The sequence below is a fragment of the Aotus nancymaae genome, unplaced genomic scaffold (assembly GCF_030222135.1).
Source record: "Aotus nancymaae isolate 86718 unplaced genomic scaffold, 86718_ANA_hifiasm-v0.15.2.pri h1tg000033l, whole genome shotgun sequence".
NCBI lineage: Eukaryota > Metazoa > Chordata > Mammalia > Primates > Aotidae > Aotus > Aotus nancymaae.
Genome location: NW_026988447.1, coordinates 9,541,665 through 9,613,753, shown reverse-complemented (window position 1 = coordinate 9,613,753; position 72,089 = coordinate 9,541,665).

Sequence of the window (72,089 nt, the reverse complement as noted above, 5' to 3'; positions counted from 1 at the left end):
CCATGCTTGAACAAAGTAATCATGCATTTAAATTCCTACACCTGTAAATAATTTCCGACTTAAGAGTAAATTTAGTGAGGATGCTAGGCAATATATGCTATGTACTAAAATATGCTTTTTTCTTCTACTCTTTTTGATTATCAGGAAGGTCTCTGTTACAAAAGGTTAACAAGAGAAAAGCATAAAAATTTAAAAGTTTTACATAATACAAGGGCCTTCATAAAACAATAAAGGCCCAAAGAAATGGTTAAACCTGCGTGTTTTTATACGAGGTTTGTTGAAGAGTGGAAAGTCCTGGAAAAATATGGTAGGACAAACAGGGCATGAGCTAACCGTAAAACACTGGGGGAGACTTAGCAAGTCTTGCTCATTTGGACTTGGATCTCTCTTGGCATTTTTCCATCTTTAGAGACTGGATGCTCCTTTCTTCCACATATAGGGAGGGAATCTCTTACATGAGGGTTCCATGACCCACATGAGGGGAGAAGGGAGAAAGAAGGAAAATCAAAGGCTCCTTTCTACATCTGCCTTTTGTTTCTCAAATTCCTTCAGCTTAAAATCTTTAATATGCCAACGTGCCACATTTTGGAATAACATATCCTGAACCTCATCACACAATTGCCACTGGAAAAGATCTAAGATGACTTCATGTTTCAAAATCTAAAATTTCACAAGAATTTATAACAAAGGAGTGACAATAGACACAACAAAAAGCAGATTAACAACCTGATTAACAATCAGAAGTATATTATACAGGCTGGGTACAGTGGCTCACACCTGTAATCCCAGCACTTTGAGAGGCTGAAGCAGAAGGATGGTTTGAAGTCAGGAGTTCAAGATCAGCCCCAGCAACATAGGGAAACCCTTTCTCTAAAATAATTAAAAAAATAAAAAATTAGCAAGCCATGGTGACACATACCTACTTGGGAAGCTGAGGCAGGAGAATTCCTTGAACCTAAGAGTTCAAATCTGTGGTGAGCTATGATTGCACCATTGCACTCCAACCTATGTGACAGAATTAAGCCTTCTCTCAAAAAGAAAAGTATGAAACTTATACAATGATATATCTAAAATTATTAGTCTAAGAAAGGAAAGATTTATAGATGAAACAATAAAACAAAATGTAAGAAAAGACAACTTAGAATAAAATTTCTTAAACTAAAAATTATTTTCTCCCAATATGTAAGATGCCTTTTTAGTTTGTTGTTATTTTACCTTATTTACTTTGCTGTTAATTTGATGTAGTCTCACTTGCTTATTTTTGCTTTTGTTGCCTGATTTTTTTGGTAAAATATACAAAAATATCATTGCCATGGCCAATGATATTTAAGAATATTTTCCCCCACGTTTTCTTCTCGTTTTATGATTTCAGGACTTACATCCAGATCTTTAATCCACTTAGTTGATCTTGTGATGTAGGATAAAGGTCCAATTTCATTCTTTGTCTGTGGAGATCCAGTCCTCTCGATATCATTTATTAAAGAGATTATCTTTCTCCATTGTATCTTCTTTGTATCCTTGTTGAAAACTAGCTGCCCATATACGCTTGAGTTTATTTCCGGTATCTCTATTCTGTCTCATTGCTCTATGTAACTGTTTTTATGCCAACATTATGACATTTTGATTACTATAGTTTTGTAATAAAATCTGAGATCAGGAAGTGTAATGCCTCCAACTGTGTTTTTCTTTTTCAAGATTTCTTTGGCTATTCAGAGTCATTTGTGGTTCTATATGAATTTTAGAATTGCTTTCCTTATTCTGTGAAAAAAATACCAATAGTTTAATATCCAAAAATATATAAGAAACTCACACAATTGAAGAGCCAAAGGGAAATAAATAGAAAAAGAAAAATATCACCTGAAAAAAATGAGCAAAGGACTTGAATAGACACCTCTCCAAAGAAGACATAAAAATGGCTAACAGATAGATAAAATGTGCTCAATATCAATAATCATCAGGAAAATGTAAATCAAAACTACTGTGAGATATAACCTCAAACCTGTTAGGGCAGCCATCATCAAAAAGCCAAGAGATAACAAATTTTGGCGAGGGTATGAAGAATAAGGAAACTTATACACTGTTAGTGGGAATGTAACTTAGTACAGCCATTAGGAAAAACAGGGTAAATGTCTGCCCAAAAATAAAACTTGGAGCTTCCATATAACCCAGCAATCTCTTTCTTGGTATATACCCCAAAAAATAGAAAATCAGCAGCAGAGTAGATATGTCTGTACTCTGGCATTCATTGCAGCATTATTCACAATAACCAAGATGTGGAATCTAAATGACTGTCAAGGGATGAATGGATGAATTATATATATATATATAATTTTGTATTAGAAAAGGAGATCCTTCCTTTTGTGAAAAGAAGGATATACCATGCCAATGGTTTGAATGACCTCCTCCAAAACTCATGTTGAAATGTAATTGTTGTTGTAACGGTATTGAGACATAGAGCCTTTATTAATTGATGAGGTCATGAGGATTCCACTCTCAAGAACAAATTAATGCTGTTATGATAACTGGTTTAGTTACTACAAGAGTCATTTTTCACAAAAAGAATGACTTTGGTCCAATTTTCTCTCTCTGTCTTGTGTGCTGACTTGTTCTTCTGCCATAGGATAACACAGCATAGAGGTCCCCACCAGAAGATGGCACCATGCTCTTGGAATTCCCAGCCTCCAAAACAATGAGGTAAATAAATGTGTATTCTTTATAAATTACCCAGTCTGTAGTATTCTGTTATAGCAGCAGAAAACAGACTGAGGCAAACATGAAAGACATTATGCTAATTGATATAAGCCAGATACATAAAGAAAATGCTGCATATTCTCACTTACATGTGGAATCTTTAAAAAATGAACATACAGAAACAGAGTAGAATGGTGGTTACCAGGAGTGGGGAGGGTGGTAATGAGATGTCCAAAGAATACAAAGTTGCAGTTATGTACGATGGATAAATCTAAAATCTAATTGCATAGCATGAGTACTATGGTTAACGATGTTCTTTTGCATACTGAAAATTTGCTGAGATTAGATTTTTGGTGCTTTTAACACACACACACACACAGACACACACACACAAAGGTAACTGTGAGGTGAGCGATATGTCAATTCGCCTGACTGCAGTAACTCTTTTACTATTTATATGTATATCGAAACATGTTGTATGCCATACATACATATATATAATAAAAATAACATAAAACAGAATTTAAAAAATCATATTTGAAATACAAATGTATTTAAAATAAAAATGAATAAATGTATAACAGCAGATGATCTCACAGCCCATTGCCAGAAAATATAGAATTAGTAAATTTCAAGGAGAATTGAGTAAATTACCCAGAAGGTATTACATGAGATAAACAGGTAGATATGTGAAAGTGAAATTTGGAAGCAGAACAAATAGGAGCGCTATGGAATAAGAAATTTATAATAATCATGCCAGTTAGAATGGTGATCATTAAAAAACCAGGAGACAACAGGTGCTGGAGAGGATGTGAAGAAATAGGAACATTTTACACTGTTGGTGGGAGTGTAAATTAGTTCAACCATTGTGGATAACAGTGTGGCAATTCCTCAAGGATCTAGGAATAGAAATACTATTTGACCCAGAAATCTTATTACTGGGTATATACCCAAAGGACTATAAAACATTCTACTATAAAGACACATGCACACATATGTTTATTGTGGCACTGCTTAAAACAGCAAAGACTTGGAACAAACCCAAATGCCCATCAATGTTAGAATAGATAAAGAAAATGTGCCCCATATACACTATGGAATACTATGCAGCCATAAAAAAGGATGAGTTCATGTCCTTTGCAGGGACATGGATGAAGCTGGAAACCATCATGCTCAGCAAACTGACACAAGAAGAGAAAACCAAACACCACGTTTTCACTCATAAGTAGGTTTTGAACAATGAGAACACATGGACACAGGAAGAGGAGCATCACACATCGGGGCCTGTTGGGGGGTGTGGGGCTAGGGGAGGGATAGCAGGGGATGGAGGGATTGGGGCGGGATAACATTAGGAGAAATACCTGATATAGGTGATGTCAGGGGGATGAATGCAGCAAAGCAACATGGCACATGTACACATTTGTAACAAACCTACACGATCTGCACGTGTACCCCAGAACTTAAAGTATTATTAAAAAAAGAAATTTATAATAATTTGACCTTATATAACTGTTGGGTAAGTTAGATACATAGAGTCAGATGAGCAAAGGATAGTCGTTAAGAAGGAAGAACAAAGGTGAGCTGGTGAAAAAGTGTATGAGTCTGGTAGTGGCCCGATATTGCCATTTGTTAATAGATTACGTAGTTGATAAGAACAGCTGAACACAAATCAGGAAAAAGTAATGACAAATGGTTCTCACGGAGATAATCTGGAACCCAGAAGGAAAAACTGGAATTCAAGATGAAAAGCTATAACCCATGAAAGCAAACAGAAATTCACATTTTTTTCTGACTGCGTTTGATGTTGATAATACAGGTAACATGAATAAGAAATCATTGCCTTTCACAATTTGCTTAGCCCCGTTGACAGAGGAGATCTGGGAAAGGCTACAAAACAGAGCCTGAGTGCTGTATCACATCAAGGTGAAGCAAGCAAACTGATCACCAATATGGAGTTGACCCAGTAGTGCCTACGACTAGACACTAACCTGCTGCTTTACTTCTGCCTTCTAAATTTCCTGATTTTTTTTCTTGCAGCCAAAAGTAATATGAAACCATAGAGAGAAGTGAATTTTGGGAAAGGTAGTTTCAGCTTAGCTATTTTGACAAAGTACAAACCCACCGTAGCTCTCTTCTTTACAAGTTAACACGTATACACCACTCTTTAGGCCACATTTAATTTGCAAATCCATAGGTATGCCTCCATCTATATAATAATTTCTCCTGTAATTGAAAACAGCTCTTACCCTAATATAGGACAAAGTCTTATATGTCACTTTATTTATCTTTGAGTGATGATAGTCATTCCCCTCCCAGCTGAGGTTCAATTTTTCTTTGATATCTTTTAAGGTAACCCTAATTAAATCATATATGTGTGTTGACCCATATAAATACAATTAACACATACACAAATATGTTATTTTATATTTATATATATAACATACATATATAACAGGACATACATATACAAATATGTATTTTATATTTTACATATATACATATATATTAAAATATACTCCTTTCAAAGAAGAACCTCATAACAAATGCAGTTTTTATTTCTGCTACTAAATACATGATAGTAGCAGATATTTGTAAATGTTCCCCTTTTTAATGATTCCTTATTCCTTTTGTCCTCAGCAAGCACCTCAAGCTGGTTATGGTTTCTTCCCTGGGGGTAACCCAGTGACCCAAAACTTCATTCATGAAATGTCAAAGTTATTAACCAGCTTGCTTGTACTGGGTTGCTGTAGTTTATTATCAATTTTTATCAGAGAACTATGAAGGTATTAAAAGGTATCCAGGACATTTTCTGACTTCCAAACCCATTTCCATACTCAAGCATGTTAGCAACATAACTTTTTTTTGATAGTGAGGATCAGTCACCCCAGCCAGTATATTAAAGCCTTTTTTTTCTGATGTCCATTGGTCAGATTGCAGATTCATTACCTTGCTGTCTCTTCTGGTGAAAAATATTTCTGTTTTGGAAACTAAGACTTCAAATTCAGCAAAGCACAAATGCACAAAAATGGGAGCAAACATACAAGAAGAGTCAGTCGTTTTCTACCACTTGATTCTGAGACGCATTTATGCTGGCTATAGGAGAAACAGCACTTTTATTCATCACTGATTTAAATTATAAAACACATCCAGACAAATATAATCTTGACCCTGCAAGGTGTTGCCAATAAGTTGGTGAATCTTCAAATTTAATATTCCAAAGGCTATCTCACTGTTCTAATTGTTCAGGCGCTTCAGACTAATGGAGAACATGGTAAAAGCTTTGAATTATAAAATGAGTTCATTGGTCAGAGGCAATGCTGTTTACAACACTAAGACTATGAGTATGTCATTTACAGAATGACAAGTCCGTCAATCTTGGCAGAAACATTGAGAGCAGAAAAGACAAATTTATGTCCAGAACAACTGATATCCAAAGGATGCTCCTTCCATGACGAATGTGGTGCAAGGTACCCAATGTGCCGCAAAGTGATGGGATGGTTGTCCTAGAGAATGGTGTCATGAAGGCTAGTGATGATCACTCCTATTAAATATATTTATTAATATATATGTCAAGAAGTAGTTTTTATAGTCAGAGTTGCCTTGGTGGGTGTAAATCCACTAGATTAGGAGACCTCGCCCCAAAGTCTGAGAGTATAAGGATATTTGTTTCCCTTGTGAATGCTCACCAAGGAGCAACCACTAGAGGAGAACCTTAATAATCACGTGGATAGGATGATCATTCTGCAGTATCAAAGAGTCCCTTTCTCAGTCACCCATGTCCTAACCAATGGGCTCATAAACAAAGTGGTAATGGATTTCAGTGATGGGACTATTCTGATATGAGGAGATAAAGATAGCATTTCATCTCAATAATATTCTTTCCCCAAATCCATAACCCCAGTATTAAGAGAAAACAACAAAATTTAAATTCATGGAGCATGAAAATATGTAAAAAATATCTACTAATGTACTTTTGATATGTATAAAATATGCATACAAATAACAAAATTTAGGATACTTTTTGCCTATGGAGAGAATGGGAGCGAATCATGTCTCTTGAATGTACTATAATATGAAGAAAACAATAATACATTAAGATTTTTAAGGGCAGATTTTTAAAGTTCTTTTTTTATTACTTTAAATATTTGGAGTTTTCAAAAAATAAAAAGTCAGTAAAATTTCAATAAAATATAAAAGGACAAATCCAAGAAGAAATCTGAACCCGTTTTGTCATTCATTAGAAAATATTTAGTAATTTTGCTTGCTTTTAGTATTATTTAAACTTACATACTGAACTTGGTATTAAGAAGAGAATTAAGAGTTTCTTTTTTTTTGCCTAAGAAACAAAATATTTGTCATTAAAGACCTATTAAAATTTGGGTTTTATCTGATTTTAACCATTATCCTATAAATGAAAAACTAGTTATCATTCTGATCCAAGGACATGATTCGTTCCTTACTTTTTTTTAAGTTTTATTTTGTTTTTGACACAGAATAATTGTAAATATTTATGGGATACAGTGCAATGCCTCATTTTAAATGGATGTTGTGATGCTCTATGTAGCACCAATATATGCTAAGCCTGGCATGGTGGCTCATGCCTGTAATCCCAGCATTCAGGGAGGCAGAGGCAGGTAGATGGGTTGAGCCCAGGAGTTTGAGACCAGCCTGGGCAACATGGTGAACCATATCTATATGTGTGTGTGTATTAATTCCAGAAAGTGAATTAAGAATATGAGAAAGGGTTTCTTGAACCTATGATAACAGTAATGAGGTTGTTCTTTAAGAACTGTGACAGATATGATATAGACACATGATACTGATTATTATATGTGGAAATACTCTCAGAGTGTTTATTTCTTTTTAAATTTAATTAAACTATGCTTTCTTCATGGTAATTCTATGTAATTGACTATACATACACTTGAAAATGATGCACTGTGTTTGCTGGCACCAACAGAAATTTATCAAAGGGTGAAGACTTTTGAAAGGCCATGCTTAAATGCCCTAGGTTTATTTCTGAATCTCAGTAATGATGTTTGCTCCTTAAGTAAGCGTAACACATTGCTGACTCTTGCACAAAGCACAGATGGTCAGTGCATAACAGGCACATTAAAAAATACTTGTTTTCTTAATTTCCTATGCTTTCTCACTCTTGATGCATTTGTCTTATTTTTCTGCCAGTGATATTATCTAATATTTTCTTTAATTAACTCAATTTCATAACACCTTCCCCAAGTTACTCAGGTCATATATTTCAATCATATCTTCAGAATTACTAAACTAGTTTTATTCAATTCAACTCACCATTTATAGTAATTATAAGAAGACATTTTAGTAATAGCTGTGGTTATAAAAAATAAAACATGTATTTTTGTGCTCAAGAAATTTATGACTCATTGGGAGAGAATTGTATAACTGTGAAAAACTATTTTTTTAATCATATAACATTTTGTTAAGGGTATAGAAAATAAATATCCAATCATTTATACTTCCCACCAATTTTATGATCTTTTATAATCTTAACGTTCTTCTAAAGACCACATTTTTCCACCATATGACAACAATGAGAAATCGACCAGATGGACAGGAAATGACAAGTACGTTTTTCAAATATATTCCTGATGGAGATAGGCAGGAAAATATGAAGATGCAGTAAAGTTTTTAGGACTTCATAAGTCCATGGCAAACCAGGACAACCTATGTTAGCTAAAGAACAAGTTGTTGCACCTTGCTTCCTCTATTACTAAGTCACTAAGTGGAATAGCATTTGGTAGACCTCTTTGTATTTTGAAGACAATATATACCATGCTAGGAAAACGTTTCCAATCCATCATCAGGGAATTTGAAAGGTTGTCAATTTCAGGTAATAAATGGTGTGACTGGTTAATCAGAGGTTAAAAAAGAGCATAATAAAAAGATCCGAGATAAGAAATTCCATAAAAAAAAAAAACATTAGAATGAACCTACAGAAGTAGCATTAATTGTAAAAATTTATGTGTCTGACATTAATCCCACCAAAGAGCATCCAAAACATGAGAGGCCCAACACCAGGTAGATGGGATGACATCCTCTGGTTATCAGTGAGTCTCTCTCCTCAACAATCTTATTACATACACAGGAGAAAGATTCATAAATGGAATGACCAAGGTGGCAGAGATTGATGTCACACATGGGGTAAACAACACAGTAGAGTAGGTATAGGTACTGCTGAATGCCTCACATGGTAGGAGCAGAGACTTACACTTAGCCCCTAGTATGACAGAAATCTCTCAGGTCAGCCACTTAGTTGCAAGTTAATTATACTGAGACTTTCTGTTTCTGTGCATTGTTGCTTTCATCAGATTTGGATGGTAATAATAACATATCTCATATTGTTGTCATAAAAATTAAATAAATTAGCAATTGAAAACTACTTAGAACAGTGCCTGGCACAGAATAAGCACTTTGTAAGTTATTAACAATTAAAGAGGGGATGGAGATAAAATTTTAAAAGATTAGGCAAAGATGGCTTCAGATATGAGGCAAAATTGCTACATTCCCCCCAAAAAATGTACAGTCTATTTGAGATGATGCAAAGGGCACAGAAAAAGTTGATTAGTGACTGCTTTGTGTAGGTTCGAATTCCAGGTCTATCACTTACTGTTTGGTCTTTGCCTAGAGACTTCTCTAAACATCATCATCCTCTCTGTAAAGTGGGGCAATGGCTCCCTTGCATTTTTGTTATAAGAATTAAGAGATTACTTATATAATCACCTACTATAGATGTAACTATTAAGCATTTTATTAATGACAATTATCAGTATTTTTTCCAATTGTTTAAAATGGGACATGTATACTTGAAATATCAGGAGAACTAGCTAGTATGTGAGACATTATATAGTATGAATAAGAAATAAAGTTTTCATAGCCATATATAGTTTTCTTATTTCTACCAGCTTCGACTCCCAAACTTTTACTATCTGCATGCCATAAGAACTAATTTTCTTTTGCCTCTGCTTACATAATGAACGTCAGATAATACTGTTACATATGAGACCCCAGATCACCCAATATGATGAACAACTGTCCACTGAGAATACTAATAGGATACCTTAAGTGAACAAAATGAAGATGATGATGAAAACAAAATCTGAGCAGTATTAACTAACCACAATCAAAGCAAGGACTTTAAAAACAGATTTTATTACCACTATAAGTGAATAGATGATAGATGTTAAAGAGAGAAATAAGTGAATAGATGATAGATGTTAAAGAGAGAAAGAAACAGATAGAAAATAGATAGGTAGATAGATAATTGATAGACAGATGATAGATAGATAGATGGTAGACAGATAGATGATAGATAGATGATAGATAGACAGATAGGTAGATGATAGATAGATAGAGAGATAGAGAGACAGGTAGCTACCACATTCCTCTCTTCTGAAGCTGTGTGTAAAGTAGAGAAAGGAAAGAAACAATAAATATAGAATCTTATGAATCTCAGTCCTAATGGTCCATTCCCTCTGTAATAACCTACCCTGGGCTAGCATAACTGACCCCATTTTAGCTGAAAACTCCAAACTGGCTTCCCCCTCCACAGCCCCTCTGAGTGCATAACTGGGTCACGCTACACTTAGAAGCATTGAAGCTACTGTTCTTAACACTTGTAACCATTGTACCACATCCTGCTTGACATACCACCCCCCTGCTATCGTTAGGAAAAAGTTTCCCTTTGGTCATTGTGTAGAAGGAGCCTAATAACCCCCCTTCTTGGTAATTGTATAGAAACCACCTGTGCCCACAGCCCCTTCTTCTAACCTGCTTTTCTGCTTCTGTAAAATTCCACTTCAGTTAGGTACTCCCCTGTCCCACCTAAATCAAGGTATAAAAGATAATCCGGCCCCTTCATCGGGGCCAAGAGAATTTTGAGCATTAGCCATGTCTCGGTCACCGGCTAATTAATAAAGGACTCTTAATTTGGAACTCAGAACGTGGTGTGTTCCTTCTAACTCGCTGGGTTACAACATCTCAAGTTACTAGAAAGGGAGGAACACACTTCTGACATTTTCCTTAGGCTACTGATGAGTATTCTGCATCCATCTTCCTCCTTTGGAAGAGCAGGTGAGTCACCTGAATATCTCCTAAAGAGCCTCTAGCTTTGCTCAACAATATTCCCCAAAACTATTGACTTATTCTTTTCTTATGTAGCATTGCTTCAAATATTCCATTAAATTTCCCTCCAAAATAAGATACCCCTTTTGTCTCAGAAGTATAAGGCAATGTATTATTTTATTGTAAAAAAAATATTTTATGCTGAATATATATATGTATGTGTGTGTATGTATATATATATATATATATATATATACATACACACACATATATATGGTCAAAGTAGATATCTCTGCATCTAAGAAATTGGTTAATAATGAGGTTGAAATATGTATAACTAAAAAGAAAATCTTACAAAGCATTTTTCTCAGTATTTTTGATACTTAAAAGTACTGTTGGACTATATGCCTTCCATTTTCAACCTTCTTGCTGGTATAAATGTTATTTTCTACCATGGAGGCAGCTTCATGTTCAGTGCTCCCCAGACACATGAGCAGCGACTCTACATATGCATTACAATATGTTAAAAATAAAGGTTGAAATATTTCACACAATAAACTTAAGTTAATGAGATTTTGTCAGTAAATGCATTTGGTAAAGAGAATTAGAAGATTCACTCAAGTACAAAAAATTTACTTCAGAATCAATCTTGCTACTTAGTTGACCTTTGGGTAAAAGAAAACCCCTTTGGCAATCCTATTTTGGAGAGTAAAATGTTCTTAACTACATGCATAGTCATTCTTCAGAGAACAACGTTAACAATGTTAAGTGCATTATTCAACTCCTCCCTCCATCATATCAATCTGTTATTATGTAGAGAAGGAGAAAGAATGCATAATAGATGAGGTTTATTATTTTATGGCACCTGTCAACCTGACAGGGATTTTAAAAAATCGTCTGAGTAAAGTTTGGTTTTGTAGAAATGATATTTTCCGCTGAAAAAATCAGCACTTCTTAGTAAATTGAGAGAAGATACAGATTGCAAAGAATACAATTAAGGCATCTAATCATGTCTGAAGGAAAACAGAAGCGCCAAGCCTAGTCACCTTTTTATGCTGGGATACTGAGGATATTATTCTATCATTTGCTTTAAATATTAGATAACCTGGCTCATGTGACATTATGTGATATTACAAATCAAATGTAGGATGAAAACAAATTCCAGATGCCAAAAGATATTTCTTTTAATCCTCCTGCATTCCTTATACAACTTATCTAAAAGATTTTCTTTTCATATTAGTCAGAAAAAAAATAAGAGAAAAATAAGAGAAAATGGTTGATTTACTAACATGCTTAGTTCCTTCTGCTGTCTCAGATGGGGTTGTAATAATTCATCTTCCCCAGTTGGAAAGGAGAAGATAGCCTTCTCTTTCATTTTCCCAAATTTGCATTCAGCTTTCCATTCAGTTTAGATCTAAGGACATCAAAGGACATTCCTTACTAAACCTCCACCAATATCAGAGCTTCTACCTTTGTGCACTAAATAAGCCTATGCTTGAAAGGAGAGTATGACACAATTAAATACATTAACAAAAGAATATGCAGACACAGTGTTAACTTTCCCTCTTTCTGTAGCTAGAAAGCTCTTTGTGGGGTCAGGGGGAAGCCACAGAATTCCACTAGAGAAGTTATTAAGGGAGTATAAAATTTCATTTCTGTCATCAGTGAGTTCCTAGAAAAAAGACTAAGAAATATATTGGTGAGTAAAGAGGATGGTGAAAGAAACTAGAATCATAGAATTTTTCCCCCAATGCCAAATAAAATGAATATAAAGCAACGAAATCATAAAAGGGAGAAATTCCTAGTGGTAGCTATAAATGAAAGGATACAACTTCACTTCAAAAGGTAAATAATGGTTCTGGTACATTAGCTTACTCTTCATACCATGCCCAGCACACATACACACAGCCACCTCTAGAATTAGTACTTGGAGAGAGAGATGAATGACTGAATGGCACAATCATGAGAACTATCATAACGTTTGAATTTGGAGAGAGTGAACTAAGGAAATGTGTAGGCACTCCGAGGAAAAGTCAAACATCATTTATTGAAAGCAGAAGCTTTTACATATGGCATAAGATTTTATTAGAAGCAAGAAAAGTGTCAAATGTTGACATTTTCCAGTGGTGTTTCTTACAGAAATGTGGTATTGATTAAAAGCCCAATGTTCTTCTCCTCATATATATAGGTATCTTAATTTTGGTATAGGACATTTACCAGAATCTTATAAGAAATAACAGAAGACCCAAGTGAGATTCTTCCACACTCTCTCACTACAAAAACAGGATAAAACTCCCCTTTAATTGTAGCTTGGAGGGAAGAAAACACACCACAGAAGTTGGAAATTACTTGTTGTAAAGAAAATTTTACTTACAAGATAGACTAAGTGAAAGGCTGGCCACATTTATTATGAACAAATGAAAAATACAGCCCAGCAACATGCTATCTGTGATAAAGATTACAACACATTAAAAGGAAAAAGGAATGAGAAATAAAGTAAGAAAGAAAGAAACATAGTAAAGAAAAACATATAAACAAAGATCTCATGTTGGAAGAAAACAGAAAGGAATGATCAGAAGAAAATGGAAATAAAAGAAAACTAGACCATAAATTCAAAAATGTTTGACTAGAACAATGAGGTTGAAAGGTATTGTCTAAAAAGGGAGAGCCACAGAAATAAAGAATGAAAACATTCCCAAGAGAAAACCACATTAAAGTCTAATAACAAACACAGATGAAAATCTTATCACAAAAGAAGGGCTGTGCTAATTAAAGTAAATATGAGAGAGAAAGTCAAAGTCCAAAGCAATCAGAATCCACAGCTTTTATCTGATTGACAAAGTGATTCTCTGCACTCAAATAAGGTAAGGAATCCTAAGCACCTTTTAATATGCTTGGGTTTCAAAAGAGCTTGTATGACAATTTCTAAAATAAAAAGCTCTGCTAACCTTTCTTACTTATCTCATTGCACCCTCACAATCATCACATGAGGTTAGAAGGTCTATTTTCTTCCTGCTTAACGGATAACTGAACTGAGGTGCAGCAAGACTGACCTTCCCAAGATCCAATGTTGAGGGAGTTCGGGTGAAAGATAATAAGAGATGTTCTTGACTTGGATCCTCACACTGCCTCTTTGGTTTTGGGAAATAGGCTGGAGGTGTCCGGTTAAGAATGAGATCAGCAGTGTGGGAAATAGCAGTTGTGAAACCTTGAAGGCAAGATTAGGGTATGGTTATTTTTTAAATGTCTGATATGAAATATCTTTCTCCAGGATCACAAGCAACTTCATATATTTTATGTCAAATGACACCTCCAGAGAATAACTGAAAATAACTTAAATTGGATGAAAAGCAGCAGCAGGCTCCTATAGGGACCAATTACAAATAAACAGGCTCATTAAAGCTGTAAATGCTTATAAAGTACATCAGAGCAGGAACATCCAACAGTGAAGCACAGGTGTACACAGTTATTACCAATATTTAGCACAATTTAAATTTGGAACATAATTTAAAGTAATTTGTGGGAAAATGCAGGCATGTAGGGATCTCCCAAACAAATAATGATGCAGCGCAAGGTGGAAATGTCTGCCTGGTGTGCCTTGTTTCTCCCATTTGCCTGTCTGTTTTTCTCTCTCTCCTTCTTTCTGTCTTCCCATTAGAAAGTCTGTTTAGTGATTTCTCTGATTCATTGATGTGCCCTACACTGGCTTTCTTCTTTTGAACGTCAATCCATATCTATTCATACATTTTCCTCATTTACATGCCATTACATTTTTTTTTCTTTTTGTTTCTGGATTTTTAGGCGTATGTTTTCCTAACATGACTAAAGATACTTACGAACGCATTTTTTTAAAGGGTGAATGCTTTTAATGAAATGAATTCTGTAGGGAGAGGAAAGTAAGAGGAATCGTTTTTGAGAGTGGTAGGGCAAAAAGAATGTGGTTATAAAGAAATGCCTGGAATTATAATTTCTATTTTTACATTCTAATTCCAGAAAACTGAATTTAGCATGATATTTTAATTTCTAAAATGCCCAGAATACAAAACAAAACTTTTAATACACGTCAATGCATTTTCTATTGGGACTAAAATGCAATGTAACAAGCAGAATTAATTTCAGTAGCTTCAAAGTCAGTAGTAAGTAGCTCCATAAATAAGAATGATCTTTAGGAAGCAAAGCTAATTTATTCTCAAATTGAATTCACAAACTGAATTTACTGATTGTGATTTTATGTTTGCAATAGAGGAAAAAGTTATCTTAGAATAAATTATTTTAATATCATTTCTTTTGCTTGCCTAAATCCTAGGTAAATTTGACTTTTAAATTGTTGAAAGCTGAAAATGTATGTAGTCTATATGTGTGATCTTGGTCAGAATATTAACACACCAAGTTACAGTTTCTTCATCTTTACTATAAATACAGAATAGATGAAAAGGCGCTCTTAATTGATAACAGTGAATCTAGGTTTCAGCTTTCAAAAGATCTTTGATGCCTCAGAATTTTATGTAAAATTATATGTAGGTTTTGGGTGCATTTCTCTAGGAAAATAATAAATTTCATCAGATTCTGTGCAAAGGAAACTATATGCTTATTCGCCTCTCTAATATTCTACTAATACCATATTGGTCTGTCAATGATGTATAAATGTTCCCATGGTAAGAAAAACCTATGAGGATTTTTGAAAATATGGATAATTAGAACACATCAAAAAGGTTTCTGATTCAGAAAATCTAGGACAGAGCCTATGCGAGAAGCATTGCTGTATTCCACAGGACCCACCATAATTGTAGATTTCAGCTGTCAATAGCTTTTGAAAATGATAAGATGGACTATTCTATTGTAGCCTGTGATTAGCATAATCAGTTTCTTCTTAGAAAAGGGACATTTTTTTCTGCATTGCTTTTAGTCCTACAGAAGTTTAAATATTAGAGAAACTCTAAAAACAATGCTGTCACTATGGAATCAAAGCTATTACTTTTAAATTTCTTGATTTCATTACTTAGCACTTCTACAAACTCATCTCCTCAGTGAAGGATAATAGAGAATTTTCAAAGGGCCATGAGACAACACTGGTTATATTTCTAATTATTACTGATAAGAAATAGAAATATCTACTGTCCTGATGAGGCCATTAGCGAAAAGCTTTTTAAAAAATGACTGCAACACAATAGAAAATTCATCTAATTTACTTTGTAATCACTGCCAGGCTGAAAATGAGGAATTTTGCAAACTATAAATGTCCTCATAAAGTCTTTTATATTAAATCACAGCAAATTAAGACTTTTTCTTAAAAAAAAAAAAAAAGGGAAATGCTGGCCCTCTAACCACAAGCCTAGAAACTAATGCTGTGTCAAATAAAAAGAAATCCAGACTTAGTAAGGCGAGACTTTATCCAAAAGGATTCTTTCAGAGCTGAAAGGGAGTATTGCAATAGAAAGAAAGTTAACCATAAGGTCAGCAAGTCTCTCAGGGGCTAGTCAAAAAGAGATTTGCTTGTAAAGGAAGGAGTAAATAAGGCTGGGAAGAACAGGCTATGGGAAAATGCTAGTATGATAGAATAGTACATTAAAAGATGTTCACCCTGAGGTCTGACTGTTCTCAGGTAGGACTTTTATGAAAGGGCTGTCTGCTGGCTCAGGTCGAGGGCGAGCCCAAGTTCAAGGACTTGAGGGAAGAAGAAAAACTTAACCAAAGTTTAGTTAACAGTAATTTTGTTACAATCGTTCAGTTGGGTCAAGCATTTCATCTAATTATGAGCCAAATATGGGAATTTGGAGGGTCTGTGCTTCTCCTTGACACAGGCAAACAAGGGTCATCAATGAGTAATGTATAAGTTATATGGGGCAGAGTGATCCTTAGCACCAAGATAATTTCCTGAAACAAAATAAGGAAGAGGGGAGGGATTTCCTTACCTTCACTATTTTCCATTCTCACAGGGCTTTGATAAAATTTAGCACTGTCAGTTGGACGAGGTGGTTTGCCATGGGCAACACGGCGAAAAGCTGCATCTCTACAAAACATACAAAAATTAGCCATTCTCTTGGGGGTAGGGTTGAAGTGGGGCCCAGATTTGAGAGATCAGTGCACAGTAGAAAGAGAGCATACCTTACTTAGGATTCAGAGAAGAGAGACTCCGCTGTGAAGGAGTCATACCGAGCTGTGCATTGCCTCATCACTGAAACACGTGTTTTGCCCATAGCTACTCAATATTGAGAAGGCTTCACCCAGAAGGCATGGTAGAAATTCTGGCAGCCAAATTTATTTATTGCTTTTATTTTTCTTAAGGCTAGTCAAGTGAAGCAGTGGAAATGGAGAAGGAACAAAGGAATCTGTAACCGATTGTGATCAATTTGTTGTAAACATCACTGCCTCAGACCAGCCTGGCAGTCACTTTTAGAATTACAGAATCTTATATATGCACTATTAGTTGAATTCAAAGAAAGGATTTTTCTTTTCTTTGTAAAATAAATGTATATTGCTGATTGTGTTCTAATCACTATACTGTGTGCTGAGTTGCCACGCATAAAGGCATCATTATATCTGATTTCAAATCTTCAGGCGTAATAACTCTTTTGATACAATCAAAGCTTATAAATGACCTAACGCTTCCAAACTAAATTTAGCATTCTTGGAAAACAGATTCTTAAATATTTCCATTTAATAAATAATCTAAATTCAATAACCATCTTAAATATGTCTCTGTACCTTCCCTTACTTTCTTTGCTCATTCCATCATCATTTAAAACATAAATTACGAAGCTGTGGAGTAATTGGACCATTTTCACAAGCTATAAACAAAATGCCTGTGTTCTCATCTGGCTGTTTCTCTTCATTGCTCCAAGAGTCATGGAGTTTTATGGGACAAGCATAGGAAAGAAGGATTTGGGCAAACTTTGGCAAGATCGGAACAGACAGAATACAGCTCTTTCTATACCAAGACTAAGTGGACCTTTGCCTCAGGCACAGTACACTTAAGTGTTCTGTGATTCTTAGGATTGAAGAAAAATGGATAGTAGTTCCAACAGTTGATGCTAAAAGGTATGATACATAAACAATAGTATTTATTTACTTGGGTGCCATATGGGACTGATAAAATTTTAATAATCACTTTCTACTTATATAGACACAGTTTTTAAAGTATGCCATCTACTTAATCCTTACATTTAAGCAGAAGTTTTATATTCTTTTTAATCCAAAGTGCTTCTGCTGCCCATGTAAACCTAACTGTAGTTTATAAAAATATTGATAAAAGGGGAGAAATACCTAGATTGTAATGTAATATAGCCAGGGCACATAACCCTAGAGTTCGACGAAGTATCACGCTATAGTAAGTGGGTATTATAATTTTACATGTATCACAAAATGTTAGTAGTATCTTCAGCTGGGATGATGAGACATTGTAGGTAGATATTAATATCTGATTAGTCCAGCTAAGGAAGCCTTGAAGTTAATGTTTATTTAAAATGGTCCATGGAATTTTGAAGTTTTTTATCTCTAAAATATACATAAAACACAGTCTGAACTATATCCCAAATGTCAAAATAAAAAAATGTAATTGTTAATCAGATCACCCTAAGAAGAATACATGAGTCGACAATGATACATACACATTCACCTCAAACAAGAAGACAGAGTAGGTCAAATGCACAGTCTTTGGCAACAGCCTGCAAACATTTGCTCCTAAATTTACCACTAACCTTGGGCAAGCTACCTTGGGTGAGCTAGTCTCTACCTCATTTTGTCAGTTGTACTGTGGATATTAAAATAGTACTAACCTTTTATTGTTTGTTCTAACAATAAAATGAGCTAATTAAGGGTTATAAAGCTCTTAGAAAAATCCCTGACATTTTAAATATGTTAGCTATTATTAGGGCATATGACTTTAATAGACACTCATTTTTCTGTGTGCTCTAAATCAATTTCATTATTACATAGTCTTATTTATAAAGATGAGTGCTAAGTTACTGCAGTACAGGTACTCTGCTAAGGATCACACACAAACATGCAAATATCTATACATAAAATCTCGTTTAATTTTTTCACCCTTTCTAAGACTTTATATGTACTATTATAATACCCATACTATTAAATATCAAACAGAAAACTGAGGCTCAGAGCTGCAAAGTAGCTTCTCTAAGATTTTAGACTTTTAAAATAACGGAACAAAAACCCAGATCGGAATAGGAATATTTGAGGATTCCTCTTCAAGTGGTATATCATAGACCCACCAATCAGAAGGGAATATGTCCCAAGAATTCCCGTGGATGCCTGAAACTGTGGATAATACCAAATCCTAAATATACGATGTTTTTCTATATGAATATGTTACTTTTGCAGAGTGCTTCAGATTCCAGTTGTCTTATGACTTTTGCTTAGTTAGCATGGAGCCAGGTTTTCTTTGGATAGAAATGCCTATTTTTTCCTCAAGGATTAACTGAAGGAGAGGGAGATTTTATCTATAATCATGTCTGAATGTGTGGGCTTCTCTTCCCTGCCCGTGGTCACTAGGTTGCCAGGGGATGTAGCTGCCTATAGGTTGCTACATGCACGTCTCTAGATCTGGTTTGAAGAATTAAATTCCAACACATTTCCCTTTCTCTATCCTGAAGAAAAATTTGTTCTGCTTCTTTAAACTATTTTGGCACTCCAAAATGGAGCTGCCGAGACCCTAATAATCCAATTAATCTTAAACAGCACAATCATCTTCTCAAAGTAGAGGTTCTTAGGAGCATTTTGGGAATTGGAGGTTTGAGAAACACAGTTTCAGAGACTAGGGCTAAATACAGTTTCATGTTCTCATACCAGAGCCATAGAGAACTCAAGTGTAGGCCTTGTTACTCATCTTTGCCCTGTCTACTTAGACTTCTGCTTTCCTCCATGTGTTTTTAACCTACGGTTTCCTGTTGTTTTTCTTTGGTCTACTTAAAAGATCCATAGTTTATCAAACAAGTCTGAACCTGTCCAGAAACTTCTATCATGATGATAATATACCTTTAAATTTGGAGAAACGCATTTTATAAAATTGTCATTGCTGCCCTGATAATAGCAATATGAAAGAAAAATAGATAGATATCAATATGGCAAATAACATAAAACCACAACTATAGAATTATATTGCTTACATTATAGCTTTAAAATGAGAAAACTGTAAAATAAATTTCATTCATTATCCAAGAAAATATTAAACTCTATCTTTTAGGAATATATCAGTAATTATTTAATAGGTCCTTAAATGTCTTTAATACTCTGCTAAGAGAGTCAGTGTATTTTTTCAAAAATGAAACATGGTTTCTAATGTAAAGCACTTTAATGTTTAATGGTGAGGGATGACTTGCTCACACTTTAAACATAAGAATAAGAGCAAACATTGACAAAAGTATAACCATATCAAATGAAGGTAAGAAAAAAATTGGATTTCAGAAAGGGTTTCTTGAAGAAAAGGAAATTAAATTGGGCTTTACCATTCATTCATGATAGAAACGCTTTGTAAAAAGGGAATAAAAGGTAAATTTGTTAATTTCTTAGAGATTACTTACCTCATATTCTACTGCATTCATCATACTTATTGATGAATGTTGAAAGCTTTCCAATCACACTCTGAAATGAGAAAAGGACACCCGCTTTCACTACTTCTATTTCATGGTATATTGAAGGCCTGAGCCAGTATGGTATTTTAAGAAAAAAAATATATATATGTGTGTGTGTGTGTGTGTGTGTGTGTGTGTGTGTGTAAGAATTAGAAACAATGAAATAGTACTTCCATGATTCACTAATATGATTATGGTATGGTGGGAGTATAAATTCAACCATTGTGGAAGACAGTGTGGCAGACAGTGTGGCAATTCCTCAAAGGTCTAGAACTAGAAATACCTTTTGACCCAGCAATCCCATTACTGGGTATATACCCATTGCTGGGTCAAAAGGTATTTGTAATCCTTTGGGTAGATACCCAGTTCTTACACCAGAGGACACCTGCACACCTATGTTTATTGCAGCACTATTTACAATAGTAATGACTTGGAACCAACCTAAATGCCCACTAATGATAGACTGGAAAAAGAAAATGTGGCACATATACACCATGGGATACTATGCAGCCATAAAAAAGGATGAGATCATGTCTTTGCAGGGACATGGATGGAGCTGGACGCCATCATTCTCAGCAAATTAACACAGGAACAGAAAACCAAACACCACATGTTCTTATAAGTTGGAGTTGAATAATGAGAACACATGGACACAGGAAGGGGAACAGCACACACTGGGGCCTGTCAGGAGTTGGGGACAAAGGGGAGAGAGAGAATTAGGACAAATGCCTAATGTAAATGGGGCTTAAAACCTACATGACAGGTTGATGGGTGCAGCAAACCACCATGGCACATGTATACCTATGTAACAAACCCGCACATTCTGCACATGTATCCTGGAACTTAAAGTAAAAATAGATAAATAAATAAATAACTATATAAAATGACTACAATTAATTAGTGATTTCAGCAAATTTGCTGGTTATCATCGTATAATACAAAAATCAGTTGTGATTTTATATATGAGCATATATATGCTTTTATATATGAGAATTTTAAATAAAATTTTGAAAATTAAATGTAATTTCAAAAAATTTGGCAATAATATCAAAAATATTAAATGCTGAAAGTAAATCTCATGGAAAATATGCAAGATTTCTACATAGAAAGCAAAAGGCACTATTGAGAGAAATTAGGAAGAACAAAATAAGTGGATAAGTATTCTACGTTCATGACCTGGAAGATAAATTATAGATTTCAACTTTTCCTTATCTATGGTTCAATGCAACACCAATTAAAATCTCAGAAGATCTATTTTTGGTATAAATTAATAAGTAGAGTATAATATTTACGTAAAACTATTTTTTTAAGTCAAGATATTCAATGAAGAAAATATGAATTTACTTGCTCTGCTAGAAATCAAATCTTATCATAAAAATACTATAATAAACAAAGGATAGTGTTGGTGCAAGGAAGAACAAATGGAACACTGGAATAAAAATTAGTCCAGAAAAAGAACCCCACATATTTGGGGATACTTAATTTAAGAAAAAAATAAGACTAAAAAGTAAAGAATAGTGCTGGCCCAAGTGAAAATCCATAAGAAAAACACTGAAACTTGACATAAACCATACACAAAATCAACTGCAGTTATATTATTGATGCAAATGTTAAAGGCAAGATTGTAAAGCTACTGAAGGATATTATAAGATAATATCCTCATGACTTGGTATAGAAAATGATGTGTTTAAAAAAGACTCAAAAAACATTAACCATAGGCCGGGCATAACCACAGGCTCACGCCTGTAATCTCGCACTTTGGGAGGCCAAGGCAAGTGGATCACCTGTGGTCAGGGGTTCGAGACCAGCCTGGTCAACATGGCAAAACCCCATCTCTACTAAAAATACAAAAGTTAACTGGATGTGGTGGAGGGTACCTGTAATCCCATCAACTTGGGAGGCTGAGGCAGGAGAATCACTTGAACCCAGGAGGCAGAGGTTGCAGTGAGCCAAGATCACATCATTGCACTCCAGCCTGGGCAACAGGAGCAAAACTCTGTCTCAAAAAATAAAAGAAATGATAACCATAGAGGAAATAATGATAAACCAGACAATACTAAGATTGATACATTCTATTTCTCAAAAGACATCACTAAGAGAGGGAAAAGCAAGTCAAAGACTGGGAAAATACAATTCACAAGTGGTTGATATTCAAAAAATGTGAAGATCTCCCACACATCAATAAATAAAAAGAAACAAAACCTATGAAAAATAAACAAAAGCCTTAAACAGATATATTTGTCTTATTACTATATCCCTGGATATAAGCCACATTTAAATGGCCACAAAACTTTATGAAAGAGTCTCAAGTGCATTAGTCATTAGGGAAAGGAAAATTAAAACCTCGAGTAGCTAAAATAAAATATGATTATCAATATCAAGTGTAATGAGAATGTGGAGCAAAGGAAAACCTCATAAGTTGCTAGAAAGAATTTAAATTAGTCTCTAATTCTCAAATTCTCATTTGAGAAAATAATTTGAAATTATCTACTGAAGTTGGAAATAAAGCTACCATATAAATTAGTATTTCTACCTAAAGATAAATAAAATAAAGAAAATATGCAATTTTACAGCAAGATACATGTATACAAATGTTCACAGCAGTATTACTGGTATAAATAACCAGAAACTGAGGAGAAACCACACACATGCACAAAAACTAACATCCCTTAGTAGTAAAAGTAATAAGTAAATTGTGGAATATTTATATTTTATACAATGCTGTATGGAATACAAAAATACTTATAATGTAAATCATAAATGATTGATATTCAGTTAATATGAAGAACTCCTAAAACTACCGTGGGATTTTAACCTCAGGATTCACATTGCTTTCCTTTGGTCTCCTTAAAGGCATTCAATTACCATGCAGCATTGAAATGCTATACAGCACTGAAAATAAATGAATTATAACAGGAATATAATGAATCTTACGAACATAATACTGAGTAAACACTGGACACATATATTATATGAATTAGTTTATATGAATTTCAAGACAAGTGAAAATAAACTTATCACTGCTATGGACAAAGTGTATTACTCCAAAATTCATTTACTAAGCCTTAACCCTTAATGTGATGGTATTTAAACATGAGGTATTTGGAGATATTTGGGTTTAAATGAGATCATGGGATTGGAGTCTTTGTGATGGGATTGGTGTTCTTATGAGAAGAGACACCAGAGCGCTCTCTGTGGCACAGACCCAGGAAAGACTATGTGAGGACGTAAAAAGAAGCTGGACATCTGCACCCCAAGGATGGAGCCCTCACCAGATACTGACCTTGTTAGCACCTTGATCTTGGACTTCAGATCTCCAGAGCTGTGAGCAAATAAATGCCAGGTGTTTCAGCCCCCTAGTCTATGGTAAATTGTTATTGCAGCCTCAGTATTGAAAGATGCATGAATATGCGGTAAAGCCATGAAGTGTAACAGGGAAGCAAATATTATAAAAGTCAGGGTTGTGATTACATCTAAGTGGGAGAGAGGCAGTAGTATTTGAGAAAGCTGTGATGAAGACTTCTGAGATTTTTTTCAGAGAGACAGTAGTATTTGAGAAAGCTGTGATGAAGGCTTTTGATATTTTTTCAGAGTTTGCATCTTGAACTGGGCAGAAATTACCTTGATTTTTCATGATGAAAATTTATTGCACTTTTCTTTTTACATGCTATATTTTTTAAATGCTAACAAAGGAAGAAAATAGTGATATCAATTATTCCTGAATAATAACATAGACCAGGTTATGATCTGCTAAATGTGGTTTCATCTTGTTTGTTTTAATATTCACATTTTTAAGGAAAATCTGTCATATAGGTCCTGCTCAGGTTTAGCCAAACTTCACTGCCATCATTGAACAGAGAATACTTAGCATGACTTAGATGTTACTGAATCGGTGAGAATTCAGACAACTTGTTATTTGTATCTGATGGAATTAGATTGATAGGCTGGAGACAGATCCATGGATCTGCTTAAATGCTAGATTAAATTATTTATATATCATTTCACAAAACAGTTCTCTATTTTCCTGTTATTTCTCAGGTCCCAGATCCCCTGCATTAAATATGTCTGGAATGTTCACCAGAAATCTAAGCTCTTAACTCAGAATTTGGGAATATAAGGAGCCACACAAATCAATGCTTTAGAAGCACAATATCTAATTCTTATCTACTTAAGATTTTGGCTCAACTGCAGTTAGCAATGTGGTAACGTAAGATTTTTTTATTGAGGAGTGACATGTTTGTAGTTATAAGACGCATTGAAAACACTGATATGTAGACAGTTATTTGTGTCTGTATTTTATTTACAATAAAGCCAAAGGCAACAAAGTTTTACAGAACATTAATCAGCAAGTTCCGTTCCACTGGGAAGCAATGCTAAATAGTTTGCCTGCAAATTATTTGTAATTAAGAAGCAACTGTAACTGATACGTAGGAAGAACATTCAAAATACAGACACTTGTGCTTCAACTACCTTCCCTTCTAAACTAAGGAGCCGTGGTTGAGAACCGTTGCTCCATTCACAATATGCTTCATAGTTAGATGGTAGATAATCAATTATTCCTGTTATCTGTCAATTGACTAACAAATGGAGCCATATGAGAAAGGGTGGCATAATTATAATTTGGAAAGGGTTAAAATATAACTAGGCATATAGAAAATGTAAATTAAAAACATAATAAAATGCTAAAATATTTATCAATTTTTAACTTTTATTTTGTAAACAATATTATGGACTTATGACTTTAAATATATTTTCCTGCTTGATCATTCCAGTGACTTTGCTGTCAGAGGGTTTGACCTTCTAACCCTGACATATACTTTTAAGTCCCCAGATTTGGAACTCATTAAGGGAGAACGGCAGGAAAGTATGAAGAGGGAATAGCTCCTTGTTTCCAAAAAGCAAATGTATTTTCAAAAACTGACATATCATGCTAAAAGAACAATAGGGCCAAATACAGAAACTACGATTGGTCATCTTGTGATCTATTGAGCATCAATATAAGAAAAATACTGATATTCAGATACAATGGTTGTTAAGCAGGGACAGTTTTGGCACCCAGGAGATATTGGCAATGTCTGAAGACATTTTTGATTGTCACAATTAGGGGGATGCTACTGGTACCTAATGAGTAGAGACCAGGGACACTGTTAAGCATCCAACAGTGCACAGTGTAGCCCTCCACAAAGAAAGAATTTACCATCTAAAATGTCAACAGTGCCAAGGTTGGGAAACCCAATTAACTGAAACAAATTCAGACTATGATGATACTCCCTAAAGATGAAAACTATGCAAATGTAAAGAACAGTTAGTTGCAGACAAAACAAGAGTAAGTTTAATGAATTGTTTAAATTTGTTTTAATATGTGAGTGGACTGGCATATCTGAGTGTGCTGTTTTCAGGGTTTTGTAGGTTTTTGTTAACAGTATGCATGCCAGTTGATATTTAGTGTTTGTTGACTGTGATGGGGAAGGAGAGAAGGGAAGAGTCATGAGTAAGCCAACCTGAACCAGAAAACCGAGAACTCTATTATAAACTGGGACTGGTCAGCAGAGATAATTACAACAAATATCAGGTGGAAACAGGGTTTAGTGGTGGGTTCCAAGACAGTAGTTTAACCAAATTTCCACAGAAGAGAGTTGACTGTACAGACTAGCCTTCGTTGGAAGGGAAATCTCTGTATGACTCTACTAATTTATGATGAAATAAAAAACGATCTGAGATGTCTGTGGTCATGGCTTGATGGATAAGGCAGTAAGTAAGGGAAGGAACAAGAAAAAAAAACGACTTCCAAAAGTCTCATGAAATAGCTCATGATCTTTCACTCAAAGGAGAAAGCCAGACCAACCAGTGCAAACTTGGCATTGAATCCCCATAGGGTAGAACTATGTGTTGCTTTCAGATCAATAATTAATTAATTAAACAGGAACTACAATCATGGCTTGAGAGAATATTATTATTTGGGGGACTGCTTAGGTTATTTTATGCAAGGAGACGAATATAAATGCTAATTTTGTAAATCCACAAATCTAGGCTGTCAATATCTTTGTAATAGTTTAAGTGTCAGTGTGAGAATAAGATCTGTGATCATTTATTCTGTGTATATTTGACCTGTTTTAAGGAGTTCAAGCATTTAAAAGATCCTTTATATTAGATTCTTATTTTTATTGAAATTCACAACTTGCCTATATCCTAATTAACTTTTGGATGGTTAGTGAATTGGATTTCTAAAGTTTGTTTTTATTCATTAAAAATGTAAGTAGTACCTAGAGATATAGGAAATTTTTCAAACGATTTGTAAATTTAAAAGTTGAATGTTAAAGCAAAAGTAGTTACTGTTTCTCTCCAAACACAAGAGCTCCTGAAACCTTGCCGACGAGAAATGGCAATAGAGCGTGGTCCAGGTGTTGGTAAACCATGGCCCACATGGCCAACAGGTCAAATCCTGTCTGCTGCCTGTATTTTCACAGCCCACAAGCTAAGAAAAATTATTATATTTTTAAATGGTTGAAAAAAATCAAAGTAAAAATAGAATTTTATGACATGAATATTATGACAATCAAATCTCAGTGTCTATAGCATGCTATTCAGTGTGCTGAATGAGGATAGCCACCCTCATTCATTTGTGTAGTATCTCTGGCTGTTTTCATGCTATAATGGTAGAGACAGTGTGTTGACAAAATCTACAATATTCACTATCTGGTTTTTTACAGAAAGTGTACCAGTCCCTGGGGTAGCAGTTACAAGCTTGGGCTGTGAACCAGACAGATTGTTTCAATGCCAGGTGTGCTGCTAGTAGCCATGAGATGGGCACGTTTCTTAAACTCTGAGGATTCCAGTGTTCCATCTGTAAAACTGAAACAATTTCAGTGATCACCTTATAAGCTGAATACAAAGAGTAAGTATGTTAATATGTGCAGAGCATCTAAAAGAGTGACTAGAAGTAGGAAGCCCTTGACAGGTTCTTACTAGCACTAACTAGTATGAGCCTCACTTACTGCTATTTCTGGAGAGTTTCTGGAGGAGTGCACATGCTGTCAACTTGGAAGTGTGCAATTTTTAAAGTTGCATAGTTATTTCAAATTATAAATTAAAATTTGCATACCTTCTAAATGTCAGAACCCAGACACAAAGCCAGTTGGATTTCCCTTGAACTTTCCCCAGTTCAAAAGGTTGGCAGGAGAAGAAAGAATCCATGTATACTTGAATCATATGGACTTTGGAATTATGCAGGCTTCAGCTGAATTAAAACTCTTCCCTAGCAATGTGTCTTAGAAAATAATCAATGTACCTTTATGGGTATCATTTTTCTTATCTACATAATTAATAAAAGTGTGTCATTGGTCTATATATCTGTTTTGGTAGCAGCACAGTGCTGTTTTGGTTACTATAGCCTTGCAGTATAGTTTGAAGTCAGGTAGTGTGATACCTCCAGCTTTGTTCTTTTTGCTTAGGATTGTCTTGGCTATATGAGGTCTTTTTACATTCCATATGAAATTGAAGGTAGTTTTTTCTAATTCTGTGAAGAAATTCAATGGTAGCTTGATGGGGACAGCCTTTGAGCAGTATGGCCATTTTCTTAGAAGAAAGGAAGGAAGGAAGGAAGGAAGGAAGGAAGGAAGGAAGGAAGGAAGGAAACAGGTAGTACTGATGTACATGCAGGCTGGGATGAAAATGTTTATGTGAGATCTGAATGAAATGAGTGTCAAACTCCCAAAAGAGGACCTGCATTAGCCAATCTGTCCCTATCCAATATTTTCTAATATCTCAAACATCACCCATGTAGGAAATCAGAGATAATAGAAAAGTTGAAGCTGGACTGCTTATCTTTATTCCAGGACTCTGGAACAGAAAAAAGATAATTTCTCTGCCCTAACAACAGGTAGCAAACAGACCTTGTGCCCCTCAATCTCTGGAATTAAAAATATGCCTTGGTCCAACAGTCAGAATTTTTTCAAACTCTCCAAATTGAAGAACAAGACTGCTCTTAGAATCTTACCAAATAATGCTATTAACTGATTGCATATAATATATAATGCTTTATGTATTATAAAGCATATTTTCTTTAAGGGTCTTGTTTCTATCAAAATAGACCTTTTCCCCTTGTGCTTTTGCAAGCTTATTAACACTTAAAATCACTAGAGCACCTGTATAGCAGTGGTTACATATAGCCAGCTTTACTCTCTATGGTTCAGCATCAATACAAAGTCTCATTAACCTTATCACTTTCTAGTCCTTGAACACAATGGGATATGTCAGGCAGCTGCCACTGTCTGTGTGCTCTAATGCATAAACTTAATAGGCTTGGAGAACAGGACTTCCAGCAGCGCCATGAGCTATTCAGAGGTACTTTTCAGCTAGCAAATATGTTATTCTGAACCATCCAGCTATTATTGGAAGGCATAGAGCCTTTAATTTTGGTTTAATTATGTTTTTATGGAGATTTCAATAAAACTCAGGCCTCATTTCAAAAGTCCAAGAAAAATTAAAAGGGCTTTCCTTCCCACACAGTCCTAGTGACATTAAATAATGCCATATGTTGGTTTCCCCACCTTCTTCCCAGCTGCTACCTAAATGGTTTTGAAAGATAGCTTCACCTTGTGGATTCAATTGTGCAAAGTCTAAGGAGAGGTTCTAAAAGAAACTTAATTCTCTTAAAACTATTGTCAGAAAAAGAATACATATGAAACTGGATTTATTTGGTAGAGATGTCTAAAAGCTTCCTCTGACAATAGAAGAAATACACTAGGATACTGGACAGAGTAGCCTTATACCTAAGCGCTGTATAATCACTGATTGGTTTTGTTTCTGTGTCTCTGGCAAACTCTCTGGTCACATTGTAATCACTAGTGTTGGAGGAGGAGCCTGGTAGGAGGTGACTGGATCATGGGGTGGATTTTCCCTTTACTATTCCCGTGATAGTGAGTAAGTTCTCACGAGATCTGGTTGTCTAAAAGTGTGTAGCACCTCTCCATTCTCTTTCTTCCTCCTGCTCTGGCCATTAAGACATACCTGCTTCCTCTTTGCCTTCCACTGAAAGTTTCCTGAGGCCTCCCCAGTAGACTGCTTCCTGTACAGGCTGTGGAACTGTAAGCCTATTATAAATCACCCAGGCTCAGGTTTTTTTACAGCACTATGAGAATGAACGAATACAACCATTACCACTGTCCCCATCACACTCCACAAATATAAATACCATGGATAGAGTATGTGGCACTTAACAGACATTTGGTAGAAGAACAAGAACAGCCTTGCAAAATGATGCAATCAAATCACATTAGGAAACAAGTCTTGTACGTTAAAATAATTTTCATAAAAGAAAGGTAAAAAATGTAGGCTAAATCTACAGTATGAGAAAAGGTGTCTATTTTATGCTATTTGTTCTCCTAATACTACTGCTATCCTTCAGAAAAAGGGAGCTCATTTGTGGAAAATACCATAACACATTTTGCTAAATGGATTCAGACTGGATGTAGTCTCTAAGAGCTGGTCCAGAGAAAATCAAAGCCAGGTTCAGTCTTAGGCTTATAATCAGTATTGCATATTCTATTATTGACAAGTCAGTGCAGAAATTTAAGAGCCTACACAGCATCAAATAGCTTTTCCTTTATTTACTTAGTTGTAAATCTGGAAATGGTTTCAGTGGTCATACTACTGGGATCTCATCATCGCCACCTACAAACACACACTGACTTTATACCTATCTGCTTTGTTTCTGTCTTTGGGTGGTACTGTATTAGTCAGGGTTCTCTAGAGGGACAGAACTCATAGGATAGGTAGGTAGATAGTTGATAGATGATAGATAGATAGATAGATAGATAGAAAGAGGAGTTTATTAGGTATTAATTGACACCATCACAAGGTCCCACAATAGGCTGTCTGCAAGCTGAGGAGCAAGGAAAGCCAGTCCGAGTCCCAAAATTGAAGAACCTGGAGTCTGATGTTCAAGGACAGAAAGCTGGAAGACAGTCTAGTCTTTTCACATTCTTCTGCCTGCTATGTATTTTAACCGAGCTTGCAGCTGGTTAGATGGTGCCCACCCAGATTAAAGGTGGGTCTGCCTTTCCCAGTCCACTGACTCCAGTGTTAAGCCCTTTGGCAACGCCCTCACAGACATATCCAGGATTAATACTTTACATCTTTCAATCCAATCAAGTTGACAGTATTAACCATCACAGGTATTTTGAAGGAAGTAATTTACTTTAAAAATATTTCTGGACATTTCTCTCTTTCTGATTCTAACCATATCCAATCAGCTCCTAATCTAATCACTTCTTAAAATTTTCTTCTTTACATGTCTTGTAAATTCTTCTTCCTTTCTAATTGTGATCTCTTCCACACTACTTTTTAGTCTGCATTAAAACATTAAGTCTTCTCATAATAGTACTTTGATCCTTGAGCTGAATGGAATATTCTCTGTTTGCCCCTTTGCAATCCCTGACTGCACTCCCCACTGTGCCCTTCAAAACCTTTCTGCACTCTTCCCTGTGCCCTGCAAAGTTAACTTCTGCAGATACGATCAACCAGCTATGATGTTCTTTAGCTTCTCTTTCAGTTTGCAGTGGAAGTCACCAACAGGAGATCAGGAATCAATAAGGCAGAGAGGTGAGCATATCTTTTATCCTGGACACCTGGTAGTAGTTGTATTTCTCAAGGGAAGGTAGGATGGCAGTCTCTGACATCTTCAGCTCTCTTCAAGTTCTGGCAATTGTTTGTCCTTGTTCCTCAGATCTAATGTTGCTGGCATTTGTGTGTTTTTTCCTTTATTCTGCCCACATTTCTTGTAAATAATCTCTTCTTTCAATTATTATTTTTTTTTGGAGGACAGAATATGCACTTTTCTTTCTTTTTTTATTGTACTTTAAGTTCTGGGGTACATGTGCAGAACATATATGTTTATTACATAGGCATACATGTGCTATGGTGATTTGCTGCATCTATCACCCCGTCAGCTACATTAGGTATTTCTCCTAATGCTATCCTCCCCTAACCATCACCCTCCAACAGGCCCCAGTGTGTGATGTTCCCCTCCCTGTGTCCATGTGTTCTCATTATTCAACACCCACTTATGAGTGACAACATGTGAACATGTGTTTTTTTTTTTTTCAATTGTGTGAGCCTCCAATTGGTTCCTAATTAAATTCTGACTGATAATGATGATACTTCCCAGTTAGGTACTTTGAAGTGTCTTCTTATGCTTCTAATATAAATTCCGTTTTTCCATGCCTAGTCCCCATTAAATGTAGTCCTAATGTATCTGTCTTGACTAATTTCTATTGCTCAATTACATGAACCCTTTTCTCTAGCCAGAGTACATCACTCACTCTGTCTGCCCCATATCCCATGTATTCCCATAACTAGACTTGACATGGGGTACTCAGTTTGGTTCGATTGACCAGCCCCTTTCTCTGAGATATGTACTCTGTGTTCCTTATTAAACTATTAACAGTTAGGTTTCTGCTATGTGACCCTCCTCTTGATCCACAACATGTTACACCAGGAATGCCTACAAGATGCAAATTGGGCAAATCGCAGTCTAATTTAAATCAATTCTCACCATATATAATCAAAGTATGAATTTAATTGATCATCAATAGCTTTAATATTGAGAATGCAACATCTACTTCTGACTTGCATTGTCGCCACCCTCGCCCAAGCCACCGCGATCTCTTATAACACTTTGGCAATGGCCTCTCATTGTCTATTTGCTTACACCCTTGCCCACTCTCTGTCTATCCTCCACGGGGCAGCTAAAGTAATGCTTTTGAAAACTGCCAGATTATATTACACCATGGCCAAAATCTCTCCGTGGTTTTCCTCCTTCTTCAAAGTAAAAGTCAAATTCTCTCCCATGGCCTACAAAGCCCTCTTCAGTCGGACTCCTCATTAGCTGTCTGATTTCACCTCCTATTGCTCTCATGGCTTCTTCTGCTCCAGCCATACTGGTCTTCTTGCTGTTTCTGGTCCATGTCAGTCCTGCTTGCTCCAGCCTCAGAGCTTTCTCATATGCTGTCCTCTGCCTGGAATGCAATACCCCATGCACCCCACACGTACACTGTTCTTAACCTCTTTCTCTCTTTTATTTATTCCCAGAGCATTTAACACCTTGATACATTGTATACCTAGATATTTATCTGGTTTACTGTCTGTCTTTTCCCACTACTAAAATATAGAATCTATGAAGAGAGAAATCATTTTATTTCTGAATTGAAAATGATTTTTACCTATAATTAATAGCTTATAAAATCAGACCATTCAACAAATGATACTTTAAGCCTTGTATATACTGTCACAAATTGCTACATAAATATTATAAAAATGAACGAATCATTCCTTTTGTATGTTTTCATGTTCATGCCTCTCTTAAAATGCTCAATGCATTCATTAAAGTAGTTGTATTCATATTTATCTTTTTTATTATAATAAGATATCTCTGAAGATAAGGACATACTTTATTCACATTTTTATGGTCAGACCCTAGCATAGAACTTGATATTTAATAAGTAAGATATATTGGAATTGGACCTCTCTTTTATAATTTGTTTATTTCTACATTTGATGGAGAAAATAGCCATTAAAAAGTAAATGATAAAAACTCCCCACCTCCCTGCAATATAGAAAAACCAAATAAAGTCAAGCCTATGGTGTTATGCTGATTACACACTCCACTGAGTGAAGAAATTGTTTCTGTTCTTTCTCACCATGTGTCCCTGTGGCTGTTATTGACAACTCCCCATTTAACTACTTCTCTGCAGTTGGGCCTTTCTGGCTTGATTTTATTTCTCATGTCAAAAGATAAATTTAAAAGATAAAAAAATGAGAGACACACAGATAGGAACAAGAGAGAAAAGCAAAACAGGAATGAAGTAAAGAAAGAGAGAGAAAGGGAAGGGAATCCAGGGCAGAGCAGGAAGCATAGTGTGGTCTGGGGACATTTGCACAGACATTTACACTATACAACCGTTATGCTGCAAGGAAGTCAGGGTCAGAAGTAAGGTCTAGAAGGTAATTGTCTTAGCCCATTTTCATATTGCTACAACACAACATCATAGACTAAGTAACTTATAAAGAAAATTAATGGCTGGGTGTAGTCGCTCAGGCTGGTAATCCCAGCTCTTTGAGAGGCAAAGGCGGGCAGATCAACTGAGGTCAGGAGTTCAAGACGAGCCTGGCCAACATAGTGAAACCCCGTCTCTACTAAAAATACAAAAAATCAGCTGGGCATGGTGGCGGGCACCTGTAATCTCAGCTACTCGGAAGGTTGAGGCAGGAGAATTGCTTGAACTCAGGAATCGGAGGTTGCAGTGAGCCGAGATCGCGCCATTGTACTCCAGCCTGGGCAACAGAGCAAAACTCCATTTAAAAAGAAAAAAAGAAGAAGAAAAACCAAAAATTTATTTCTCACAGTTTTGGAGGCTGGGAAGTCCATTATCAAGTTGCTGGCATCAGGCCTTTATGTCAGCTTATCCCATGACAGAAGGTAGAAGGGTAAGAGCAAGAGAGAGCAAGAGGTCAAGCTCAGGGCCTCAAGTCCACCCTTTTATTATTGGTATTAATCTATTTATGAGAGTGGAGTCCTCATGATCTAACACTTCCCATTAGGGCCCACCTATCAACGATGTTGCACTGGGAATTGAGTTTCCAACACTGGTTTTTCAGGGGACACATTCAAACCATAGCAGTGGTCACATTTAAACTGAGGTGCCAGGAAGCCATCAGAAGGAGGTATGCCATAAGGAAGAGGTCAAAGAGATTAATTCACACCTTCTTAAAATACTGAGAGGCTTAAATTTTGGCATATGTTTCTTGAAGCTTAAGTGACTGAATGGAAATGGTTGAATAAGATGGTGACTTTGGTGGGTTTTTTTCTCTTTTTGGAATGTAAATTACCTATGTTTTGAAATATGCTTGTAATTTCCGCTTTTCTAAAAGGTAAGATAAAATTAAATTTTGTTGGTTTAGTTGTTGCTTTGTTTGGGAAGGAGTCCAAGGGACACCAAAAGCTTGTTTGAGTAAGATTATTTTATTCATTAGTATTATGTTTACTTTATTTTAATGTATGAAACATTTTTTTATTGCATTTTAGGTTTTGGGGTACATGTGAAGAACATGCAAGATTGTTGCATAGGTACACACATGGCAGTGTGATTTAGTGCCTTCCTCCCCATCACCTGTATCTGGCATTTCTCCCCATGCTATCTCTCCATTTTCACATTAAACATTTAATCAGGGACCCTGAAATGAAGCAAAACTTCAAGCTAAAGGTCAGTTAAGAAAATGCCAGTTTTTTGATGAAAATTTTGCTTATAAATGTTAAAGGTAAGAATGTTCTTTGGTTTTTAAAAATAACTCATCCTCTTTCACTTTTATTATTAATATAACCTATAACAGTTCAAAGACTTTTCAGTCATTTGAATTAGTCAAATTCAGACAAAGAAATCTTATGAATATTGATCATTAAAATTTTACCATTTTACCAATACTAAAGCAATTTTAGAACTAATGTTATGACATTTAACAAAACATCCAGGTGTACCCTCTGGGTTCTTTATCACCTGTTCTGTTTTAGAATTACTAATTTTTTAAATATTGGTTTAATAACTCTCAAGACTGTTCATTCGGTTCTGCAAGAAATGAATTTGGAATGCGAGCAGAAAATCAGATTTTTAAAAGTCTCTTAAATTAGTAGGAATCAAAAAATATTTTTTAAAAAGAATCTTAATCGTAAAACTCTAATAGAGGTGTTAGCAAACTGGCATTTCTTATGTAACTCTAAGCTACTTTTGAATTAGAATGTATTACAATTAATTAATTCAAATTTTTTTGTTTTTCTTATTAAAAAAAGACAATATATGCTATCTCTTTCCAAATCCCTTCCTCTGTCCCTGCTAAAATATGAAGAGCAAAGAGGTGTTATGTGAATTGCTATTGAGTAGTTGAAATAATAGCTCTATTAGTTTCCATTAGGCATCTGGAAATATTTAGAACTACAATTATTTTTCAAATATCCTGAAGAGTTTTGTAAATAGAGACAATGGCTACATTTTTTTCATGCGCTATGTTTTTTAAAAATCATGCTGTTTTTGGATTTGAATTCAAGATTGTCTGACTCCAGCAGCTAAGCTTTCAACTACAGTGTGGTACGTAGTATTATTTGTTCAAAATATTTCCTGCGCCACTTACAGGGCCCTTGCTATGGAGGACTATACCTTCCCACCTCATTGACTTCAGTGTGTCTCTGAGAGTGGCTTTGGCAAATAGACTATGAGAATTGACATGTGTCATTTCCAAACAGTTTTTTTTTTTTTTTTTTTTTTTTGAGACGGAGTTTCGCTCTTGTTACCCAGGCTGGAATGCAATGGCGCGATCTCGGCTCACTGCAACCTCCGCCTTCTGGGTTCAGGCAATTCTCTTGCCTCAGCCTCCTGAGTAGCTGGGATTACAGGCACGCGCCACCATACCCAGCTAATTTTTTGTATCTTTAGTAGAGACGGGGTTTCACCATGTTGACCAGTATGGTCTCGATCTCTTGACCTCGTGATCCACCCGCCTCGGCCTCCCAAAGTGCTGGGATTACAGGCGTGAGCCACTGCGCCCGGCCTCCAAACAGTTTTTTAAGCCATCACATGGTTCTCTACCTTCTTATTTCTCCTTTTGCTTGAGCCTAGCAGGGTCTCCAATGGGACTGTTCCTGCGACCTAGATCTCAGGTGACGGTGACGCAGAAGTGAGAATTCATGGTTCTTTGTTATATGCCAATGAGATCTGGGTCATTTTTTGTTACAGCACAAATTACTTTACCCTGACTGGTATCTACACTGTTCTCTTTGTGCTTCTATTTGCTTATTCTTCCTCCGTCTATGTAGATAAATTTATTCATAATGTAAATTTTTTCTTTGCTGCAAATAAACTGAACAAATCAAAATTTTCTTCACTGCAGAACATTCTGAATACATCATAAAATCCTTTGGTGTGCTCTGTAAATATACAACATAATTAAATTATGAAAGCATGAGAATTATAAAATGCCACTCTGGTTGGATCCTGCACAAAATGCATATCAAGTAGAAGAGCAAATAATTTTCAGAGATTATTTTCCATTATCCACTGTTAATAACACCTCTCCTGGTACTGGCTAAACCATTTAAACTCTGTCTGCAAGCACATTTTAAAACAAATTCTGTTGACAGGTGCAGCTCTGAAGACTACTTCATCTTCAGTGAAATTACACTGCTCTCCCACTCACATTCCTCCTTTGAAAATGCTACTTACACCCACTGTTGCCGGATGCTTTTATTATACAGTGATTCAGCTAGTTTCTAATCTTTTGGCCTTTTCAGTGGGATCACAGGAATTAGAGATGAAAATGATCAATTGCTTTTTTCATTTACATTATTATACTTAAAAGCCAGCAACTTCCCAAAATCATAGTTGAATAAGAAAGGATAGACCAAAATCCTCTGCCACGGATCATGAACTACCTACAGACTTGAGGGTTGGGGTGTGCTCTCTTTAGTAGAATTACCTGGTAAATGTCACTGTATCTTTTATATTTTAAATTTATTCTCTTTTGGCTCAGCATGATTCCATTGATTTTATTTTGGTTAAATCTGTTGAAAAACAAGATAAACACTCATGAATTTTTTCATTTGCAACCATTTATGTGTATGAGAAGTAACTTATTGATCTCCTAGTCATCACTCACTCTCTATCAGACGTGGCCTGCTATTTACCACTGTGCAGAATCTGACCTCATGTCAAACTGTGAGGAACTTTGCAGACAAGGGCACTGATTCTGTGGTTAGAGAAGTTATATATCAAATGCCTGTATACAGACTAAATGGAAAATTCAGGCACAATGTAAATAGACTTTAAATTATCACCATAGCCTCTTCTTCTGGGCTAGGCTTAGCAAAAGCAGTTTATCACCTCCTGTGTTATGGCTTAGGCCCCCAAATAAATTTTGGGGAGATGTTTTTAATAAAATTGAGACAAAAGACAGTATGGTCTTGATAATACAGGTAAATTTAGAAAGTATGTACCTTCTTTATATAAGCAGATTTGGGCATTTCTCTATGGTTATTTCATGGTTAAAGATAGTAAATATAATTCTAGAAAATTTCAGCCGAAGGAAAATTAATTACAGTTATTGAAAAGGAGGTCAAGACTTACTACTGATCACATGTACCTTATTTTAAATGGAGTAATGCAAAGTAGCTTATAGGGACTTACATGTGAATTTTCCCCTTATTGTGCTGTTTATTTTACTTTGAGTTTTAAAATATCTATCCCGACCAACACTTTCCAATAGAGCTTTCTGTAGCGATTGAAATGCTCTAATTCTGTGTGGTCCGATATATAGCCACTAGTTACATGTGCCTTAAAAAGCACTTTAAATCTGGCTAGTGCAAATGTGAAAATGCTTTTTAAATTTTTTGTAGATTATGTGTAGATGTGTGTAGTATATTACATGTAGACACATGTGTATGCAGCCAGTGGTTATCACACTGGAATGTCAGGTCTAGACCACACATTACCTAAATTCTTAGAATAGCAGAATTTTATTGTTGAAAGCATTTAGCAGAGTTTCCAATCTAAGCTCTCTCTTCTGTTACTCAACCACTGGAGAGCTTTTTGATGTCATGTTTGGAAAGATTCTGCTGACAACTATCGTTGCTTTCTCTATCTAATCACTGCAGGTGAGGCCAGAATATAATACCTTCTGGGTTTCATTCTTGCTAACCATAAAACTGTATTTGTGAACTACAAAACATTTCAAGTTTTTTGTCATTATCCTGCTTAAAACCTTTTGTTGGCAAATGGTACTATTTAAATAGTGAATAATAAACATTTGTCAGAATGCTACAAATCATTTGACGTAATGTTGGTTGGCCTTAGAATTCACGCAGATGTCAATACAAAAAAAAACATAGGTTGGGTATGAGTGTGTATTATAGGGAAAAATGAAAGCAGAAAACATTACTTCCACAGAAACATTAGCAATGCTTTCTTTGGCACTTAAATCCGTGACTTGTTTATCTTTGTCCCTTCAGTCCTGAGCACAGTGAATTCTCATTGGTAGATGATCAATAAATGTGATATGAACTCACAGAACTTAAGTGATTGCATTAAGAAAGCTGAATGGTATTTTAATGTCTGGCATCTTGCCCACAAGAGATTAACCAGTGAGCTTATTATTTCACTGGTTTTTGTCTCTGACCACCTGGTTAACTTAAAAAACGTCCAGCTCCAACTCTAGGAGGAGTGGGGGCCAAGTCACCAGTAGTTTTGGAAAGCTTCCCAGGTGATCCTAATAAACAGTAGAGTTGATAAACACTGATTTACTTAGAAAATTATTGTAAAGTTCAGATGTAATTCAGAGTCAAGATTAGGCTTGACTCTAATCAATTTATAACCTTAGAATATACCAAATAAGAGAGAGAGCATGGGGAGAAATGCCAGATATAGGTGAAGGGGAGGAAGGCAGCAAATCACACTGCCATGTGTGTACCTATGCAACAATCTTGCATGTTCTTCACATGTACCCCAAAACCTAAAATGCAATAAAAAAATAAAAATAAAATGGAATTGTGTAATAAAAAACACAAAAGTAAAGTTAGCAGTGTGTTGTAGGAACTCAGAGTTGGAGGACCCACTGTAGACCTAATGGGCAGGAAGGTCTCATGACAGAAGTAGATCCTGAATGAGGCTCTGGAGCAGAGTGCTTCTATAATATATATATCCTGGTTTATATTTGCTTCATTTGTTACAACGGCTACCAACGGAAAGAGGTACACTGTATCTAAGGTCCAAGACTTTTGTCAAAAACACTATTGAGCTTAGAAGCTTGAGACATCAAGATTTCTGGGTTCTGCTTTTGGATTTATGACTAACTTGCTGTCACCTTAGCATTAGGCTAAGGTAAGTATTATTAGTCCCATTGTGCAAATGAAAACATTTAACCTTACCAAGTCACTCATTAAGCTTTAAATACGCACGACAAAAATAAATCGAGTGACAAATAACTTAGAAATTTAGTTCTCTCTTTGGTACAAAAAAAAAGAATATACAAAATAAGAGTAGCTGAACTAATGAAAACATATCATTAATAAAAACAGAAAGATAAAACAGTCAAACAAAAGACAAAATTAGTGAATTCTATTCTCATTGGATCTTCACTATCCACATGCCTGAGAGACTGAGAAGCCCCATATGACAGAATCCAGTTTTAATGACATGGATTATAAATCTTGAGAAAGAAATCACTTTTCTGAATGAAATAAGGAGTTTAGTCCAAAGAACTGGATTTCACAATGGAACTCTGGCAGAAGGGGATAAAATGTGTGCATATATATGTAGCTCATATTTTAATAATAAACTTTTCAATAATTGTTGGCATTTATAAAATAGAACATTTCTTGTTAAATATAGTCAGTCAGTCAATCAGCTTCCTTTCTGTTGGACTGCATACCAATTCTAATGATGCATAACAAATAGTAGTTTCATTTGCTTATTGAAAGAAGGAAATTTGGGGAACAATTTTGAGACTTGTGGAGTGAATTACTCCATTCTCCAGATTTAGAAAACAAATTTGATGGCACATATTTAAGTAAATATGTGTAACTTTAATATTGAAGCTTCATTATTAATGCACTATAATGTAAGATTCCGATAATGACAAAGTAAACAGGAACAACAGTTGAATTCTCTATATATGCAAAAATAGATTAGAAATTGCAGGGGTTTATTTAAAGCCTTGCGTGATGTTTTCATTTTTAGAGAATTAAAATAATGCAAGATAAATCTCTTTATGTCTGATGAACAATATTATTGCTCTATTTGCATTTTGGATTATAGATGGAAAAGAAAAGTATGTATTTGCCTAAGATTTTCCAAAGAGGAAATGTAGAACCAAGAATAAAATGTCTTTTATTCATGATTCAAAATCTCTTTCTTCCTCTGCTTGACAAGATGGCAGGCCACCTTCTAGACCAATTATATAACTATCAATTCAAATAAGCAATAGCCTAAGAATGCATATACACTAGAAAATTAAAATGCATTATTCCAAAACCTATATTTTTTATTTTTAAAAAATGATTTATTGGTAAAAATTCATAGAAAATAATATACCATATTAGAATTTTCTGAATAACCAAAAGATTCCAGATGTATAATCACAGTCTTGATTAAAGAGTACACCCTAAGCTTCAAACTTTCATTGCTGTTAAATAATCTTTCTGGCAATAACGTTATGCAAATACAGGCAATGAGGAAAAACCACTTCTGAAAACTGCTGTGTGCATTTAAGTAAACAGCTATTGAATGCAGAAATGTGCTTTCCTGATTCTACTAAATGATTTCTTTCTAGAAACTGAAAAGTCAGGATGCTGATACACTTAAGAACATTGATTACAATTCAAAGCAAGCTGAGATAGCAAGTGAAATTTTATACAGGTTTTACAGATCATAATTTAATGATTTACAGTTACTTTAAAACATATTTTTGGACTTGTCTCGCTTTTTCTAAAAGTTCCTAATTCTAGAGAAGGAGCTCCTTCTTCCTGTTTCCTGTTGCACTAAATCTCTATACAGTCCTTTGTTTATTCATTAAGCGTGAAAAGACAGACTCCCCATCGGGAAAGCTGCTCTGAAAATTGAAGCCCGGTGGCAAGAATTTCCTATATGAGCCTTTAAAAAATTGAGTTGCTTCCACAGAAGAAATTATGATGTACGTGTGCACCCAGCTCCCCAGTCTTGCAGTCTTGGTTCAAAGACCTATGTTTGCCTTTTGAGTAATCATTCTAGTAAGAAATATCTGCATCTGAAAAAACACATTCCATTTCTTCTTTTTTAGACTAGAAAAATCTCACTGCCCCCATCCCCACAAAATGCAATGATTCATTGACTGTGTCCCCACAGTCGAAGTAAACTTCCTTCTGGGCCCAGGCAGGTAAAGAAGATAAGAGAAGCAGCACCTGCAGAGGTGATGGTTGCTATGGTAACCTGCCTAAAACCATTCATTTTTGGAAAATAAAATAATAACGATCAACCAGTATATGATTTTTTTTATTGTATTTTAGGTTCTGGGGTACATGTGCAGATCATGCAGGGTTGCTGCATAGGTACACACATGGCAAGGTGGTTTGTTGCCTCCATCACCCTCGTCACCTATATCTGGCATCTCTCCCCTGTTATCCCTTCCCAACCTCCCCACCTCAAGGTGTTCCTCCCCTAGACCCACCCAACAGACCCCAGTGTGTGATGCTCCCCTCCCTGTGTCCATGTGTTCTCATTGTTCAACACCCGCCTATGAGTGAGAACATGCAGTGTTTGATTTTCTGTTCTTGTGTCAGTTTGCTGAGAATGATGGTTTCCAGGTTCATCCATGTCCCTACAAAGGACACGAACTCATCATTTTTTATGGCTGCATAGTATTCCATGGTGCATATGTGCCACATTTTTCCTGTCCAGTCTATCATCAATGGGCATTTGGGTTGGTTTCAAGTCTTTGCTATTGTAAACAGTGCTGCAATGAACATACCTGTGAATGTGTCTTTATAATAGAACGATTTATAATCCTTTGGATGTATACCCAGTAACGGGATTGCTGGATCAAATGGAATTTCTATTTCTAGAGCCTTGAGGAATCACTACCCTGTCTTCCACAGTGGTTGAACTAATTTACACTCCCACCAACAGTGTAAAAGTGTTCCTGTTTCTCCACATCCTCTCCAGCATCTGTCTCCAGATTTTTTAATGATCACCATTCTAACTGGCGTGAGATGGTATCTCAATGTGGTTTTGATTTGCATTTCTCTAATGACCAGTGATGATGACTATTGCTATGTTTGTTGGCCTCATATATGTCTTCTTTTCAAAAGTGTCTGTTCATATCCTTTGCCCACTCTTGGATGGGTTTGTTTGTTATTTTCTTGTAAATCTGTTTTAGTTCTTTGCAGATTCTGGATATTAGCAGTTTGTCAGATGGGTAGATTGCAAAAATTTTTTCCCATTCTGTTGGTTGCTGGTTCACTCTAATGATTGTTTCTTTTGCTGCACAGAAGCTCTGGAGTTTAATTAGATCCTGTTTGTCTCTTCTGGCTTTTGTTGCCAATGCTTTTAGTGTTTTAGTCATGAACTTCTTGCCCATACCTATGTCCTGAGTGGTTTTGCCTAGGCTTTCTGCTAGGGTTTTTATGGTGTTAGGTCTTATGTTTAAGTCTTTATTCCATCTGGAGTTAATTTTAGTGTAAGGTGTCAGAAAGGGTCCAGTTTCTGCTTTCTGCACATGGCTAGCCAGTTTTCCCAACACCATTTATTAAACAGGAAATCCTTTCCCCATTGCTTGATTTTGTCAGGTTTGTCAAAGATCAGATGGTTGTAGATCTGTGGTGTTGCCTCTAGGCCTCTGTTCTGTTCCATTGGTCTATATCTCTGTCTTGGTACTGGTACCATGCTCTTTTGATTACTGTAGCCTTGTAGTATAGTTTGAAATCAGGTAGTGTGATGCCTCCAGCTTTGTTCTTTTTGCTTAGGATTGTCTTGGTTATGTGGGCTTTCTTTTGGTTCCAGATGAAGTTTAAGGTGGTTTATTCCAGTTCTGTGAAGAAGGTCATTGGTAGCGTGATGGGGATAGCATTGAATCTATAAATTGCTTTCAGTAGTATGGCCATTTTCACGATATTGATTCTTTCTAACTATGAACAGTATATGATGTTTTTAAAAGCTTAATATAAAACAGATACAAATAAAGTTCCAAGTTTTTTTCAAAGTCCCAGTGTATCATCCCCATCTCCTCACCACATGAGGACTCCACTTGCTAAACCTCTGCTCCAAAATTTCTCCCTAGGCTAAATATGTTTCTTATGACTTCTTCTTCCTCTGAGTAAGATATTCTGTTTTTGAAGTCTCTACAGCAAAGGAATACATTAGACTTACACAAGCAATTTTAAGTATAAGCCCCCAGGTAACATAACAAAATTTGAAAATCAATGTTTTATTTTAGGCTACTGACCCAAGCAATGATCTTTCTTTTTATTGCCCTCAAATTCAAGGAGTTTTGAGCACTAAAGCATCTATGGTAGAAACTGTGACCATATAACTCAAAATCACCTCTTTTTTTTCCATTCCTGTTCTCTCACTTCCTTCACTTTATTTCCTTTATTTATTGCATCATTTTTAAGTAGAAGAGAAAGTCATATTTACTAAATTTTCATTTTTCTATATGGTATTTGATTATGGAAAAGTAAACATATACTGATCCTTATGTTTAATTAAAATAGAAACACAAATAAATTTAGGGTCTTTTGTCTTGTTTTTAGAACATAGATTTTGCATTGTTTAATTTCTTAAAGTTTATGTCTTATTTTTTGATATATTAAAATATTTGAATACTGAGAAAATATTCCAGAAACTTATTTTTTGTATTTATTAAAAAGTTTTGTGTCAACGCTATTAAGCCATACTTTATACACAATAAAATGCATGCATTTTAAGTGTACATATTGATTGCTTTTGACACTGGATACATCACAATCAAGAAACAGAATATTTCCCTTGAACCCTTTTGCAGTAAGTATCCCTATATTGCAACCCTGGCTCCAGTAAGCAATGATCTTCTTTCTGTCACTAAAGATTAGATTTACATGTTACAGAATTTCATACAATTAAAATTCAATACTGTATACTCATTTGTGTCAGGCTTCTCTCTCTCAGCATAACATTTTTATGCATGTTGAGATATATGCACATTGCATGTATCAGAAGATTATTCTCTTTTTATATATAAATAGTATTCCATTATATGCACCACAATATATTTATCCATTGTTTGTACAACAGTCTGTTTGTGTATTCACTTCTTAGATAGATATTTGGCTTGTTTCCATTTTGGAGCTAATATGAATGAACCTACCTGTTGGTTTCCAGTTCTGGGCTGCAAAACATGAGCAAACACATATTGTCATTTCTATTGGATAAATACTTAGGAGTGGATGAATCACATGGCAAGCATACATCACCAATTGTTTTCCATCCTGGATGTGCTATGTTACCTTCCATCAGCAATGTATGAGAGTCACAGTTGTGCTGTATATTCTCTAATATTTGCTGTTTTCAATCTTTTTAATTACAACCATTCTATTAGCTGTGTACTGCTATCCTGTGATAGCTGTACTTATAGTCCCTAGTAAACAATGATATTGAGCATCAATTATGAATATAACAATATATGCATCATTTTACCCAGAAAGTTAATGATATGGTTTGACTTGGTGTCCCCACCCAAATCTCATCTTGAATTTTAATCCCCACGTGTCAGCAGGGGGGCTTGGCAGGAAGTAACTGAAACATGGGAGTGGACTTTCCCCTTGCTATTCTTGTGATGGTGAGTGAGTTATCACAAGATCTGCTTGTTTGAAAGTGTGTGACACCTCTCCCTTTACTCTCTCTCTTTCCTGATCCACCATGATAAAGACATGCTGGCTTCTCCTTCTTCTTCTGCCATGATTGTAAGCTTCCTGAGGCCTTACAGTCATGAAAACTGTGAGTCATTAAATCTCCTTTCTTTACAAATTACCCAGGCTCAAGTAGTTTTTTATAGCAGTGTGAGAGTGGACTAATATAGTTAGTAAATGTAATCTTAAAATATTAATCTGTAGATATCAGTGTCAAATAACACTTCAATCTTTTGGTATTTTTTTGACAAAATATAATACAGAATATATTCATCCCTTTGTATGAATAAATTATTTAGAGATTTATCCATTTTGATAATTTCTGTATTTCCATTAATTTTTAAATTTTACCTAATTTGTTAAAATTATTGACACAGTTACCCATAATATTTTTTTACTGTCTTGTTAATATCTGCAAGATCTGGAGTAATGCTCCTTCTTTTCTTTTTGTATTTTCACTCTTTACTTTTTTAACAGTCTACTCAGAAATTTATTGATTTTAACCTTTTAAAAAATTATTTGGCATAATTGACTTTATTTACTTGTGTTCGATTTCATTAACTTCTGCACTCACCTTATTGTTTCTTTTTTTTTGTTTTGTTTCTTTTTAAATTTTCTTTATTCTAGTAACTTCTAATTTGATTTTTCTTTTGTCTCATTTCTTTATGTGTCAATATAGAGTATTGTAGACCTTTATTTTTCTCTAATATAATCATTTAAAGCTTTAAATTTCCCTCTAAGCACTGTTTTGACTACATCTTACAAATTCTACATCATATGTTTTTCTTTTATTCATTTGGAATACTTCATACTACCTTTGTAAATTTCCCTTGACTTGTGATTATTTAGAAGCATACTGATTAATGCTCAAGTAATTGAGAATTTTCTAGATACCTTTCTGCTATTAATTTAAAATTAAATTTTATCACATATAGAATATAATTCTATTATGTGCAGAACGTAATTTGTATAGTTTCAATCTTTTAACTTTATTAAAACATTTTTATAGAACAGTACAGGGTCTATCTTGGTAGATGGACTGTCTTCAATTAAGAAGAATGTATATTCTGTTGCTGAATAGAGAATTCCACAAATATCAATGAAATTACATTGTTCAAATCATCTTTACTTTTATTGATTTTTACATTTATATGTTCTGCCAAATACTGAGAAAGAATTGTTGAATTTCCACATATAATTGTGCATTTTGAATTGTGTTTTCAGTACAGTCACCTTTTGCTTTTTGCATTTTGAAGTTCTGTTATTAGGGGCATACATATTTGGGGATGTATAGATGCATGATGCAAATATATATAAATTTTATATTTATTATTTAGGCTATGTGTGCCTTGATATTTGAAATATATTTCTTATAGCCAGCATAAAATTTGGTCTCACTATTTTATCTAGAATGATAATTTCTTCCTTTTAATTGGAGTATTTATTCCAATTTCTTTCATCTAATTATAGATACTGTTGAGATTAAATCTATTACTTTGTTGTTTTTTTTTTTTTTGTATTTATACCTCTGCTATTTTTCCTCTTTCTCTCTCTTTTTGACATCTTGATTGCTTTTTATATCCCATTTTATTTTCTCTGGTTCACAATAATAACAATCACTTGGTTTCATTTTTAGCTGTTGTTCTAGGGTTCTAGGACTTGTCCATCTTTAATTTATCACGTTGCCTTCATATAATGTTACAACCCTTCAACATTTAAAAAGTTACATATAATTACATCTTCCATTATTTGTGCTTTTGTTTTTGTACATTATAAATGTTACAAACTTCACATACACTTTCTATTATTTTTGTTTTAAAGTCATTTATATTTTATTAAAAATAAAAGATTAAATATAAATAATAATATTGACTCAATGTTATTTTTAGTAACATATTTACCAATCCCAACACTATTCCTTCCAGTAAATCCAAGTTTCCATCTGGTATCATTGACCTTACACCTGAAGATATCTCTTCATTGCTTCCTGAAGTAAAAGTCTGCTGGTGACAAATTCTGCATTTGTTTATTTTAAAGTCTTTTTTTTATTTGGTTTTTATTTTTGAAGTACATATTTGCAGATTATAGAATTCTAGATTGATCAATTTTTCTTTTGACAGTCAAAAATTTTTTTAAAAAATATCTATAGTTTTGGGACTACAGGTGGTTTTTGGTTACATGAATGAGTTCTTTAAGGTAAATTCTGTGATTTTAGTGCACCCATCATCCAAGCAATGTATGCTGTATCCAATATAAAGTCTTTTATCTCTCACCCTCCCCAGTTCTTCCACTGAGACTCCAAAGTCCATTATATTGCTCTGTATGTTTTTGCATCCTCATAAGGTAGCTTCCAAATGTAAGGAGAACATACAGTATTTGGATTTCCATTCCTGAATTACTTCAGATAGAAAAATGGCCTCCAGTTCCACCCAAGTTTCTGCAAAATACATTATTTTGTTCCTTTTTATGGCTGAATAGTATTCCATGGTGTATATATACCACATTTTCTTTATCCACTGATTAGTCAATGGGCCCTTAGGTTGGTTCTGTATCCTAGCAAATGCAAATTTTGTTGCTATAAACATTCATGTACATGTGCCTTTTTTATATAATGACTTATTTTCCTTTGGATAGATGCCCAGTAATGGAATTACTGGATCAAATGGTAGATTTACTTTTAATTCTTCGAAGAATCTCCATGCTGTTTTCCATAGTGGTTGCACTAATTTACATTCCCACCAGCAGTGTGAAAATGTTCCCTATTTACCACATCCATACCAACATTATTGACTCTTTAATTATGGTCATTCTTGCAGGAGTAAGGTGACATCTCAATATGGTTTTAATTTGCATTTCCCTGATAATTAGTGAAGTTGAGCATTTTTTCATACGTTTATTGGTTGTTTGTGTATTTTCTTTTGAGAAATGTCTATTCATGCCCTTTGATCATTTTTGATGGGATTATTTGTCTTTGCTTTTTCTGGCTGATTTGTTTAAGTTGCTTGTAGATGCTGGATACTAGTACTTTGTCCACTGTCAGAGGCAGAGCTTGTGAATATTTTCTCCCACTCTGTGGTTGTCTGTTTACTTTGCTGATTATTTGCTGTGCAGAAGCTTTTTAGTTTAATTAGGTCCCACTTTCTTACTTTTGTTTTTCTTGCATTTGTTTTTGGGGTCTTAGTCATGAAGTCTTTGCCTAAGCCAATGCCTTGAAGAGTTTTTCTGATGTTATCTTCTAGAATGTTTATAATTTCAGGCCTCAGATTTAAGTGTTTGATCCATCTGAAGTTTATATTTTCATAAGGGAAGAGATGAAGATCAAGTTTCAATCTCCCATATGTGGCTTGCCAACTATCCTAGCACCATCTGTTGAATAGGGTGCCCTTTCCTACTTTATGTTTTTGTTTGCTTTGTTGAAGATCAGTTGGCTGTAAAGTATTTGGCTTTATTTCTGGGTTCTCTACTCTGTTCCATTGGTCTACATTCCTATTTTTATAATAATACCATGCTGTTTGGGTACCTATAGCCTGGTAGCATAATTTAAAGTTTGGGAATGTGATGCTTTAATATTTGTTCTTTTTAGTTAATATTTCTTTGGCTACATGGACTCTCTTTTTGGTTCCATGTTAATTTTAGGATTGTTTTTTCTAGTTCTGTGAAGAATGATGGTAGTATTTGATGGGAATTGCACTGAATCTGCAGATTGCTTTGGCCAGTATGGTTATTTTTAAAATATGGATTCTTCCCATCCATGAGCGTGGGATGTGTTTCCATTTGTTTGTGTCATCAGGGATTTCTTTTAGCAGTGGTCCATGGCTTTCTGAAAATATTATGTATTTATTTTTTGTCTTAGGTTATCTTTTTCTTTCTCTAAATAATTTGCATTTTATTCTGGCTTGTGTAAGAGATTTTCATTCATTGCTAGTACTGAATAATTTGATGATGATGTGCTTGTATGTTTCTTTGTTTTTGTTTTTGAGAATTGCTGTATTTTTTGTTGTTATTTGTTTGGTGTTTAGCACAACTGAAATTCATTATGCATCCCCAAAGTGAGTATATCTTGTATTTACCAATTTTGGAATAATTTAGGCTACAATTTATTTAAGCCTTTTCTGGCCCCTCACTTTCTTTCCAGGACTCCAGTGATACATATGTTGGACTATTTCATATCATTACAAGTAATTGAGACTCTGAGGCAGTATAAAACGTTAAGGAGGCACTGTGTACATTTTCTTAGTCTTTTTTGTCCTTATAGGAAAGTCAGTTTAGAAAAATTTGATTTCCATATCTTCAAGTTTATATATCTTCTCTTCTACAGTATCTTGCCTAGTGTATCTTTAACTTCATATAGTGCCTGAGTTACATAATACTCTAGATGTTCCATTTGGTCCTTTTATATATCTTTAATTCCTCTCCTCATTATTATTTTTATGTTTTTCTTTAAACAGTCAAGTATATTTATCATAGTTGTTTATAAGTCCTGTTTTTTAATTCTATTATTGTTGTCATTTTAGGATCTGTTTCTATTCACTAAATTTTCTCCATTTTATGGGTCACATTTTTCCATGTTCTCAGATAGTAATTCTTGATTGAATGTTGGATATTGTGAATTTTACTTTTTCTATCATTCTTTAAGGAAAATTGGATTTTATTCTGCTGATGTGTAAGTTATTTCTAGGTCACTGTGGTCCTTTCTAGGCTTGTTTTAAGCTCTGCTAACAAGTCTACAGTAGCTATTATTGTAAGGCTAGTTTAGTATTTGTGTTAATGATCTGTATTTAGATATTTACTATGGCAGCTTCTCACTTCCAGGTTGTTATTATAACAAATTATCCCAGAATATGGAAGCTTAAAAACACAGAGACATTTATTATCTGACAGTATCTGTAAGACAGGAACCTGGTCACAAGTTTCTCTAGCTCACTGTTTCTCCCAAGGTTGTAATCCATCAGAGCTCTAGTCATTTCAAAGCTTGACTGTGGAGGATCCTCTTTCCAGATGACTCAAGTGGTTCATCACAAGATTTAGTTGCTTATGAGTTGTTGGTCAGAGATCTTCCTCAGTTTCTTGCCACGTGGTCCTCTTCATAATGCAGCTCACAGTATGGCAGCTAGATTCCATCAGAACAAGTCAACAAGAGAGAAGGCAAATAAAATGGAAGCCAGCATTGTTTTCTAACATAATCTCAAGAGTAACATCTCATCATATTTTCTGTATTCTATTCTCTACAGACACTCGCACTTGGCAGGAGAATATTACAAAAGTTCATGAATATCAAGAGGTCTGGATCATTGGCAGCATCTCAGAAACTGCTTACAACAGCCCCACTGCTAAGAGGTAACCGTCGTTAGGTAGCTACAGAATACCCTCGATGTTCAGATGAAGACTTGGCAGTCTGGGTGGTCAGAGTTCAACATTACCCAATGAGCTCTAGAAATTGTTTGGTACACAACTCCTGGATTATTTTTGCCTGACTCCATGGAGTTAATCACCCAAACAAATTTTGCTTCATGTTTAGCAACAGGCTCAAGGAGATCCTTATACAGATTTCTGGAGCTCTGCAGAGCTCCCTTCTCTCTGATATTAAGTTCTCTAACCTGTAGCCACCTCATCCTCCCCCTGCTCTGCTCTCTATTTTTCATTAGTGAGACCCTTATGTTCAGTTTTGTATTCCCATCCCAAACTGTCTTCTACAGAGTTCCTCCAGGCAGAGAGCAAGGGTAATTGTAGGCCTCACCTCATTTGTTTCCCTTATCTCAGGGGTCATAGTTCACACTGACTGTTGTCCCATTTTTGGACACAGATGTGTCATCTATTATGCTTAGTTTTCTAGATATTTACGGGCACATGGCAAGTCTAGTCCCAATCACTCCAACATGACCAAAGCAGAAACTCATCCAGGGATTCTGAGCCAGCTTTTTATTCATCTCTAGATGCTCTACATAGTGTAGTTGAAATACCTTTTCTTAAATACAAATGATAGCCCTATATAAATAAATAATAAACTAAGGCTTAAACAAATAATTAAATAAGGAAGGCTTCAAAAATTAATAAAATAAGACTTAGAAGTAAAAATGAAATTAAATTAATGAAGTATTATTACCCCCCCAAAGTGATTTTTATAGCATTTCTTAATATAACTAGGTATTTTTAAATATAATTTTTATTTATAAAAAAAATCTTTTAAGAGTATGCATTCTATTTTAAAACTGGATATGTATCCATCCCACTATAATTTATTTAAAATTCTTAGTAATAAAAAAATAGGGCTCTAAATTACTAACTTTATCCATCTTTATATACTTTAAAATCCTAACAATGACTTTTGCAGGAATTTGTCCCCATGTGTCACTTTATGACAATAATATTTTCAAAGGTTACAAATGAAAAGTTTATGATTAATAATAGCTGATGCTGTACTCTGCTAAACTTCCCAATATTATCTTTTTACTGTCACACATTTATCACATGGTTATCTCTAATGTTTGAGACATTTGAAGCTAATTAAGCAAAAAGCAAAATTTTCCTTTGCATTTGTTACTTGTGTCTAGGAGAACATTTATAGCCCTCTTTCCTCTGCTCCCTCATGAGGCTACAATAAGAACATAGGCCTGCTTGTTCTAACTTTCTGTAAAATGAGCAGACACTGCAGACACTCACCTGGTTATTCCAATCTCTACACTGCTGATGACACAGAGCAAATATTGCTCCTAGGTACAGGTTTGGGGTATAGACAAATTCAGCCTTAACACCTATTCAGGAAGAGGATAGTGATCAGAGAAACCCTGATGGAAGAATAAAAACTGCATATTCACTCTTTCTTCCCCTTACCCTCACTCAGGCTAAGCCTAGACAAAAATTTCTAAAAATTACAAAGGTAATCAGACCCATCAAGCTGTACTCATTAAGGCCTCACAAGATATATTTCACATAGTTTTACTAGAAAGATCCGATATTCGGTATTTAATAGTAATTTTAACATTGTTCCTTTTAAATAATGGGTAAAAGAAAGGATGATAAATACTAAGAATAAAATTATACTGTGCATGCTCCTCAACTTGTAAATGCTATCTGTGTTGGACAAATGGAATCTGGGCTACGCATTGTCAATAGCCCAGTATAGCCACCTTTTTTGTCGTTGTTCATATGGCTCCTTCTCTCTGCTGCCTCTGTGTTTTCTGACCCATGTTATATGCTGGTGGGAGTTTACTAAAATGTAACTTTTTGGTATGAAAGCTAATTTTCAGATTGGGTCTAAGCTGAAAAGAGTTCCCAAATTGCCCTGAAGTTATCATTGTCAGGTTATTTCTAACGTAGTATTTTTCAGTATGCTCCTGGACTAGCACTCCTAAAGCTTCAACTGCATAATCTGTTTTTACTGATTGTCTAGAAGACTGATTAAGTCTGTTGGTATATTCTTAAAGAAAAGTCGGAGTATCCGATTAGTAAAGGTGAAAGATTAGCAACATTTTCTCACTGATTAAAAATGAGTGCTACATTTGGAAACTTGTTTTCCTTGATAAATTATGATTCGGTTATTAATAAAGATAATATCTTTAGTAAATTAGTTGAGTTCAACCAGTAAAGCTATAATGCTAAATAGAACCTGTGCATCTCTGTTCTCATTGTGACTTGCAAATGGAAATGTTTGCATATTTTACATATTTCTACCTCTTAGGATTCCAAAATGGAATATTAAAAAAAAAATCTGCCGCACAGAATTGGGCAACTGTGTTTGACAGTGAGTAGCTAATCCTGCCTACTCTGAGAGTTATTGAATTCTCTGCTAAATGCAGAGGGAGCGGACAGCTGCTTCTGTTGTTTCTCTTTCCACAGCACAGCAATGAATTTAAACATGATGGTGGCATTTGAATACTAAAGCATATACATTTCTCTCCTGACTAAAATTGAAGCACTAGCAAATATGTAATGCTGCCTGACTTAATCAATTTTAATTTAATTAACCTGCCATTATTCAAACTGGAAATCATTTATTTTCAAAGAGAGAGTTGAATCACCCTTTATAAATAATTTTTAAATAAAATTTGGACTAACAATTTCTACTACTAGTTAGTAATTTGGTTTAGATAATTTGAAAAACAAACACCAACAAAATATTGTTGCCTGATGAATACTGCTGAATTTCCAAATTTATCTGGAAGTTTTAAAAATATATTGGTTGACCAAATAAAAAATAAAATTACCTTTGGAAATATAATAATGAAAATTTAAAGAGGCTAATTTCACCATGAAGAATTTCTTACTCATCTTGTTATTTTAGTCAGAATCTTAGCAAAAAAAATAGATAGAATAAAAGTTTATAAACATTCATTTTTGCATCAGTTTGGTAAATAAAATATTGAAAAATGAATATTTATTTTTCTCAAAGTATCAGTAGGTGTCATTAAAATATATTATAAACTGCTTCTTTCTACCAGAATATGAGATCAATTTATTGTGCTGGTATAGTGACACTCATATAATAATTTAATATATTTCCATATGTATTAGGATATTTGCTGGTAGTTCCTATGCAACACAATGGGTAATTTTAACAATTTTTTTTACTTGGGTTAACCAGTGCTTTTGTTTGGGGCTCTACTATAAGAATCCTTGTGTTCAAAAATGAAGATATCATCAAAAAGTAATGCCTAATTCACGCTGTTGTGAGGCAGTGATTATTCTCGCTTGTACATGCTAGAATCAACATCTACAAATGATCCTGGACTGCCTTGTTCCTATCAGCCCCTATTTATACTTTCCATCTTGAAGAACTTTGTGATTCGATATACTTGGGCTTTTTCAATATGAATCTGGGCCTTCTCAATTATCTCCCACATTCATGAATCATTCATCTGCATCATTATTTCTTTCTAACAGAGTATCTTGAGGCTGGCTAATTCGTTTATTTAATTATTATTCTTTTTATTTGTGTCCTGCCTTGTTCCTAAAAGGAAATAAAATGGTTTGTAAAGATGCATACGATACAGCAAGATAAACTAGATTTTTAAAAGAGAATATTGGGAAAAGGAGGTAAAGGGAAGTAAAAGAAAGAAAGCAATCTGGAGCCAGGAGTTTAGCCTGAATGAATAATTCCCCAAAACAGTTTAACTTGGTGAAAGTGACTCCCAAATGTGGTTCTAAGTTTGTTAAATAAGCAGCATAGAAATGAAACAGGCAATTTCAGAATTCCCAGTGTTTTTAGGACCTAAACAAAAGAGGGGCACAGCTGTGACTGAGTTGGACGAAAGAAAATGTTTCAGCAGTCAATGTGTTTTGGCGCCAGCAGGCTGGATTCAAATCCTGCTTTGCCAGTCAGCAACGACAAAACTCTGAGCGTATAACTTTACCTATCTGGACTTCTGGTTCTTCACCTATCAAATAGAGATAATAATAGCTATGTTACTATAATTGGGTTACTCTGAGAAGCAAATGAGATTATCTACAAGCACTTTGCACAATATCTGATAGATAACACATGCTTAATGTGCAATGAGAATGAGATGAATTGTATTGTATAGTGATTTGAAAATCTAAAATCATGGGACTACCGTTCTGAAAATTATGTTTAATACCCATATGTTTATATTTTAAGGTGACCTTAAGAATGTGAAGCAACAGCATTGCACCAGGAGTTAAGACACTCTCATTCTGTTTCTTCTAATATCTGATTGACAATGGACTAGTTATTAAATATCACAGTTTCAGTTTCCTCATCTACAAAAATTGGGTGGTGCAATCTCAGAATTTATTCCAGCTCTGGTATTTTCTTGTTGAGAAAAACCTTTTTAAAAAAATTGGCAAAGAGAGACATTTAACAAGTATAATATTGATCAGAATTAGTTTTAAAAAGACATGACAGCTACTCAGGAGGCTGAGGCAGGAGAATTGCCTGAACCCGGGAGGCAGAGGTTGCGGTGAGCCGAGATCGCGCCATTGCACTCCAGCCTGGGTAACAAGAGCGAAACTCCGTCTCAAAAAAAAGACATGAAAATGTAGATCACTCTAAAGGTAATACTGAAATCATAAATGTGAAGTTGGCCGTATATCTACAGAGTAAATTACAGGAAAGCAAGGAAAGGAAATGAAGAAAATTAGAGTATAAGCACAACTGGAGACGTAGGTCTCGAATTAACAAACCTAATCAGGATTTTGTCTTATTGTTAGCTTCATTTTTAGGGAAAATATATAAACAAAGATCATTGTAAGACCCTACACAAGTTTTATTCATGACTAACTGTGAGAGAAAATTGATCCAGTGGAACATGTAACTCAAAAGTGAAAGGCTTCAGCTTACAATGTTATAAAGGCTAGGGTTCTTTTAGGTTTCACAGAATTGCTTATGGCTTACTAGACACAGTATATTTAGAGGGTTATCAAAACAAGCTTCTGATTATATTTTATTTTTGAGTGTTACAATAGTCATTTGTTAAAAGGAAAAATATTCACTAACATCTAATGAAACATGTTCATATAGAAATCCTGAATTTTACGCATGCATTGAATGCTTCATCACATTAGAGTTTCTATTGCATGTTTCAGCATTATGAAGACTATCTACGGCTATCATCAAACCTTTTTTAAAATGTACCTTAGCCTGACCATTTCCAGTTCTCTCTCTTTCTCAGTACCTTTCAGGGATTTAATTAGTACCCTGTCACATTGAGCAGAGTGAATGAAGACTTGCTTTTGCTCTCCAGGAGGCCTAATGTGAAATTGAGAGTCGTGTCTGAAATGAGACTGTTGTGTGAGTACAGTGATGAAAGATGGAAGTTTCAAAAGACTCAGGAAAAACAGAAGTGAAAACAAATCAGAAAGATGTCGCCTATCAATTCTGACTATACTGAGCAGAGGCACAAGTTCACTTGCCATAGACTTTAGCAGCAAAGGTAGACAAAGCTGTCAGTGATAAGGCAAAGCCCAGAGCATCTATCTCCTCAAAGGCAGCTTCGAGGATCCCTCCCTCAGTGACGATGGGGGTACAGTGAGCTACAAATCCAGATGTCATGATAGAAAATACAAAGGTAGGAAAACAACTAGGCTGATAATTGACTGAGTATTTATCCCAAAAAAGACCATATAACATGTAATTTGTAAGAATTCAAGACATGTTTTACAGAAAAGTTTAAGTCATTCTTCTACAACTTAACACAAACTAAAAGACTATACACTCTCAGTTGTTTATTGCATTTCTAGGTTAGTAATATGTTCATTTTCAATCCTGTCACATCATTTTCTTAATAAATCTAGAAAATGCATACTATTAAACCAGAGTTAAGTACTTAACAAATAACTCATTGCAACATATCTGAAGTTTCAAAGAATATAAAGACATCAATTATTGTCAGTGTCTCTAGTGAGGTATCATTTACAAGGCTATAGGTACTGTGTCTTAGTCATCTCAGGCTTCGGTAATAAAATACTACACAGGCTGAAAGTCTGAGTTTGGGTTGCCAGTCCAAGAGGGCTCACTTCTTGGTTGGCAGATGGCTTCCTTTTCACTGTATCTTCACATGGGGGAGAAAGACAGAAGAGGCTGAGGGGGAGCATGAGCATGCAAGCTGTCTTGCATCTCTTCTCATAAGGGAACTAATCTCATTATAATGGCATCACTCGCGACCTCATTAAACCTAATTTTCCTCCCAAGACCTCATGTCCAAATGTCAACACATTGAGACTTAGGGCTTCTTATGATATTTTGGGAAGCGTTGAGGGGAATAATTCTGTCCATAGCATACCCTTAGCAAAAAGATACAGAAATTGATGCATTTCTTTATTGTTAATGAAAACAAGGAAGGAGACTAAAAATTGACAAAGAAAGATGAAAAGAAGTTCAATATTGGGTCCCAGCAGCACAGATGCATAATCACCTGGGAACCTGATTGCTGTGTGTATACCCATGTGAAGGCTGTCAAGGGACCACTCAAGTCAGTCAGTGTACCAAAAAAAAACCAGCTCCAATCACAGTAGGCAAAGCCCATGGTGCCTTTAAGACATCTCAGGAGCATGCTGTGACCCATTTTATAAAGTACAGCATTAGTTCCAGCAGTATCAAAATGCATGTTTGGCTAGTCTCCAGATTCTCAAAGAAGACATAAAGGAATTTTAACACTGCCATTTTAGGAAGTCTGTTCTGCGTCTTGAATAAACTAGGAAAACCTTTTTGGGAAGCAGTCAGGAAATCTTGTGAGTCACACTGCACTATCATTTCATATAAATTTTCTATTACTTTTTCCATGGTATTTGTGGAATATCGGGTATGCGTTTTATGTAACATCTATTTGAAAAGAGAAATATCCTAGGTGTCGCCCATTCAGATGATGAAAGTTAAGTTGCAGAGTCATTTCATATAGTGGGAAATCCAACTTAGTTAACAAGCTAGATTCCAAATTCCAGTCCCTCTTTTGCCACTAAATAGTTGTGTGACAATGGCCAGTCACTTAATCTGAAAAGTATAAATTTCTCCATCTTTTCAATGGAGCTATAATAACTCTTTTCTTCTCTACTTTTTTATATGAATACTCAATAGGGAAATGTCAATAAAAATCTAGTAAAACCAGGAGGTTGTATATAGGTGCAAAGTGTGGGTTTCTTTCTTCCTTTTTATAATTTTATTACCTTGAAGTGCCCTGATGGGTCTAAACATAGGTACAAGTAAGAAACAGAATGTAGATATGTCAAAGAATAGCTGAGTGGGTATTAAATGGTTTTGGATGACTTTAGTTTCTTTCCCTTTTAGCAGTCACTAGAACGTACTTTCACTCCCAGGGATTCTAGGGCTTTCCAGAATGCCAGACTATATCAAAAGGGGACACACCATTATAATCTCTGGTGTTCTTCCTTTTAACAAATAAGAAAACACATCTATAGTAGATGTCTTGGTATCTTGAAGTTAGCACCCTTAAACCTAAAAGTTCATCTGTCTCTAGCTCTCTCTTCCTCCAGTAACTATAGTTGTAGCCAACAGAGCATGAGCATGTCCACTACTTCTTATCCCAAAGCCATTGACCAAGTATAGTTTACGATTTAGAATGGTTTAGGCTTATAAAAAGGTATATGTTTCATAAATTGTATAATGCATTCACATTCTAGCCCTCTTCTCTCAAGGAGTGGATGCAACATCTCATGGCCTAATATATTAATATTTTGGCAGCAAATCAAACAAATGCCCACATGTGTGATGAATAAACAATAGAGATAGCCTCACATCAGTTCAGGTTAGTGCTTGCACTCAAATAAGTTCAAATCAGGACAGGTTACTTAAAGGTTTTAGTTTTTAGAGCTGTTTGGACTTCAGAACTGCAGGTAAGAGGTTATGTAGATCTGTGGAAGGAAAGACTCAAGGCTCACTATTTACACTCAGCAACAGATCCAGAAAACTTGCCAACATTTCCTAGGTGGAAAAAACATATCACCACTTAGGTTTCATATCCACTTCTCAAGTCTATGCTTGATGTTAATCTTTCACAGATTGGTCATTAATTTATTTAATTTAGAAAAGATCTTAGAGATCACTTATGGAAATATCTTTATTTTCCTAAACTGAGGCTATGAGAATTTAGGTGAAGTTTGTGTATACGAAGAGTCAAAGCATAAACTTTTGAATCAATCAACTAGACTTGTCTTCAAATCCTGCCTCTCCTTCTTACCGATAATATAAACCTGAACAAGTTATTTCATTTTCTTAGCCTTAATGTCCTCATTTGTAACATGGAATTATAATATCTTCTTCACAGGCCTGCCCATTCGCTACTAAATACTTACTGAATGCCTCTGTAGTGACAGGCACTATTCAAAGCACTGAAGATACATCGGGATTGTTTTGAGGTTTAAGTGTGACGGTGTATTTAAAGAATCATGGTACCATGGCTGGCACCTTGGATCCAGTAATTCTATTATTACTATCTAATGAAACCGTCATGAAAAAATCATTAGTTCTATGGGACCACAATCTATGTATTCTTCAAGAAAAAATGAGGAGAATCAAAACCACATTGAGATACCATCTCACACCAGTTAGAATGGCCATTATTAAAAAATCAGGAGACAACAGATGCTGGAGAGGATGTGGAGAAATAGGAACACTTTTACACTGTTGGTGGGAGTGTAAATTGGTTCAAACATTGTGGAAGACAGTGTGGCAATTACTCAAGGATCTAGACATAGAAATACCATTTTACCCAACAATCGCATTACTGGGTATATACCCAAAGGATTATAAATCATACCATTATAAAGACACATGCACATGTATGCTTATTGTGGCACTGTTTACAATAGTGAAGACTTGGAACCAACCCAAATGCCCATCAATGATAGAGTGAATGAATAAAATGGCACATATACACCATGGAATACTATGCAGCCATAAAAAAGGATTAGTTCATGTCCTTTGCAGGGACATGGATGAAGCTGGAAACCAACATTCTCAGAAAACTGACAAAAGAACAGAAAACCTAACGCCACATGTTTTCACTCATAAGTGATTGTTGAACAATGAGAACACATAGACACAGGGAGGGGAACATCTCACACTGGGGCCTGCCAGGGGAGGGGAGGTAGGGGAAGGGTAGCAGGGGGTGGGGGGATTGGAGAGGGATAATATTAGAAGAAACACCTAATGTAAATAACAGTGGCAGGGGATGGATGCAGCAAACCACCATGGCATGTGTATACCTATGTAACAAACCAGCACAATCTGCACATGTACCCCAGAACTTAAAGTATAATTTTAAAAAAAATGAGAAGTGAATATAAAATAACACAATGTATTTTGTCCAAGCCAATATGCTCAAGAAGTAATGTTGGATTTGCAAAGCTTCTAGTGATCCTCTGGGTCATGTTAGGGAGTTGGCTAACTTTACACTGACAAAATATCTGAGTCTTGAAAAATGTCCCAGCTAAAGGATTGGAATCTCAGAGACTGACTAAGTTACAAGCTACCCATGTGCTTTGCTTTATCAGGATCATCCTTTTGACACATAAATAATCCTTAGTCATTTGTCTCATGGCTACATGAACTAAAATGTTATAAGCTAAATGGGAACATAGCTATTTCTAGTAATGACCAGAATTCCACTACTTTCATAACTGCAAAGATGCAGTAACATTTTCTTGGTAGAGAAACATAATTCAAATATTTGTAGCTAATGAAATAAAACTTTAATTGTTAGAATACCATTGCCAGCATCAATAAATTGTCAGCAACTTGCATGTTTTGTCAGTTTTAGTGTTACATTGAATCAGCAAGATAATATTACTGTTTTATTTGAAATTAAATATCTCTTCCTTACATTTTTTGCCTTTACTGGATTTTTTTAAATCTTAACCATTTATTATATATAACAGTACTATTTTAGTTTTAAGTTTATGAAAATAAAAGGCATAATGGACCAAAAGTATTTCTTTCTCCAGAAAACATAGTGAATACATTTTTTTTCCACTGGAACTTTTCTGTAATTGAATGCTGGTTGTGAAATTTTTAAAGCATGTAGGAGAAAACTGACAGTCTTTATAGGAGAAATGTTTCCTGCTTTGATTCAAATTATAAAAATAAATGGATAAAAAGAAAGCATTTTATTGCAATATAAAATAATGATATATTGCTAAGGGAAGTAGGAGCAAAATGGTCAAATAGAACCTTCCAGCTACGGTCCCCACCATAGGAATACCAAATTGAACAACTATCAGTGCAAGAGAGCACCTTCATAAAAATAAAAAAATCAGGTGAGAAATCAAAGTACCTAGTTTTAACATAATAACAAAGACAGAAGCATTGAAGAGAGTAGAAAGGACACTTGCTGTATTAGGCCATTCTTGCATTGCTATGATATATCTGACACTGGGTAATTTATAAAAAGAGATTCTGCAGGCTTTGGAGAAAGCATAGTGATGGCATCTGCTTGGCTTCTAGGAAGGCCTCAGGAAGCTTTCAATCATGGCAGAAGTCAAAGGGGGAGCAGGCACATTACAAGGCAAAAGCAGGAGCAAGTGAGAGAGAGAGAGTCGAAGGGAGGTGCTACAAACTTTTAAATGATCAGATCTCATGAGAACTCACTATCACAAAGACAGCACCAAGCTATAAGAGATCTGCCCATGAGCCAAACACCTCCCATCTCCAGCATAGGAGATTACAATTCAACATGAGATTTGGGCAGAGACAAATATCCAAACTATACCACTTACATTGCCTACATCATGTCCTCTCCAGTCCCAGGAAGTGCAGTAAAAAGAGAGAATTGCTGTGTTTGGAAGAGGGAGAGTAGAGTGAGTGTGTGACTTTGCACTGGAACTTAGTGCCACCTTGTCACAGGGGGACACAACACAAGGCAGAATTATGCCAGTATCCTCCAAGGCAGCATTTGGACTAGTCCTAGGCCAGAGGGGCGTCCTCCACCCCAGCAAGAGGAACCCAAGTCGTGGCCTGCTTCCCTATGGCTGACTGAAGTGGCCTGGGGCTTGGAATAAATTTGAATGGCAGTCGAGCCACAGTGACTGCAGTCCTTGGGCAGGCCCTGGGGCTACACAGCTCTCAGAGGCAATGGGATAAGGGTATGACCCAAGGGTATGACCCAGGGAGATACCAGCTGCAGCAACCATAAGGATGCCTTTGTCACCCCTTCCCAAACTTCGGGCAATACAGCATGGAGGAGACTCCTTTTGCCTGGGGAAAGGAGAGAGAAGAGCACAGATGACTTTGTCTTGCAACTTGAGTACCAGATCAGCCACAGTAAAATAAAGTGCCAAGCAGTTTCAGTTATAAATAGAGACAACAAAAAGTCTAAAAGCAAGATAAATGGAGTAAAAGGATATTTTTTTAATAGCTTGTGTTTTTTTTCTTTGCATTGTGATCACAGTTAAGTTATCATCAGTTTAAAATAACTGGTTATAAGATATTATTTGAAAGCCTCATGGTAACCACAATGCAGAAAGCTATGATAGTTAAACACACACAAATAAAAAGTAAGAACTTAAACCATATTACTGAAGAAAATCAGTTTTACACAAAAAGAGACAGAAAGGTGAGAGGACCAACAAAAGCCAGAATACAAATTTTAAAAAATGGCAGTAGTAAGTCTTTACATATCATTAGTAAATTAAATTTTTATGGTCTAAAATCTTTAATCAAGACATAGAGTAGCTGCATAAATAAATAAATAAATAAATAAGACCCAACTATATGCTGTCTACAAGAAACTCACTTCATCTATAAAGACACACATAAACTAAAAGAAAGGGATGGAAAAAGATAATTCATGCAAGTTAAAACGAAAAAAGAACAGGAATAGCTATACTTATATCAGATAAAATAAATTTCAAGACCAAAACTAAAAACAGAGAAAGGATTGGGTGTGGTGGCTCACGCCTGTAATCCTCACACTTTGGGAGGCCTAGGTGGGTGGATCACAAGGTCAAGAAATCAAGACCATCTTGGCCAACATGGTGAAACCCTATCTCTACTAAAAACACAAAAAAATTAGCTGGGCATGGTGATGCACACCTGTAATTCCATCTACTGAGGAGGCTGAGGCAGGAGAATCACTTGAACCCAGGATACAGAGGTTACAGTGAGGCGAGATTGCACCACTGCACTCCAGCTTGGTGAAAGAGCGAGACTCCAACTGAAAAAAAAAAAAAAAAACAGAGAAAGATTGTCATGATATGACAATGATAAAAGTGTCAATAAAGCAAGAAGCTATAACAACTGTAAATATATTTGCATCCAATGCTGGAGTACCCAGATACACAAAGCAAATATTACTAGATATAAAAACAAAGGTAGACCACGATACAGTAATAGTTGGGGACTGCTATGGATTGGCTGTGTCCCCACCGAAATCTCATCTTGAATATTAGTTCCCATAATCACCATATATCATGGGAAGGACCCAGTGGGAGGTAATTAAATCATGAGGGCAGTATCCTCAATGCCATTCTCGTGATAGTGAGTACATTCTCACAAGATCTGATGGTTCTATAAGATGCTTCCCCTTTGCTTGGTTCTCATTCTTCTCTCTCCTGATACCATGTGAAGAAGAACGTGTTTGCTTCCCTTCCACCATGTCTATATATTTCCTGAGGCCTCCCCAACCATGCTAAACGGTGAGTTAATTAAACCTTTTTTCTTCATAAATTACCCAGTCTTTGGTATGTCTTTATTAGTAACATGATAACACAGGGACTTCACACCCCACTTTGAGTGTTGAACAGTTTATCTAGACAGAAAATCAACAATGAAATACAAAATTTAATCTGTACTATAGATCAAATGTATCTAACAAGCATTTACAGGACATTTCATCCAACAGCTGCAGAATATAATTTCTTCTCAGCACATAGAACTTGCTCAAGGGTAGACAATATGTTAGCACATCAAACAAGCCTCAGAAAATTATATTTGCAATCATATCAATTATTTTTTCTGACCATAATGGATTAAAACTAGAAATCAGCAATAAGAGATCCTTGGAAAATATACAAATAAATGGAAATTAAACAAAATGCTCCTGAATGACCACTGGGTTAGTGAAAAACTTAAGAAAAAAGCTGAAAAATTTATGAAGCAAATGAAAATACAGTATATCAAAACCTAGCAGCAAAAGCAGTACTAAGAGGAACGTTTATAGAAGTAGATGTCCACATCAAAAAAATAGAAGTAGAAAGACTTCAAATAAGAAACCTAAAAATGCATCTTAACTAGAAAAGCAAGAGTAAAGTAAACTCAAAGTTAGTAGAAGAAAATAAATAATAAAGATCAGATCTGGGATAAATGAAATTGAAGCAAAAAAATGCAGATCAACAAAATTAAAAGTTGGTTTTGTGGAAAAATAAACAAAATCCACAAGCTTTTAGGTAGATTAACTTTAAAAAGACAGCAAGAAAACCCCAAATACATAAAACCAGAAGTGAAAACTGAGACATTACAACTGATACTGCAGAAATTCAAAAGATCATTAGAGACTATTATAAGCAACTATATGCCAGTAAATTGGAAAACCTAGAAGAAATGGAAAAATTCCTAGACACATACAACTTACCAGGATTGAACCATGAAGAGATACAACACCTGAATAGACCAATAACAAGAAATTAGATAGATGCAGTAATAAAAAGATCTCCCATGAAAGAGAAGCCCAAAAACCTATGGCTTCAGTGCTGAATTCTACTAAACTTTAAAAAAAAAAAAAAAAAAAAAAAAAACTAATACTAATTCTACTCAAACTATTGCAAAATATCAAGGAGAAGGAAAAACTTCCAGCCTCATTATACAAAGCCAACATAACCCTGATACCAAAACTAAAGACACAACCATAAACAAAAACTGCAGGCCAGTATCTATGATAAATATTGTGTAAAAAAAATCAACAAATGTAATACATTACATCAGCAGAATTAAATACAAAAATCGCATGATCATTTTAATTGATGGTGAAAAGCATTCAATAAAATTGAACAACTCACAATAAAAACTCTCAAGAAACTGCATATATAAGGAATCTACCTCAATATGATAAAGGTCATATCCAACAAACTCACAGGTAGTATCAAACTAAATGGGGAAAAACTGAAAGCCTTTTCTCTAAGATCTGAAACAAGCCAAGGATGTACATTTTCACCACTTTTATTCAATATACCTTGAAGTCCTAGTCAGAGCAATTAGATTAGAAAAATAAATAAAGGGCAATCAGGTTAGAAAGGATAAAGTCAAATTATCCTTGTGTGTAGATGATATAATCTTATAATTTAGATTCTTTCAAGATACTATTAGAACTATACTTCAGTAAAGATACAGGATACAAAATCAACATACCAAATATTACGAGCATTTTAATACATCAAGAATAAACAATCTGAAAAAGAAACTCAAAAATTAATCCCATTCATAATAGCTACAAATAAAATAAAATGCCTAGAAATAAACTTAACCAAATAAGTGAAAGATTTCTACAATGAGAACTATAAAACATTGATGAAAGAAATTGAAAATGACACAAAAATTGAAAAGATATTACATGTTCATGAGTAATATCATATGGTTAAAATGTCTATGCTACCCAAAGCAATCTCCAGATTCAATGCAATCCTTATCAAAATAACAATGACTTTGTTCACAGAAATAGAAAAAAAAATTTACATTTATATGAAAACACAAAAGACCTTGAAGGATGAAACCATTTCTGAGCAAGAAGAAAGCTGAAGGCATCATATTACCTGACTTGAAATTATACTACAAAACTAAAGTAACCAAAACAGCATGGTACTGGCATAAAACCAGACGTAGACCAATGAAACCAAATAGAGAACCCAGAAAAAAATTCATGTATTTTCAGTCAATTCATTTTTGAAAAAGGTACCAAGGACATACATTGGTGAAAGAACAATCTCTTCAATAAATGATGCTAGAAAAAAAATGGATATTTATATGCAGAAGTATGAAATTAAACTCCTATCTCTCACCATATACAAAACCCGAATCAAAATTGAATAAAGACTTAAATGTACATCCTGAAACTATGAAACCACCTGAAAAACATTGAGGAAATGCTCCAGAGCATTGGTCTGAGAAAAGGTTTGAGTATGTTCTCAAAAGCAGACAACCAAAGCAAAAATGAACAAATGAAATGATATTAAACAAAAGAGCTTTTGCCCATCAAAAAGAAACAAACAATAAACAAGTAAAGAGAAAACCCACTGAATGGGCAAAAATATTTGCAAATGACCCATCTGGCAAGAGATTAATAACCAGAATATAGAAGTAGCTCAAATAACTTAATAGGAAAAAACAAATTATCCAATTTTTTAAATTAACAAAAATATAAATAGACATTTTTCAAAATACATACAAGTGGCAAACAGGTTTATGAAAATATCCTCAACATCAAAAATTATCAGAGAAACATAAATCAAAACCACAATGAGTTATTATCTTAACCCAGTTAAAACAGCTTTATCAAAAAGACGTGCAATTCAGTAACTTAATGAAGGAATAAAAAACCAAATACTGCTTGATCTCACTTATAAGTGGGAGCTAAATATTGGATACATATGGACATAAAGATGGTAATGAAAGACAATGGGGAATACTAGAGAGGGGAGGGAGAGAGGGGCACAAGAGTTGAAAAGTTAACTATTGGATACTGTGTTCAGTAGCTGGATGACAGGATCAATCATACCCCAGACCTCAGCATCACACAGTATATCCATATAACAAACTTGCCTGTGTATCTCCTAAATCTAAAATGAAGGTTAAAATTATTTTTTTAAAAGCAGGCAATAATAGATGATGGGGAGGATGTGGAGAAAGGCAAATCCTCCTACACTGTTAGAAGGATTGTAAATTAATACAGCCACTACAAAAAAAAATATGGAAGTTTCTCAAAACACTCAAAATTGAACTATCATATGATCCAGGAATTCCACTTCTGGGTGTATATCCAAAAGAGAGGAAACTAGTACATCAAAGATATATCTGTCCTCACTCTCCCGTTTATACAGCATTATTTATAATAGTCAAGATAATGGAATGCACCTAAGAATCTATCAATGGATGAATGAATAAAGAAAACATTATATACATATATATCATATTTGTTCATATATATAAAACATATTTTTATAGATGTGTGTTTGATATGATATGTTTGATATATAATACATATGACAAATTATATAGGATATATAATTGATATCATATATGTATATAAAATATTGCTGAGAATATTACCTATGGAGACAACAGTCAGGTTGTATCACAGGATGAAATTGTGATTGCAGACAAAGCTGCCCATACCCATTTTTTCTTAGAGACGTTACCCTACAAATATGAAACAATTGTGGGAGACAAGGGGACACAGCTCTCAGGAGGTAAAGAATCAGAGGATTGCTATTGCCTGAGCCCTGATCAGATAACCTCAAATCCTGCAGTTGGATGAAGCTACATCAGCTCTGGATACTGAAAGTGAAAAAGTTGTACAAGAAGCCCTGGATAAAGGTAGAGAATGTCGCACCTGCATTGTGATCGCTCACTGCCTGTCCACTATTCAGAGCACAGACTTAATAGTGGTGTTTTACAGTGGAAGAGTCAAGAAGCACAGCATGCATCAACAGCTGCTGGTGCAGAAAAGCATCTACTTTTTAGTGGTCAGTGTCCAGACTGGGACACAGAACTCAAGAACAGAACATATATATGTGATATAAGTGATGTGTGATATACTACATATATATGTGTGATATGTGTGATGTATGTGATATATATGTGTTATATATCTCATATATTGTACATGATACACATACACACAATAGAACACTAATCAACTCTATAAAAAGAATGAAATTTTGTCGTTTGTAGCAACATGGATAGAACTGCAGAACATTATATTAGGTAACATAAGAGAGGCCCAGAAAGACAAATAGTGCCTGTTCTTCCATATATATGGGCTAAAAAACATTGATCTCATTGAGATAGAGAGTAGAATGATGGTTATCAGAGGCTGGGAAGGAGAGGGGGATGGGAGATAAAAAGAAACTGGTTAATGAATACAAAAATATGGTTCGGTAGAAGGAATAATAACTAATGTTCTGTAGCACCATAGGAAAACTATAATCAACACAATTTTATTATCCAATTCAGCATAACTAGAAGGTAGAATTGAAATCTTCCTAACATAAGGAAATAAATCCTTGAGATTATTGATACTCCAACTAATAATTTTGATTTGATTATTACACATTGTGTGCTTGTTTCAAAATTTCGCATGTACCTTATGAATATGTATGGCTATTACGTATTCATAAAAATTACAAATAAAAAAAGATTTTTATTTGTAATTTTTATGAATACGTAATAGCCATACATATTGGCAAAGGAAAAAAATGATAATATATTTAACATCTCAATGGAGAGAATGAAATATCTAAGTTGTAGGATTATGGCTTCTTAAAGTAAAATAGCACCCAATCAATTATTTGAACAAATTTGGGGGAAAATGACATGAATTCATTTAAATAAATTATTAAAATTCCTACTGAGAAAATACATTATGAAATGACTGATATATAAGCACCGATCCATTTTTTAGATCTTATTTACTTATTTATTTTTTGAAATGGAGTTTTGCTCTTGTTACCCAGGCTGGAGTGCAATGGCGCAATCTCGGCTCACTGCAACCTCCACCTCCTGGGTTCAAGCAATTCTCCTGCCTCAGCCTCCCGAGTAGCTGGGATTACAGGCACGCGCCACCATGCCCAGCTAATTTTTGTATTTTTAGTAGAGACGGGATTTCACCTTGTTGACCAGGATGCTCTCGATCTCTTGACCTCGTGATCCACCCACCTCGGCCTCCCAAAGTTTTAGATCTTATTTTAAAGAGACTTTAGTCTTTACATTTTTAAGATAACACTTTCGAGACACAAGTCTTTGAGAGAAGTGAATCACCTTTATTTTTAAAATCCTCTAGTAAAGTACCTGTTCTGAGTTTATTCTTGTTTCAGGATTGAGTGAATGAATGTTTCTTCAGGAAATTTTGCCAAAATTTCCAAAGATGGCAGAAATTACCACTCCAGGATTTAGAAATTTTGACAACACATAGACCACAGGTTTTGAAGGATGAAACGTTATAAAATTAGTTTGTAAAGGGAATCTCAAGTAATAAGGAACACTCAGCAGGAAGAAAAGAAAGTGTAAGTGAAAATATTTTTCTTCGGTCTCATCTTCGACACACAGCATTCTGTATTGTCTGTGACAAAGTGTTGAGACTAGAAGTTCTAGATGTACAATAAACAGTAGCAAACTACTGCAGTACCCACTCCTCTGGCCTGCTACACGAGGTTGCATCCAGAGGAGACTTTAATTGCAGCTACTAATTCCATGTTGCTTAACCTGAGTCTGTACAAGGAGGTATAGTCTAAATCAAATGTAATAAGTGATGACTTCAAAAACCCAAAAAGTTGATTATTTATCAAGGACTATATAAAATTTCTAAAAATGTGTTGAATAATATTAAGGAAAGTTTGCAGATCTCTTTCATTGTGACTTCCCAATTTGAACATGTGTCCTCTTTTTTATGATGTGAAAATGTCATAAAATGGTTTGAGAATAATAACAACTTCATTTTATTTCCATTTTGCTAATGGTATTGGTGATAGTGGTGAGAGAAGGTAGATGGATGAATAAACCTAGATTTTTCATACTAAATGATGTTCTTTACTGGTTTAAACTTCCCCACATGAGATTTTAAATATTTATTACACATTCAGAGGTTTTCTTTTTGATGACATAGAGAACTTTGGGTGTGAAAATTGAACTGTCAGCATTACCCTCTGCCTTAGATATTGTTATACTTAATATAGTTGCATCAAGCTATATAAATAGCTCTTCAGTTACTCTTGAAAGTCAAATGGTTTGAACTAGGAATAGAGTCAAGATTGTTATAATACATTCATGTATTGCAGCCTCTAGGAATACAAATTACATGAGATTTTGCCTCAATGTACAATGTCATCTTGTCAAAGATATCCACAAACTATTATGTAAATGTACATTTTTTTTCCTTTTTCAATATATAATGCAATCTTAGACCAGTCACACTTAGAAAACCACATCACAGGAAAAACTGTTTACTCCTTAAGAAGAAATAATTTGTAACAGTAACAGGATACAGTAGGAAACAAGAGTGAACCACACTCATTAATATACAAACATCTTGAGGTGCATAACTATCAGCAGTACCTGTAGATTATAAATGACAGAAGCAAAAACATTATTTTCTAAAGATTTGAAAGGAAAGTAGGTCTGAGAGAAGGAGGACAGAATTGTCTTTCATATCTGTTCAGTGATACTTACAGGATAGAGGAAAAATAAACCAATCTGTCTCCAAGGATCAGAACCCTGCATGAAGACCTAATTAGAATCCAGGTGACAGCCTTGAAGGTGAATAATGGGTTAAAAAATAGAAATGTAACAATCATTCTTACTGCAGTATTTTATTTTTTCCTTGAGAAGTTGCACCGATGGATTAGAAAGGACATTGCTCCACTTTTAATATAGTCCAATAGTCTGGTCTGGAAGTTACAAAGTTATTTCAGGCAGTCACTTGCAAATTATTCATATCATTGAAAAGATAGGTGTAATCTGAAGTCTGGAAATTGTTAAAAAAACACAATTTGTACTTGCATATAAAATGTGTTAGTGCACTACACTTAAAAAGATTTTAAAAATGACTTTTTAAGTGCTCACTACAAATAAAATGAAGAAGGTAAGTGTTAAACACTGATTAAATGAGATCTTGGAAGTTCACTCTAACTCCTTTCTCCAGTTTCTTAAAATTAAGTACTGCTAGAAAATGGTCAACTCAGTTTAGATGCTGTTATTCCAGCGTGGTTTAAAGGAGCTTCACTTCCTAAAAGAACCCAAATATGAAACAGTCAAATGTTTCCATTTCTGAGGATATTTCTCCCATCTGAAAAGTAGATATAGAGTCTGAAATGTCGACCAAAGATATGATTTAATGTAGTAATTAATTATAACAGAAGTGATAGACTTGTCACGACATGAAAGAAAAATACAGAATAAAGATGAAGAAGGTTGTTCTAGATGATGTTGATAAATAATAATTAAAATCTGTGTTAATTGGCTACTGACTACAGATATAGTCTAGACTAAACGTTTTCAACCTCTGCTGCACATTGTAAGCACCTGAGAAGCTTTTAATACTGATGACGAGGTCACACATTAGAGTATCTGAAAATGGGAACCTGGTGTCAATATGTATTAAAAAGCCTCCAGGCAGTGGTAATATGCATCTTGATTTGAGAACCACTGGACTAGACCAAGAATCCTTCTTTATCTGAATTCTAGAGATGTATTTTTTTGCTTCGAACTGAACTAAAAGTGTAAAAGCTGTAGTTTATACGATTAGTCTTACATTTGAGGAACTAATTAACTAACATTTCTTCCAATCCTAACATTTTTATCATGTTTATGTGATAAATAAACCTAACGCATTTAGAATTCTTTGCACAAATGGGTAACAAGAATATAAAGCATTTAAAAAACCTCCACCTCGCAGTTAATCAAATACTTGTAAATTGAAACAAGTTGTTTTTCCACCTAAAAAACTTCCAGCATCATTACCAAAATGATTATATGTAGTATTTTCCAGCGTTTAGGAAAATATCACTGAATTCAAAGAGCAGTTTAAAAAAATAACATGGGGGAGGAGGGCAAGATGGGTGATGAGAAGCAGCCAGGTGGAACAGCTCTCTCCCAGGGACCGAAAGGACTGCCGTGCTCCTAACAGATCTTCAGAGGGAAGGCAGAGAGTGGATGGAGGGAAGACACAGAAGCTGGAATGAAGGGGTAGAAAGCTGGGAACCCTGCTTTCTACTGGGACTCATTCCCGGCCCCCAACAGCTCCAGGGGAAGGAATGAGTTGAGCAGGTAAGGTCACCGTCTCACGAGTTGCTCCTTAGCAGGTGGAGACCCCTCGCTCACCAGGGACACTGGAGTTTCCTGGGAGAGCTACTTAGAGAAGTGGTATGTACAGCAAGTCAGCAGATGTGGAGCCCAGAGGGTTTGATGCGGGAGCATAGGTAGCAGAGCATAGCCAGGGATGGCTGTCCCCCGGGTTCCACTTGCTCTCATAGGAGACTTTAGCCCTAAGGGTGCTGTGTACCTGATTTCTGCACGGCAGTCTTGCCCATCAGACAGGGATAGTCCAACCTGAGAACTCCTTGGTCTGCTAACCTCTCCTGGTGCTCCAGCCTAGCCATGCCTGCTTTCAGGGAAGCTACAGGTGCCCTGGGGTCCTCACCATAGCTTCTGTCCTGGTGGACCATGCGTGACTGGTGGAAAGCTCCAGTGGGGTGTCCGCTGTGGCCACGCACCAGCTAGCAGACTCCCTTCCCACACTGCAGCTTCCCCCTGCCTCATGGCAGCTCCCCACTTTACTTTGCCAGTGCGTGTCTGCCAGGCATCTGTCAGGTGGGTTTTGCTTCTGTTGCCCTGCCAGCACACAGGAGTTCAATCCACCTCCCATAACCCCACTGACTGCCATTACAGATGGAGCCTCATTAGGAACAAAGCCAGCCACCCCCATCCCTGCCCACAATCCACTCTTGCACTAACACTGTGCAGAGAACAGCAGCAGATCAGCCTCCACCCTGAGTGACTACTTCTGCTTACAGGGCACAGAGAAGGCCCCAGACCTGCACTCACTAGCGCCCTGCCTTCGAGCCAGCACCACCTCAAGTGCCATGGTGCT